This window comes from Phyllostomus hastatus, unplaced genomic scaffold (assembly GCF_019186645.2).
Source record: "Phyllostomus hastatus isolate PE091 unplaced genomic scaffold, TTU_PhHast_1.1 phas_scaffold_182, whole genome shotgun sequence".
Taxonomy (NCBI): Eukaryota; Metazoa; Chordata; class Mammalia; order Chiroptera; family Phyllostomidae; genus Phyllostomus; species Phyllostomus hastatus.
In genome coordinates this window covers 10,310,506-10,381,676 of record NW_025334013.1, presented here as the reverse complement: position 1 = coordinate 10,381,676, position 71,171 = coordinate 10,310,506, and positions in this window count along the sequence as shown.

Here is a 71,171-nt window from a genome sequence, read left to right as displayed (position 1 = left end):
CACCTGGCCCCACTCCCCTCCCTAGCTTCCTGTGTCACCTCTCTTCTGCCCACACCCACGTGCCCCGTGGAGAGGGTGCCCCTGCAAAGGGGCAGCTGGTGAATCAGGGGAGGTTTCCCTGGAACTGAAGGATATTTGGGGGCACAAAGGGAGAGCCCCTCAACCCCCTGAGTTGCCCATCCCTGAAAAGGGACTCTGGGGGACCATGGGAAATAACACAAGAGTTGTTAAAGCTTCGTATGATTCCAGGGGAAGGAGCCCAGGCACTGGGTATATGACAGACCCAAGAGGCACAGGTACAAGGGCTCCGAACCCTAATGGTCTCTAAATAAATGGTCCTAATGGGTCGTCTCCTCCTCCACCGAGGACCTTAAGACTATGTGTGTGCATTGGTCTGCTCCTCCGCATGATTCCTTGAAGCTTCCCTGCAAATAAAGCACAACCAGCCAATCCACACCCCAGCTCACTGAGCTCTCTTGACTCTATGCCTCCGTATGTGCTGTTCCCTCTGCCTGAAACACCCTTCCCCCTCTACCCTCCCCATCCTCCTCACTCCCACCTGCCTTACCCTAAGTACCCAATGCACACCCTTGAAGCTGGTCAGCTCCTCCTCATGCCCTAAGTCTCACCTTTAGCGGTCACTAGTTCAGGAAGTCTGTATCAGATGCCTTCCTGTGCTTGCCCAGGGAAGAAGAGGATGGTGGTGAGATGTGCAAAGCATGGTGGGAGGGAGGGAGGGAAGGTAGAAAGGACCCAGAAGTCTGAATCTAGAGCAGGCTCAGAATCAGCCATCAGAACAGAGTGAGGTATCATTGGAATGTTTGAATGGCCAGAAAAAAATGCTCAACTTTTCCAGAACAATAAATACCTTTCTTAACTAAGGCTGCCTTCGATGGACTCTCAGCAAAGGTGCTCGTGCTGGACTTTGCTTTAAGACATGTTAGATCACCGAGACCTTCTGGCACCTTCCTTTAAAGGAAGGAGCAGCACATGGTGGGGGGATGGCATTGGGTTTAGGGGAGCAGAGGGCTGGAGTCTTCAGTACCTATGGGCCAGCCCTCAGGGAGAGAGGCTCAGAGGTGCATGGGTATAAGCTGAAGGACTCACACTCCCCTTTAGTCCCATGGCACCGTCTCCTCTGGCAGGACCAGCTCCCCGTCTCAGGGGGGCTGCAGAGCACCCTGGGTACCCAGGAACCAGCCATCTTCCTGGCTGCTGCCTCCGCGTCCAACACTTCCTTTTCCAGACAATGAAACCCCGGCCCCTTGCAGCTGCCCCCTTCACAGTGGCGCAGGGACAGGAGCCCCTCCCTGAGAGCCTCTCCTCGCGGCTGGCTGTTCGATAAGCCCCATATTTCACACCCCGAGTGGCTGCATTTCAGTGGTGGGTGAAGTGGTTTTATTTTTATCGCTCACGCAGGCATATAAATATGCACGAGGAGCTCGGAAGCACTTTAGGGTCTCTCTGGAAGGCAAGGCTCAGTGTGAGTGTGAGGCAGCGTGGCAATTAGTTCAACCAGGGCACCGCTCCGTGGGGTCTGAGGGGCCACCCGCAGCGCCGGGTCCCTTCTCCTTGGAACGGTGTCTGCCCCCAGAGGCTCCTGAGAACAGGGGGTGCCTCGGCGAACTTTCTAGAACTAAATTAGAAAAAGAGAGAGAGAGAGATCTGCGTTTCTACCTTAACTCTGCCACTTAACCTGCTGTGTGACGTTGGAGAAGATCCTTTCCTTCTCTGGGTCTCAGCACCCACAGCTGTAAAATGGGGCCCACCACGCCTCCCCTGTCAGCCTCCTGGGTTTTTGTAAAGAACAAATATGACGATGCAGCATTGGAAACGGGCTCTGAGGACTGTACGGCACGACTGTAAGAGGCTCATCGTCATTCCTCCCCAGCCGCGCATTCATTGGGAGCAGGTTGGCGAACTGCAGACCGCGCCGGGTAATCCCGGCGATGGATGCCGGAGATGTTCCCGCGTCTTTGCCCGCCGTAGCGGGGGGAGGGGGGGCGCGGGGCAGGGAGAGGGCGCTGATTACCCTCCTGCTACAGAGCTGGGTGCTTTACATACATTATCGCATTTGAACTTGACAGCAGTGCTTCGGGGAGGTGTGACACCTGTTCATTGATGAGGAAGCTGAAGTTCAGCAAGGTGAAGGACCGCGGGAGTGGTGGAGGCCAGCTCGAACGCGGGCCGGCGCTCACCTCTCCTCCGGGGGCGGCAGGGAACTAAAGGCTCCAGTTGACTGCCCGCCACCGCGGGCCAGCCGAGCACTCGGGACAGATGTGTCGTCCTGTGGTGTGGCCCTCAAAGCAGCCCCGCGGCCATGGTCACGCTGGCTGCAGAGTGAGCACATGGTCCTAAAGGAACCTCGTGAAGCCGTCGCCACCTCTGAAACCCAGGTCTGGCTTTTATCGCTCACGGGCTGCAGCGGAGAGAGGGGGGTTTTCATCTGCCAGGTCCCACCGGCAGACAGAGATGAACCGAAGGCTTTGGTGGGTATGTGCTCGGGTAGAAAGTGGTTTGCCGAGCAATTACAGCCCTCTGACGGCCAAGGTCGGGGGGTCAAAGGATGCTGAGCTCTGCCTGGCCTCTCATCTCTCGAGCTCACATCCCAGCACGTGATGATGAGGAAGGGAAACCAGTCTCTTCCTTCCCAGGGGCTCAGTCATCCCTCGGGTTGAGGGTCCAGGGGCTCGGGGTCCTGCGGCCCCCCCTTTCCCCAAAGGGCTCTCTCGGCCCTGGGGCCCTGTGCAGGGGGCTCAGCAGCTAATGAAGAAATGCTCCCAACCTTTAACTGTATCTTGAAGGTCCAGTAGAGGTACAACCCATGAGGGCAAGGCCCACGTTTAAGGGCCCAAAGACCAGGCTGCAGTGGACAAAGGAGTTCCCCACGGCCACGCATCAGTGTGCCAGAGGGTGAACCTCCAGCACAGCAGGGAAGGCTGGTGGCTGGTGGATCAAACACCCGTTCTCTCCAGTTCGACTTTTCTCTCTTTATTTCCTTTCTGACTTAGTTCTGTCCTCACGAAACCTGGAAGTACCAGTCTCAGCTGCGTGAAGGAGTGCCAGCAAGAAAGGAGTTCTGTCCACGCTCAGCTGGTCTAGAGAGAGCCAAAGCCAAGGCCAGCGGACTCCCAGGAGGAGGCAGGGCTCGGAGGCCAAGGTCAGACCCCGCACGGCGCTCCTGCCTGCTCAGGCATTGTTCCGCAGGAAGTCCTTGCTCTCTTCCCCCCACCACAACCTCTCTCTCTCTCTCTCTCTCTCTCTCTCTCTCTCTCTCTCTCTGATTTAACCATGGTCAAGTCCTCCGGACATAAAACGTACCATCTTAACCATGTTTAAGTGGATCAAGTACATTCACATCTTTGGTAACGGAGCTCTGGGCCGTTTGTGTCTCGCAGAGCTGAAACTCCATGCCTACCCAACACCCACTCATGCTCCCTCCCCGCGGCCCGTGGTGGCCACCGTCCACTTTCTGTCTCCACGAATCCACCGCTCCACATGCCACGTGTCGGTAGAATCACACGCATGTGTCCACTGGTGACCACCTGTTGCACTTACATAGTGTCCTCATAGTTCGTCCATTTTGGGGATGTGTGTCACAATTTTCCTTCTTCCTTAGGCTGAATAAAATTTCGTTCTGTGGATAGGCCACATTATGATTACTACTTTTGTACCCATACACTCTCCAGTGGGCACTGGGGGTGCTTCTACCTTTGGGCTACTGTGAATGGTGCTGCTATGGACATTGGTGTACACGTATCTCCACAAGACTCTACTTCCCATTTTTTGGATATTTACCTGGAAAAGGGATTGCTGGATCACATGGACGCTCCTCTCTAAGGAAGGAGGATCTGTGGGGCGGGGGGGCATCTGCCAGGCACCTGGGAGACCTCTGAAGGTGGCGAGCCTGGTCAGAGAGGCTGGGGTGCACACAGGCGAGCAGGAGGCAGGGGACCCCTGACTCCCTCGCTGGCTGCAGCAGGGCGTGGTGGATTTCACGGTTCTCTGCCTGCCAGGGCCCTGGGCCTCCTGGGCCCCCAGGTAGGTGCAGAGTGGAGTGTGGAGGAACAATGCCCAGAAAATTTGCAGCTACAGCTAAAGGGACCCAGGTGCCCATGGCAACCGCTAACAGCTGCTAAAAGGCTGGGGACTTCAACGGGCTGACTGGTATGTACACACCAGTGGCGGGCAGGCGTCTGTTGGCCAAGTGAACGACGGCAGTCCCAAAGTTCTAGAAAGCACGTTCCGCAGGGCGACACGATGCGGCTTTCTTGTTCACAAGAAGGAAGCCCCATGAATGAATGAATGAATGAACAGGCATAACATTGTATCGAGTTGCTATTTTCTGTAAAGGAAGAATACCCAGAGAAGAAGAAAGGTCAAGGACATTTAATGAACTCTCTGTGGACCCTGCTTTGTGCAAAGCAAGTGCCCTGGCAGGCAGGGGAGGAAATGGAGATGGCGTGGGCCTGTCCAGAGGCGGCTCGTAGACCAGGGGGAGCGGAGGAGGCCAAGTCCAGCACCGAGTGTCCTGCGGAGAATTAAGATTTCAGAACGAGGAGGAAGCACTGGAAAGGGCCTCCTGCATCCACTCTACAACTACCTTGGGACAGGAGCTTTCTTAGCCCATACGCCAGGAAGCTGTCACAGGTGGGCACTGGTAACCAGGTTCTTGGTGATCGGGACCAAGAATTGAACTGAACACCCAGAGTTTACAGCAGAGAACATGGGAGCAGGCCAACCTCAAGCAGAGACTGATCTCAGGGGCTGGAGGGACTCTATTCTTATGGGGCGGATCCTCCCTGGCTAGCTTTGGCGGCTTTTACTGCGCATGTGCAAGTAGTTGTATTACTTTAAAGCTACTGTGCATGTGGTCTCCCATGATCTTCCCTGACTGGCCACCGGAGAAGGGGTTGCACAATGTTACCGAATGGACCCCGCCCCCCGTCTCCTCGGGTCCCCCTATCCTAGGTTTGCCTTGCCCATCGTCTGGGAATTACAGCTCTCCATGTCAGAGACTGTGAAAAGGAAAGGAATTATTTATTCAAGTTATACAGACTTAAGAGTAATGACGTAATGTCTTCATTAAAATCCCAAAGTCCCTTAAAACACCCACAGACACACACAGTCCTTTCTTCCTCCTGTTTGCCCAGTCCAGGGTACCGTATCTCAGGAAAAGAAACAGAAGTCCGTGGCTCAGGTAGCCCCCGGTTCTTCCCAGTAACCCGTGCTCGGCTGGCAGGCCTCCCTCGGTTCCCCGCACCATCAGCTGTGTCACCGGGATCTCCAGTTCTTACTCCAAAACCACATGGCACCTCCTCATGGCCCACCAGCAAGAATCCTTTCACCCCTTTCCTTCCTGTAGCGTCTCTCCTGCATGCTTCCGAACTGCTAAGAGAGAGCTCTGCATCACTGCTACATCTTGCTTTCCAGCTTTCTAAGCTGCGTGCATGGCAAAGGGAGACCCAAAGCCATGTGGTTCTTCCTCTGCCAAAGCTGTGTAGTTCTTCCCATCATGGCTGCCGTGCCTGGGTTTAAATCCCAGTGCCAATCTTCCTCTGCAGCCCCATTTCTGACTCCTCCCACAACTGGCTACACTTACCAGCATTCCCGTATATTTCCAGGTTTACTGGGTTGCCATAGTAAGTCCAGGCAGGTGTGGCCTGTGGTGTGGAGCCAATCATCTCCAAGCTCACACGCAAGTGCTGTAACCAGGGGGAGTTACTTCCCAGTTACATCCTGGGTGGAAGTCACTCCCTTACCCTGGCTCAAGGCATGGCCACAGCTATTTAACATATCCATGAAACCAGTTAAAGGTTGTAGATATGTTAAATGACCATGCCAGAGGTTGGCTGCAAAGCTGTTGCTATGCAAAACAACTCTCAATGGCCCTGCTCCATTTGTCCCTTCCCCCAGTTCAGACTTGTGGGGGTGAGGACACCCCATATTTTTAATGTTTCCTGGACACCCTGAGTTCTGCACCCCATTACAAATCCTTCTTTGGGGGCCTCCCTGGCTGCACCCTCTTACACAGCCACTCTGAGAGCTGGGACTGTTCTCATCAAGTTCACACACAAGGGGTGACTTGCCCAAGGTCACAGGCAAATGGCAGAACAGGGGAATGAATCCAGGGTTGACTCCAAATCCCAAGTTCTTCCCACTTTGCCAACAGCGGCGACCAGGGGTGACTCCCTGGGGGACGGAGGGACGTGACCTAAGCCAAGACAAGTACGCACATCTGCTTCCAGAGAAGAAAAAGGCTTTCTAGGTGGAAGGGAAAATACCAGCCTACGCGCAGGGGTAGAGAAGGTCAGGGGATGTTCAGGAAAACAGAGCAGGGAGTACATGGAGGGGGTGTTAGGAAATGATTGGGGGGCCCAGCTCCGAACCTGAGCCCATTGGCCTTGACCCTGTCTGGGCAGTTGGGGCTACTGAGGGGGCAGTGACAGGCTCAGGGCTCTGCTTTACCTCCCTTCACCGGCAGCGTGGACTGGAGAAGGTGAGCCTGCAGGCAGAAAGGGTGGCTGGGACAGCTGCTGCCACCCTGCAGAAAGGGGGTTTATCCGTCCCATTGCAGGCCCGCACCTGGGGATAAAGCTGTGAACAGTCGCCCGATTGCCTGGCACTCAGAGCCCTGACTGTCGTGGGCAAAACAGACAGTAAACAAGGAAATAACTCAACCACACTGACTGCCAGTGGTGATCCGTACCAAGAGGTAAATGAGATGAGGTGAGCAGTGCTAATGCAAGTGTAGTGCAATCAGGGAAGGCTTCCCTGAAGAGGTGGCGATTATGCAGAAGATGCAGGCTCTACAGAGAGCAGAGAAATGCCTGGAAGGAAAAGTGCTTAGAGTGTTCTAGGACCTGGCAGACAGAGCCTGGGGCGAGTTTTAGGAAATGAGCGCCCAGAAGCCGCAGGGGGCAGGGGTGGGACTTCACTCCAGAGTGACCGGGGTGGGGGAGGGGGAAGGCTCTGAGCAGGAGCAGGAGACCATCTGATCTAGGCTAGGGGAAGACCTCTGGGCTGCAGTGTAAGAAATGGAAAGGAGGGGGCCCGGTGGAAGAATGACACCAGGCAGGAGGCTGGGGTGGGGGCGGAAAAAGAGACAAAAGTGGCCCTGCGGCTGGCTGGGCTGGAGGCCACAGAAGTGGCCAGGAAGGGACCCGCTGAGGCTCACGGGCTCTGATGCCCATGGGGCGGAGCCGAGAGAGAGAGGCATAGTTGGGAGAAACTCTCTGTTTCAAAGGCAGGTGACAGCCAGGATAAAGCACTGACCCTGCCAGCAAATCCAATTTTCACACATCTCCTTCTGGGTGAAATCTGCCTTCCGCCTGAGTGGGAGGTCAGAGCAGACTCGGCAGTGCAGCCAGAGGCTGCCGTGGGCGGGAGAGGCTCTCTGGGGGCTGGTTTTCCGGGCTCTGGGCTGCAAAACCTTGTCTGGGTGCTCAGAGGAAGAGGAAGGGAGAGGAGGCCCCTTTTTAATCTCCCCCTGCCCTGAAGGGGGCTGGTCTGATACAGCAGATGAGTGTCACGCAGGCATTTTTTTAGGTGCTGGTGATGCAGTCGTCAAGGAAAGGACAAAGTGCCCCCTCTCCCCACCTGTCCCCACAGGCTGCCCCCAGGCTGTGTGTGGGAGGCCATCTCTGGCCTGGGCCCTAGAGGTGGCCTCCACCTCCTGGGGTTCCCCCCTGTATGACCTCAACTTGACTCAACTGGACCTAGTGACTGACTTCTAGTGAACAGAATGGGCTGATGGGACGTTGCTTCTGAGAGGAGGTTACAAAGGACTGGGACTCGGGTGGTGCCAGCATTCTCTCTGGCGCCTCCCCTGCTTGCTTACCTGGAACCCACACCCGTGTCTCAGAGGGGGCCTTGTGGCGAGGACCTCAGGGAGAGAGCCACGGCAGATGACAGCTCGTGAGGGGCTGGGGTCTCAGTCCAGCAGCCCATGAGGGATGACGCCTTCCGGCGATGGTGGGAGTGAGCTTGGGAGAGGTCCCAGGCCACCCTCCCCGCCGACTTTGACATGCCCGTGGCCTTGCAGCCTGGGAGACACCCTGCACCAAAGGACCCGGCTAAGCCACACCTCGATTCCTGAGCTCCCAAATATTTTGATAAATGTTCTTATGCTACTAAGTTTGAGGGGTATTATTTATGCAGCAATTGATGACTAACGCATTAGTGAACATTTATTAGACACTTAATGTGGGCTTTACCGGCAGACATATTATGAGGTAGGTGCCACAAAATGGTGTATTGTCCCCATTTTAGAGATATGGAAACTGAGGCTCGGAGAGGCTAAGTAACACCCAAGGCCACAGAACTGGGAAGTGGCAGAGAAAGGATTCTTTAAAATACAGTTTATTACTTTTAGAGAGGGGGGAAGGGAGGGAGAAAGATAAGGAGAGAAATATTGATGCACGAGAGAGAAACATGGATCGATTGCTTCTCATGCACACTCCCAACTGGGGACCGAACCCCCAATCCAGGCATGTGCCCTCACTGGGAATTGAACCAGAGACCTCCCACTCTGCCGCACCAGCCAGGGCGGCAGAGAAAGGATTTAAACAGACCCCGTTGGCTGCAGAGTCTGTGCTATTGAAAGCCACACTGACAAGGGAGGCACAGCCTCCTCCCCAGAGAGCGCCTCCTCTGGGGACAGAAGCACACGCTCCACGCGGAGGGCGCTGCCATGGAGTCGGGAGTGTGGCTCTTTGACCTTGCTTCGCGCCCAGCTTCCAGTCCGCCAACACCTCCGCCCACCCGTCCTCCAGCCTGCAGGACCTTCCAGAGCCGCCTTAGCTCACCCCGTCTCTGGCAGGGCTTCCTAATCTCTTGTTGTTTCCTCCTTGAAACCGGATCTCTTTGCATTGTTTCCTTGATTTAGCCTCCAGTTATGCATGGGACCCAATTCTGGATCCGGCAACCCCCCGCATGACCTGGGCACCCACCATGTGCTGGGCCCTGTTGAATCCTTAAACAACCCATTTACATACAGGTGGAGAAGCTCAGGCCCAGAGACGTAACTGCCACCTCCCACGACCGGTTGTCCAGACCTGTCTGACCCGCTGGGCTGTGCCGCCTTCCTGGTCCTGGGATTTAACGTCGTCCTAGGTGTCTTAGCCCCTAAGCTACAGGCCTCTTCCCATCGCTGAGACCAGTGTGGGACCACATGATCGGTGTGCCCCCCAGAGTGTGCTACGCCTGGGGGATGCACGGGGGTCTGTTGGATCCCCCCACTAGGGCATTAGCTCCTTAAGCACAGCCTAAGGTGCCAGCATCCAGCGAGCCCCTGATACACCTTTGCTGAATAAAAGAGGAAACTGGCTTACAATCTAGGCAGAGGGTATTTTCCCCTGTCTGCTCAGTGCACCTCTCCCTTTGGAGAAATTAACCGTTGTGTAATATGTCATTCTATGGAACTGCCGCATCCACCCCACCTCCCATTCTCCCAGGGGCAGGCAGGGGACCCAGCTCCCTCCTTCGACTGTGGACGCCGAGCAGAAGAGCAAAGAGCCTGCACAAGGCAAACGCTACAGCAGCAGCGGCCCTGCCTCTGCTCTGGCTTCCTGGTGCCCCCGCCGGGCCTGGTCTCCCAGCCCGGCCTCAACAATCTTCCCTGCTCACAGCCCACAGCGCCTCTGCCACCCTGGCCCCCGGGAGCTGCCCAGCTGGCCTCTGCCTCTCTCCCCAGATTGCCGGATCCACAAGCCCGAGGCTCTCACGGCCTGCACAGGGTCAGGGTGGGGCTCCTGTAGGCACTGGGCTCAGGGACCGTGTCTGTGCTCCAGCCTGTCCCCCAGGAGCCAGTGCAGGGGAAGGAGGGCCACAGCCCAACGCTGCCCCCACCTCCTGTCCAGTCCCCCCGGAAATCTCAACTTCCTCCCTTTCTCTCGTATCTTCCCTGACCTTTGGTCCCCCCAGAGAAGGCTGTGTACTAATTAGCTAAGAAATAACATGGCAGCACTATGATTCCTCATTAGCTCGGGAGAGAGTCCCAGCTACATGACTGATAAGCATCTACAAGAAAATTAACTCCAGTGCAAGGACTCCCTAATCAAGATTAACGAGGGGGAAGGGAGGGAGAAACGTGGGGCCCAGGGCCATCCACAGGTCTCCAGGGGTCCACCTCGCCCCATGGGGGTGCTGAGGAATGAGAGGGGGGAGATAAAAGGCCGCAGGGCTGGTCTCAGAGTCCAAGGCTCTGTTCTGTCTCCTTAGGCAAAACGGTGCATTACGCGGATCAGGATACACGGCCTACTGGGTGCCAAGAGGAGGGACACTGAAATGAGCAAGTCAACATCCTTGCCCTGGTGGGGCTCGCAATGTCATTAAGCGGATAATTACAGTGCAGGATGATAAGAGGGCCCATGCAGGCAATAGCCAGCATGTACTGAGCACTTGCTATGTGCTTGGCGTCATCTTAAGTGCCTAACATGTGCTAATGTCTTTACTCCTTACCACAGAGCTGTTCTTGGCCCCAATTTACAGATGAGGACACTGAGGCATGGGCGAGCTAAGCAGATTGGCCAAGACCACAGAGTTCACGGAACGGAGCGAGAACTCGAACCCCGACGGAACAACTCCGTAGCCCGTGCTGTTTGGCACCCTCCTGCAGAGTGTCCACAGGCACACTCGGGGGTGGGCGGGCTGGGTGGGGTGGGTGGGGGTCTGGGTGTGATGAGAACTCACGCGGTGGCCCCGACGACAGGCAGGGTTTCTGCGACAGGTCAGCCTCTGAGCTGGGTCTTGGCAGGTGAACAGAATCTCGCCCAGTGGAGATTTTACTCATTGATTTAGTGACTTATTCATTTATTCATCCCACAAATAAGCACCAGGCCCCTCGGGAGCACTGCAAACAGTGGCGAATAAAAACTGACAGGGAGCGCCTTGGAGACGGGGAGGCCGGCACCGGACAAACAGCCACAGGACCGATTAGTCTACGCCGGGGATGAGACTGGGGCCGCCGTCCTGAGCTTCTGACAGTGAGGGCCTCCCTCAGGCTGGGCCCCTCCCCAAATGCCTCCCCCTAGTCCCAGCCCTGGCCTACCCTTGCCCCCACCCTTGCAGGCTGTAGAGAGCTGAAGCTCTCGTTGCAAAACCAAACCGTGCGGCTGGACTTGACCGTCGCTAAACATTTGCGTTTGTCCAGTAGCTCTCAGGCACTTCTGCTGCATCAGGCTTCCCGCGCTCCGAGTCCCCAGCTGCTTCGTGTACTTGGCCGAGGCGAGACCCCTGAAACTCGCACCGTTTGTTCCTTCCACGTCCCACAAACCGTTTAACTTACCCTTAACTCCGTACAACAAGAAAGTGACATTCCCGTGGCGTAGGGACGATTCTCCATTAACCTCCTCGAAGAGGCTTTGGCTTTTTGGTTTTTTCTCTTCCTCAAGGAGCTAATAGCCACCGAGCTGGAGAGAACCGATTAAGTGCTGCGCTTCGCTCCAGCGGTCACACGCCAGCCCCCAGCGCTCCTCACCCGTGGGGCTGCAGGACGGGGCCCACGGGACTCACGGAGCAGGAGGAAGACTCTCATCTAATGTGCCTCCGACGCCGCCTGTTGTCCCAGGTTCTCGGCGCTACTAGGAGGCGGCTCCCTAGGGTGATTGGCTGAAGCACCTGCCATTCACGGTAATAGGGCTCCATCTCATTGTCCACTTCCCTTCTCATCATTGTCCCAGAGCAGCTACCCCTCTGGGGTTCGCTTGACCGACCTGCTCCTGTTCTTCCAAGTCATCGCTCCTCACGTCTCCATCCTTTTCTCACGAGGCATCTTCCAAAAGTCCAAGAGGGAGAACCGTGGCCTCGGGAGACCCAGGGATGCCGAGGGAACGGTGCGGAGGGAGGTACGGCAGGCTGGTTCTAAAACACTCCCCGATGGTCCCTGTGCCCTGCCTGCACACCCTCAAGAGGACTCCTGCCCCTGAATATGAGCTGGACTCCGTGAGTCACTTCTCATCAGCAGGATCCGCAAAAGTGATAGGAGGATGCCCCTTCTGAGGTCAGGTCCCCCAAGGCTGTGACCTCTGTCTTGGGGGCACTCTGTCTGGTCCCTCCTGTGCTAGCTCTGATGAAGCTGGCTGCCGCGCTGTGAGCTGCCCAGATGAAGAGGTGCATGTGGTGAGGATCTGAAGGTGGCCCCTCCACAACAGCTCATGAGAAACTCAGCCCACAATCCGAGGAGGAACTGAATCCTACCAAGGATCACCAGCATGGGCTTAGACACAGGTCTGTCCCCAGCTGAGCCTTGAGATGACATGGCAGCCTCCGCGGACACCCTGAGCCAGAAGACCCAGCTCAGCGCCCCTGGATTCCAGACCCACAGACACTGGGCGCTGTTTTAGCCTCTAAGCGTGGGGCTAATTTTAGATAGCAGCTGAGAACTAATGCAGGAAATGGACAGGAAAAGGAGCAATACAGGTAAGAGAAGATATTTCACAGGAGCACAGCCTTTAAAGAACCTTAGCCGGGCATCATGCAAGCGAGCGCCTTTCCAGGCAAGATAAGTCTCCAACACAGCTGGGGGCTGCGCTGGGTCTGAACAGCTAGACGGGACTTGGCTCCCCTCTCTCTCCATCCAGAGCTCTTTCGGCGGGCGTGTGAATGCTTGCAGGCTGCCATTCTATTTCTTTGAGATTTTAAATATGGATTTAGAAAATGCAGCCCTGGCTGGCGTAGCTCAGTGGATTGAGCGCGGGCTGCGAACCAAAGTGTCCCAGGTTCGATTCCCAGTCAGGGTACATTCCTGGGTTGCAGGCCATGACCCCCAGCAACCGCACATTGATGTTTCTCTCTCTCTCTCTCTCTTTCTCCCTCCCTTCCCTCTCTAAAAATAAATAAATAAAAGCTTAAAAAAAAAGAAAAGAAAACGCTCACACCTCTCACTGTGGGTGTGTTTAACGTGTTTATATACGTCTGTATTAGTGCCTGTATGGTGTTGGACAGCCCCGGGGTGCAGGCCAGATGTGGTAGATTGAAGGTTTTTTCCGACCACAGGGGTTTTCAAAGGATGGTTTGTAGCTCTCTGGGGGACCCTGGGGGCCGCTTGATGGGCCATGAACAAATTCGTAATGTGGGCCTTTTCTTCCATTCTTCCAGGCAAGTGGCTCAGGCTTTCGTGAACTTTTGTTTTGACATCAGACTGAGACTTGTTTATTACTAACCTACGCGGTGAGCTGTTAACAATGACCGTCAACCCGGAGCTGAGATGTCTTTCTTTTAAGAGGTCGGGCTGCCTCTCGCACTTGACAGCATCGCACGGCTCCTACTGGGCACGTGCTCACGCAGAGCGTGTCCTTTCCCTTAGTTGTGGGGGGCGGGGAGGGTACCCTATTATTTATCAGCGAATCAGCAGGCTGGTCTGCAGTTAGCTGTGGTTTTCAATTGCTTCTCTCCTTGCTCGGTAATTAGCAATGCCTTCCAGTTTAACTTCACCGTTTATCAATTTAGTTTGTGGGGGTGGTTTGGTTTAATTTTACAGTGTTCCGTTCGCCCTACTGGATTTTTAAATGTGCACGTGTTACAGTTAGAAATAAATCATCCATGCGTCCCTGGCCAAAGCAAATGTGTACAAGTGCTTCGATGGTGATGCTTGGATGTTAGCGCCAACTTCGTTTTTTCAGCTGCAGAGTGCGCACCCACAGGAGCCCTTTATCCCAGTGAACTAATCTATGTACAAGAGTCTGGGAACAGCTGTTGCAGCCTAGCCATCCAGCTTGGGTTCTCTCCTGGGCCTCCAGATGTGGTCCAGATGTGTCCCATCCACGCAGAGACCCAGCAGGATGCGAGCGCTGCCCATCCCTCTAAATTCACCTCCCACCTATCCCCCGAACCCCCTTATTATGGGCTGAATTGTGTCCCCACCAAGTGTACATGTTGAAACCCTAAACCCCAGTGCCTCAGAATATGATCGTATCTGGAATAGGGTCTTTAAAAGAGGCAATAAAGTTAACATGAGATTCTGAGGGCGGGCTCTAATCCAATGGGGCCGGTGCCCTTACAGGCAGAGGAGACGGGGACACGGGCACACACAAAGGGGAGACGGTATGAAGACACAGGGAGAAAAAGGCCATCCACATGCCAAGGAAAGAGGTCTCAGAAGACGCCGGCTCTGCCGACATCCTGATCTCAGACTTCCAACCTACAAAATTACGAGAACAATTTCATTCAAGCCACTCAATCCTTGGTACTCTGTCGTGGCAGCCCGAGCAAACCAGCACAGCCCTGTCTGTGGCTCCTGCACCCAGGAGGCTGCCCAGCAGCAGGGGAGCGTAGTAGGACCACACTCCAGCAGAGTGATTCAGGGGGATGGGCTTGGCAGCCAAGGTCCTGTGGTTGGAATCCCAGCTCTGCCACTTACTACCTTATTCAAGGCACCTGACCTGGGGTAAATTATTTAGTCTCTCCATGCCTCTGTTTCCCATCTGTGAAACGAGGGCAATAATAATGTTTGCCTCTAGGGCTGTTGTATGGGTTAAATGAACAAGTAGTGTGCAGTATTAGATCTATGATTCATTCAACAAATGTCCATTGAACACCTCCGATTGCTAGGCATTGTGATACGTGCTGGAGTATCATTATGGTGAACAACGCAGATGGTAGACCATGCTTTTCATCTGTGCTCTTTCCTCCCCTCTACAAGGAACACCTTACCTACCTTTCTCCACCATCGCTCTCTCTGACTTTTAATCCACTGAGGCTGTCTCCGGTTTTCTCCTCCGGGCTGGCCCCTCCTCTGGCTCCCGTAGGGCTCCATATCGACCTTTGACTTAGCCTTACCACCCTGAACTGCCAAAAATGTATCCCCTGCTGGCCCATGGCAAGGACCCTGCATACTCATCCCGGGGTCCCCAGCTCTGGCCTAGTGCTGGGGGGTGTGGCGGGAGTTCACGCCATCGTTCTTACCCTTGCCCGGAAGAACCGCGTCCACCCCTGCCGGCTCTCACAGCTCATCCTGGCCTGCTCCGTCCATCTGTCCCCATGGTCACTGTTCAAAGTCTCTGCTAAGCGCCCCCTGGGGACACGGCTACATCGTGCAGCCTAAGCTGCGCGGCCGTAGTTCTCAGTTTGATCCGATCCGAGTCACTGGGGCAGACGCGGACCTCCCCAGGCTGCTTTTCTCTGAGCCTGAGAGTCGGGGAAGAGCAGAGGTGCTTCGGACAGGACGGAGTGGGATTCCAGAAGCCCTCCCGACCTCCCTACCAGGTGGTCAGCCAGCCTCTGCCCGCTGACGGCCCACCGCTCCTGCCCCAGACAGACCATCCCGTTGTTGACGGCTGCCATGTCCATCCCTGGCTCCTGGCCCTGTTCTCCAGAGACGCGATGAGGAGTTCTGGGGGGCAGTGTGTGGGGGGAGGGGCCTAGTTCGAAGGGAATTCTCTGTGACACATCAGTGACTGTCACTTCATGTCTGGGCTGTACCAGGCATGGCGGACCTTTGCCGTATCTGTGCAGCGAGTCTTATTATCCCCATTTTACAGATGGGAAAATTCAGCCCCCCCCCCCCCCCGCCAAATCATACCACTGATATGTGATAGGAAAGGGGTTAGAACCCTGTCTGGCTGATTCCCAAGTGTGGGCTCTGGGCGGGTTCCCCATGTCGTCCCTCTACCTCCAGACTCGAACGGAGGAGGTCGTTGACTCTACCTGTGGCTGGTGGACAGAGGGCTGCCTACCCCTCAGTTCATGAGTTGACAGCGGGTCTTATAGGGGCTTATTCACCTTATGGCACCTCTAGGAGGGGCCTTCCTTCAACTGACCTCAAACACCCAGGACACGGCCCTCTCCTCACCCGACCCCTGAACCCCCAAAGTCCCCTGGGCTGTCCGCTGAGCTTAGAGGGCCACAGCCAGCATTCCTGGCAGGATCTACGGGCACAGACCCTGAGGTCCCTCCCTCTGGGGCCCGCTGAGATGGGGCCATCATCACCATTGTCCATCCTCCCATGCCACATGGGGAGACGTTCCAGAACCTCTGGGAAAAGTGGTGCCATGGCAAGTGGTGGTCTAAGGACACTTGGAGGTCACAGGACTGGTGCAAGGCTGGAGAAAAGTGGCCGGGAGAGGTGTGTGCGGGAGGGTGGGGGAGGGGCTGCAAGGAAGGGTGTGGTGCTTCCCAGGCCCCCGGGACTCGGAGAGGACAGAGGCGTGTGTGACTGGGAGGCGGGGCTCCGGTGCAAACTCACAGCGCTTCACCGTGTGCGGGATCGCGGACAGGCCACTCCATCCCCCTGAGAGTCCGCTTCCCGTCTGTACAAGGAGGATCATACTGCCTACCTTCCAGGGTCCATGTGTAAACTAAATAATGTTTATGCAAACCTTTGCAGCCCACACCTAGCCTGGACTCCATGCCCAATCAAGCAGTCATAGTCTCCGTAGCGGTGGTAATGGGCATCCGGGGGCCTTCTCTCCTCGTTGTAACCGAGAGACCGTCCTGACCCAAATCACTTCCTGCATCAGCTCCACAAACAGCCCCAACGGCCTCTCGCTGTCCCTTTAATGTCCAAGACCCAAGTGCAGCCCAGCGGGCAGGAGCCTCTGACCTTTCCGAGGGCCGGAGGGTGCCCGGCCAGCTCTGCACAGGGCCCAGGATGGCGGCCAGCTTGCCGGAGGCCGGGGGGGAGGAGTCAGGGGACCTGGGGCCTTTGTGGAGCCTGGAGGCCCAGCGGCAGGCCGGCTGCAGCTATTAAACTGTCAATGGTTCCCCATCCGCCTCGGCCTCCCCCCAGGCCCCGGGGAAGGCAGGGGATTCACCGTTGTTTTGTCTTTCCTGGGTCTATCGACGTCTCCTTTATAGGGAGCCGGTTCGATGCCGGCTCCAGAGAGCCGTGCGCGGCAGAGAGGCCGGAATTCAACCGGCTGCACGGAGGGACCCCCACAGACCCTCAATTTCCAGAGGTTTACAGATCAGAAGGCAAAGAGAAAAGGCATCGTCTGTTCTTTTGCAAACGTCGATGGTTTTATTCATCCTCCTCCCCCGCCCCTCCTCCTGCTCTCCTCCTCGTCTTTATTCCCTCAGCTGCGCTCGGAGACCACAGAGAGCCCCTCTCATCTCTTCCGCACAGAGGCCTGGGGACCAGAGGCTGCCGGCGTCTCGGCGTCTCGGGGCGGGGACTTTGTAAGGAAGATTCTGGCCCCTTGTTCTCCGGCTCCGCCAACAAAGCAGGAAGAGGGGAGTGGCCTGTGCCCAGAAGGTGTGTGTGTGTGGTCACGCTGTGGGTGGTGTGCCCATGTGCATGTCCCCTGGAGGCAGCTATCCTGGGTGGGACACTGGCTCTGCAATGTCAGTTGGGGACACACGGCACTGCCTCCCAGGTCTCCCTTGTGCGAGAGAGGCCTCCGATCCCTCCCTCCCTCCCTGGGTTCACGTGACGGCCAGGTACCACAGTGGGTATAAGTCACTGGAGCTCACTGTCATGGTCACCCTTGCGCCATGCGCACACCTTTGCCCCTCTTCCTGGTCTCCCTTCCTTTCCATTCTGCATCCTCAGCACCTCGAGTCTTCTCCCCCGTCTGCTCTGGGAAGGGACGGGCAGTATTCCCAGCGAGGCCGAGGTTCCGGGCTCGTGGGCCAGACTCCCGCCCCTTGTTGCAAGGCGCTCACCCAGCTACTCTCCTGCCCTGTGCGTTGCTGTTCCCGGACTCCTGACGAAGTCGCTGGGCAACACCTGTCAGCCTTCTCACCCCCAGGCCTCTGTGCGGAACGGATGAAAGAAGCTCTTTGCACAGTCCTGGTGAACGGGAAGAAAGAGGAGGAGGAAGGCGGAAGGGAGACGGGGGGAGGACTAGACAGTCATGGGCGCCCCCCACCCCCGTCCCTGGACGGGGCTGTGGAGAGGCTGAGTGAGCTGGCACGGGGGCTGAGAACGGGGCCTGCCACAGCGCGGGCTCTCCTCGGGTGTTTGCCGCCGCTTTTATCTCATCGGGGTGTGTGTGTCAGACTAAAGAAAAATCCGCAAATAGACCCTCGGGCGTGGGAGAGGCCCTTCTGCGAGGGGCGGGGGGGCGGGGAGAGAGAGAGAGAGAGAGAGAGAGAGGGAGAGAGAGGTGGGACTGCGGTCACCCGCCCCTGATCCCCTCAGGGTGCTTCCCAAGTGGCCCGCGCACCCCTCCCCCTCCTCCTGCCCCCTCTCAGAGTTACTGAGGTACTTGCTAACCACAGGCTTTTGTTCCCGAACCCCGCTGGCCAGCAGACTTCAGGAGCCGGTGGCCTCCCCTCTCCTTTCTGACTCTGGCGCCTGCTCCACTCACCACCTCCTACCGTGCACACTCAGAGGAGAAGGGGCTCTGGGACCCCTCCCCAGTCCCACTGCTCTGCAGAGCGCCTCGGTCTGTGGGAGACATTCTTTGAACGTGCCCCCCGTGCCATGGATTGAAAACTCCATGCGTGTGCACATATGCACGCTTTTCTTAACACATGTGCATGTGTTTGTACAACTCATGTGACCGGGTCCGTGTGTGCCCTTTTCGGGTTCACCTATCTGCACGTGTGTGAGGTATGTACGTGTGTGAGAACATGCATGTACTTGAGTGCATACTCACGTGTACACAGGCCTCACCTGACCATGTGGGAAAGGCTGCACACGTGCTGGGCTCACGTTTTGGGGGAGAGCCCACGTGCAGGGGTGGCTGATCCCACCTGTGCCGCGCACGGTGTGTGAGCGTGCCCGCACCTACTCCTGCTTCGCCGACACACAAGTAGCTAGGCAGCCCCCTCGTTACCGTGTAGTCTTATTAAACACGTGGCATGCTAATAGCACCGACAAAGTCGGCGATGAAAAGCTCTTTATTAAATGTAATAAGAAATGGCCCTCTTGTTCCCCAACTTCTGAGCCGTGCGCGGCCCCGCGGGCGGGCCGGTTATTAAAGTGGGATCAAGCGTCTTTAACGCGCCGGCTGTGGCGGCTGTTCGCCGGATCCGCCTCATTACCAGCCAGCTGCGCCCCGCTGCCTTGGTCTCCCCAGCCTGACCCTGACACGGGGACAGGGGAACAGGAGGCAGCCGATGAAAGACGTGCCTCGGCCTGACCTCGGAGGACTATTTGCTGGGTGGTGACAGTCTCCAGTTCCTGCAGGTCCCCTGGACCTCGGAGTCACGGATGAGGCGGGGGCAGGCTGCCATCCCAGCAGCTGTGCCTGCACCCCGAACGGCGGCCCCTTTGAGGGCATCTCCTACTTCCTCTGTGGGTCTGAAGCAACTGCACCCTTTATTTCCCTCACTGCCTTCTGGGCCCAGGAGCGGGGAGCCCCCGTGGCAATGCTGAGCCGAGAGAGCGAGGCCAAGGGCCGGAGCTCCACGTCAGCGCTTCTTAAATCCTCCGGGATCTTATTACAGTGTAGACGCTGACCCAGGAGTAAGCTGGGGTAGGCTGGATTCTGCATTTCTGACGAGGTCCCAGGGGATACTGATGCTGCTGGCCCAGAAGCAGGGGCCTATGCCTCTCGGGAAAGGACGAGAGAACGTCCCTGGACGACCAAAGCTTTGGGCTCCCCAAAGGCGTGATCCTCAGACTGGGAGGTCCCCAAGGCCAAGAGCTGTGTCTGTTGTGCCCCTTGATTCTTCATGGTGCCCAGGCCAAGGCTCTGCCCACAGGGCTGCCTGAACTTTGAGAAGAGGGAAGCCACGCTAGCAGTTACTGAGCACCTCCTGTGTGCCAGGCGCTTCCATGTGATCGTCACAAGGACAGCTGGCAAAGCAACTACTGCCCCCATTCCAGGGATGAAGAAACGGAGGCTGAAAGAGCCCAACCGCTTCACCAAGGACACCCGGCTACCTTCACCAAGGACACCCGGCTACCGTGTGTCAGACCCCGCCTTTGCCGCCAGATCTGTCAATCTCCCCAATCCCGCTTTTCCCAGCGAGCAGAGCACAGAGCTCCAAACAGCGTCCTCTCCGCCGAGTCTCCTCCAGCAACCGCCTCCCGGGGTCCGGAAGTCACTGGTGCGGGCAGCGGCAGTGCTGCCGCTTCCCATCTCCAGCCATCCCCTCCCCCGTGGGACCCCAAGGCTTTCCCCAGTGTGAGTGGCAACTACGAACATGTCTCTCCGTCTCTCCGAGACACCCGGGGCGTGCAACATGGAAGCTTTGTTTGCAGACAGATTTCAGAGCCTGAGATGCCCGTGGAGTTCCCTGTTGGAAGATCAGCCAGGCAGCTGGAGCCCAAGGAGGAGCCCTTCCCAGCATCCTCCTTGCCCCAGGTGCCAGTGGAACGAAGAGGACACGGACAGTAGTGATCGTAGTAGCAGCAGCAGCAGCACAGCTAAGACTTGTGGAGGGCTCACGCAGTAGTGCCAGTCACTTCGCATGCATTATCCCTCTTCTCACAGTGACTCTAACGTAGAACCACTTTATTCCCCCCTGTGGATGACAGACCGGAGGATCAGAGAGTTCAGGGAATTTGCTCGAGGACCCACAGCTGATGTGTCCCTGAGCTGGGCTTTGAAGCCAGTCAGTCCGGCTTCAGGGCCCCCATATGGCCCATCGCCATAGAAATAACCAAAGCTAAACGTGGTTCATGGAAAATCCCTGCCTGTGTGGGGAACCACAGGACCCCACAACGATGGGGTAGCAAGGGGGCGCACACACCGGTGCCACCTTCTCGTTTTGCAGCTGGGTAGACTGAGAGCAGGGGAAGGGGCCCTTGACCGAGGAAGCTAAGGACAGTGCCAGGACTCACACCCCGGTCCCCTCTCATCCAGCCTGACGGCAACCTTGGGAAAGGAGGTCTGCATGGGACCCTCTTGGGGTGCGGCAACCCCGAAGAAGGCCGCTCTCTTCGCCTGGAAAAGCCGGACAACAGTCCGTGTTTGGTGCAGAGCCGAGTACCTCAGCATTCAGTGACCACAAGTCAGCCTTTTATGGGAGCTCAAAATGTTTCTCCACTGTCCTGGCTTCGGGTGGCACCCCAGGCCAGCTCCAGGCCCAGGCCCCTGACCTCCGTAAGGAGCTCCTCCAAGGTGGCCGATCTGCGGCCGAAGCGGGAGAGGCCAGCTTTTAAAAGGAGAGCGGGGAGCCCTCCCAGGCAGTCCTACAATGTCCTCCGGTGCACCCTTCAGAACAGGCGCCCGCCAGCCCTCCCGTCCATCAGCGTGGCGACAGTGCAAACTGACGCTGCTTCTTTGGAGAGCGATTTGGCGATAATATCAGATTTTGAAATGCACAAGCCCTTTAATGAGTCAGTTTCATAGCTAGGGATTTACCCCATAGGCTCATTCTTGTAGTCAAAATACACAGCACACACACACACACACAGAGAGAGAGAGAGAGACAGAGACAGAGACAGAGACAGAGAGAGAGAGAGAAAGAGAGAGAGAGAATTTGCATGGCATTATTTATAACAGCAAAAAAAAAAGGGGGGGGGGGAAGTAACCAGAATGGCCACCAAAGGTGAGCTGATGGGTGACGTCTGGTTCATTCGTACAAGCAAATGCCTCCTGGTTCAAAGCGGCAAAGGGACCGAGGGCACAGCTCTGGGACCCGCTTCTCTGGGCTCCAATTCCTGCTCTATCACTTCCCAGCCAGGGGAAGCCGGGCAAGTAACTTAACCTCTTTGGGCCCATTTCTTTCCGTGTGAAATGGGAGTGATAATTGGACTTGCTTCAGAAGGTTTGCAGAGATGAAATGAGCTACCACACGATAATCGCCCGGAATAATACCTGACCTAGAATTAGGGCTCTGAACACGGGCACTCGTGCTGGGATCGCGCGGCTGCTGAAACGTGCCACGGACCCGGATGCGCCGATGGAGAGAGATCTCCGAGGGGCGTTATTAAGTGAAAACCGCAAGGCCCAAGATGGCATGAAAGAGATCCTTTTAGTGTAAATTTTTAAAAGTATATATAAATTATGCGTCTCTGTAATGTTTTAGTATTCTAACCATTTGTGCATATGACTTTTTAAAATCTTCACCCGAGGATATCTTCAGAGCTTTTAGAGAGAGGGGAAGGGAGGAAGGGAGCAGCCTTGATGTGAGGGAGAAACATCCAACGGCTGCCTCTCGCAGGCGCCCCGGCAGGAGATCAAACCGCAACTCTTGGTGCACGGGCGGCATTCCAACCCACTGAGCTGCCTGGCCCGGGCTGTGCACGTTATTGTAAAAGCAAATGTTTAAAAATGGTATCCAGGCTATGAGAATGAAGGGTGTTTTTGTTTTCCTTCTTATATTTTAGTATATTAAAATGTGTAGAGTGTGCATTGTTTTTATCTTTCATTGTAGTAAAAAACAGATAACATGAGATTTACCGTCTTAACCATTTCTAAGCACACAGGTCAGTAGAGTTAAGTATGTTCGCACCGTTGCACGACTGATCTCCAGAATAGTTTCATCTTGCAACATGGAAGCTCTGTCCCCATGAGACAAGATCTCCCCGTTCCCCCTCCCCCAGCCCCTGGCAGCCACCAGTCTACTTTCTGTCCCCCCGAATCTGACTGTTCTAAGTGCATCGTAGAAGTGGAATCACAGGATATCCATCTTTTGGTAACTGGCTTATTTCGCTTCGCCTGTCCTCACATTTCATCCACATGGCAGCATCTACCAGAACTTCCTTCCTTTTCAAGGCCAAATAATATTCCCTGGCATAGTTCTACCACATTTCTTTATCCATTTATGTTTTGATGGGCTTGCTTTCACTTTTTGCCTATGGTGAATAATACACTATGAACACGGGTATGCAAATACTTCCTGGAGCTCTCTCGACTCTTTTGGATACATACGCGGGAATAGGATTGCCAGGTCATTTGAAGTACATGCTTTTCCAAAGGCCTGCTTTATCATTTGTCCCTGGGCGGGAGTGGCCATTGGTGCCATCCCTGGAGAGGGCAATGCTTTTTCCTGGGGTCCTCTCGGAGCAGACAGACCTACCACATTCCCTGAGAGAGGAAGAGTTGTCCAAAAATAAATAAATCAAACACTCAGGGACATTTGAGAGACAGTTCTCTCTGGCTTTGAAATGTGCTTAAGGGCTAACACTGAGCTGGAAGTTTTTCTAATGTTTGGGGCACCAGGCATTTTGGCTGACTCAATGACAATGCCACAGTGAAGCTATGTGGGTGGCTTCAAGGCAACAGCAGCCTCCCCATCCCCACCTTGATGCTGGGGGTGGCCAGAAATTTCCGGACCAGCCTCAGGCAGGTGCAAAGATTCACCATGTGCAAAGTTGGCTTGTTCGCTACTTCTGTCTCTTTGAAAGAAGGAAAGGAATGAGGATGTTACATTAAGTGCTGAGTCCTCAAAAGCCTGCTGTTCCATTTTCTCCTGGATACTGAATAAGCACTGTCAAGAACCGCACCCCCACCCCCGCCCCCGGACACCAGCTGGGCACAGGTGGAGCCAAGAGAGGGCACAGTCAGGACAGAGACAGAGTTCGCCGGTCACCGTTCACTCTACCTGCAAGACAAGGGTTTATTGCCCAGTGCTGAGAGGTAAAAAGGCAGGGCACGAGACAAGAATTCATGAGAAGCCTTCACTGGGAAGCTTGGGAAGGAAGGTCTTTCCAGGGAGCGTTGAGAGCCTTGCTCCCTGGCAGGTGGGCGTCAGGTGCGGCGGAGGCAGGCAGCGCTGTGGTTTGGGGAGCGGTGCACTGACTCAGCCTCCACCTGCCACCCAGGCTACTCAGGGGCAGCCCTCCCCTCCTGCCGAGGGTTTTCCCCAGGGTGAGGGTCTCAGAGCTGCTCTTCGACCTCAGACAGCAGTTTGGGAATAAGGGAGGAGAGGCAGAGTACCCTTGCTGGGAGGCCTCAGCTGGTCCCTGGGTTTGGCAGAGTGGGTGGCGGAGGTCGGCTTCCTCCTGGTGGGCAGCTTCTCCCCGAGGCCCTGCACATTCCTTCCCTAGGACTTCCCTTACCTCTGCCTCGGCCAAGTCGGTTATCGGTCGATAAGAATATCAGTGTGGAGCTGGCCGGAGAGAGAAGGGGACAGCAGTGATGGGGCTGATGACCAGGGCTGGAGCAGCGTCTCCCTGCTGCTGGGTGCACAGCATCTGGACAGCAGGCTGGACCAGAGAGGACCGCATTGCACGCAGAGGGGGCTGCCACAGGAAACACACAGGCCGGGCTGGGGAGGGGCAGAGCCAGAAACCTGACCTGGGAGTCCAGCTCCTACCAGCTGGTGCATTTCGGTGGGGCTTGGAGGAGGAGGAGGAGGGAGTCCGGGAGAGAGATACGATGGGGATGGAGAGAGGGGACCACGCAGAAGGATCTGCACTGTGACAGCCTGGGGGTTGGGGGAGGAGAGGGAGAGAGACAGAGACAGAATCCTGAAGGGAGAGGGAGGGGGCCAGACAGACGGCCAGGCACAGCGTGAACGAGCACACCCGGAAAACTGAGACTTGGTCCTGAGGGTGGCAGGGAGCCACGGAAGGGTTTAAGCAGCAAAAGGCATGATCCCACAATTTTCTGTTTTTAAAAGACCTCCCCGGCCTCTGCGGCATGCCAAATGGATTAGGGACAGGGAGGAGGGCAAGCAGCGAGGCCGGGGAGGGCACAGGTGTGGTTGTCCTGGGCAGCAAGGAGGGTGACCCGCACTTGGCGGGTGGCCATGGAGACGGAGCACAGAGGATGGATTTAGTGTTGAGGAGCCAGAACTGACAGGGGTGGCGATGCACTGGGCACAAGGGGTGAGGGAGAGAGGTGTCCCGTCGAGGGTGAGAGTGAGCATCGGTTGGCACAGACTGTGTGCCAAGTGTTGTTCTAAGGCTCATACCTGTGCCACCTCACTGACTCCAAACCTCACCCCCAGGATGCAGGTGCATCGTTGCTGCATCCTACAGGCTAGGAAACTGAGGCTCAGAGAGGTTAAGTAACCCCTTAATGATCACACAGCAGAAGTGGTAGAACCAAGCTGCAAACTCAGGGGACTGAGCAACCCTTATCCCTTAGCCAGTGGTGTCTTCTTTTTCTGGCTTTTGGAGGGGCAGGAATGCCATTTACTGAGGCAGAAAACTCAAGAAGAAGGAGTAGACTTAGGGGCAAAGATGGGTTAGTTTTGAGGCAACTTGGGTAAGTCAAATGTTTAGCTATGGACAAACGGGTCTAAACCAGGCATCTGTCTGTGACTGATAAACCCAGGAAGGCATCATGGAGGAGGAGAAGGAGATATCAAAGTCCCTGTCCATGAAGTGTGACAAAGGAGGGTGTTACAGATAGAGATAGAGAACAGATAGAGAACAGATAGAGAACATTCCATTGAACAGCCTTCAGGGCAGAAATTCTTAAAGAAGGTTGCAAATTGAACCACCTGGGAGTGGAAGAAAGCTTTAAAAAAAATACAGCCCTGAGCTCTAAATCAGAGGGTGGGATGGAGCCCAGCCTTATGTACCCTTTAAAGTCCCCCTAGGTCCCCAAAGTCCCCCCCTGCCCCCGACAGGCTCTTGCAAAACCAACCTCTTACCTCACCTGGTCTACGTGGCCCTCTCCTGCTGGGGCTGCTTTATGGACATGGGACCTGATTCCATCCAGTGTCTAAAGGTCCTCCTGGACTCTGTCCCATAATGAGCCCCCAGACATGGGACCCAACTCCATCCAGTGTCTAAAGGTCCTCCTGGACTCTGTCCTATAATGTGTCCCCAGAGGCCTGGCCCCCAGTGAACACACCGCTCACCTCCCCCAGCGGAGGGGGAAGACTTGGGCACCAGGACCTGTAAAGTGTGTGGTGGGTCTCTGAAAGGAACCAAAGGCTTGATGGCACCACAGTGACACTCGTCTCCTGAAGGTGTCAGGCACTTGAAAAGCCAAGCAGCTCTCCCGGTCCCTGAAGGGAAATTTGTTCTGGAAGATTCTGAGCATGCAGAGTTCGTCAAGGGAGGGACAGGGCAGTGGCTTCGGAGCTTGAGTTCTGGGGTCAGATGGACCTGAGTTCGAATTCCAGCTCCGTCACCACTACTTGTGTGAACTCAGGAAAATTATGACTCGATTTCCCCATCTGCAAAATGGGTACAATAACATGACTTCATTAGCATAAGATGGCTGAATAGGTTCTATACATGAACTACTTAGCCTAGATGCCTGGTCCAGAGAAAGAGCTTAATAGGAATGCTAACAACAAGGATACTTTTTATCTATGGCATAGGAGATAAGGGCACACTTAGAATCTAGAACTGGAATGTGCTGGGTTTGAATCCTGACTATTCCTGTACTAGCCTGGGTTCTCAGAGAGCAAGCCTGAAGCCACAATCTGGTCCCTGCCTGACCTTGGGCGCAGTTCTGTGTTTTGAACACCCCAACTTGGTCCTGTCTCAGGGTCTTATCCCTTGCTCTTCCTTCTGCCTGGTATGCTGAGAGAGTTGGTCAGTGGCCATGTCGTGTGGGGCCCCGTAGGTCAGAGTGAGGAGTTTAGGGTTTCTTCTGGTTTCAGCAGGAAGCTGTATTAGTCAGCTATTACCACACGATGCTGCATAACAAACCACCCAGCACTTAAAGTGCCAGTCAGCGGTTCTCGTTCACATGTCTGTGGGTTGGCTGGAGTTAGCCTCATCCAGCCGGGGCTTGGCTGGGCTTGGCACCAACCATAGGTGGGGTCCAGGTTTGCTCCACAGGTACACATGCTCTTCCTGGGGCCAGTGGCCTGCTCCAGGCATGGTCTTCTGAGATGGTCGCAGAAGTGCAAGAATGTAAGCAGAAACAAGTGGCGTTTCTAAAGGTCTGGTCTTGGAACTGGCACTTCAACTTCTGTTCCACTGGCCAGAGCAAGTCTTAAGTAATCTGCAAGCGATCCTCAGCTGGGGGCAGTGTTGCCCCCAGAAGACACTTGGCAATATCTGGAGATATTTTTGCTCCTGACTAGGAGAGGCGCTACTGGAATCTAGTGGCTAGAGGCCAGCGATGCTGCCAAACATCCTACAGAACAGCCCCCACAGCAAAAAATCATCTGGTCCAATATGTCAACGAGAAACTCTGCCATAGAGAGAAATCCTGATATTTATGCATCGGAGTCATGTTTCTGGCTGCTGTGCTCAAAGTGATCTGTAAGGGGGTGGAGAAAGAGAGAAGCAAGTCATTATTTCCTCCTCCTCCCCCTCCCCTCTCCTCCTCTCCTCCTCCACTTCTTCCACCTTTCTCCTGATGAGATTATAATCACACCTCCTCTGCACTGGCTCCATTCCTACCTGCCACACGGGGGATGCCAGGTGAGAGACGACTTTGATCACTCCTCCGTGCAAACACAGATAAGAGCTAAGAGAACGAGGCAGCCTCTCCCCTTCCCCAGTTCCTATATTATGCCCTAGGTACAGACACTACTGACAAAAATTTCAAATATGTGGGGGTCTATCCCCAGTGCTGTTCTGAACGGGGTGGTGGGGGCGGGGAGGCATGAGCACTGATGGGGCATTTGAAGCAGAAAAACCCAGCTTGGTGGGTTGGAGACAAATCCTTAGGGAAGAGGCACATATGTGGTCCCAACGCCAAGTTCAGAGGGTCAGGGTCTTAACTGAGGAATGCAGTTGAGATCCACAGGTAAGGGAGGCTGGCTTGAAGCAGGAGCTGGTCTGCAGCATGCGGGAGGGGGCAGGGGTAATTACTATGGGCGGGTTCTGGGTGCAGCTATAGACAGAGTGGCCCCAACAATGCAGATGCCCTACCCCAGACCATGAATGGCCATCTCTGGGAGTGAGTCCCTGAAGTCTGTTTTTTGGGCGCTTTCCCCAGATGATGCTACCATGGCTAATTCAGGCGCTAGCATTTGGGAACCAATAAGGGAAACTGGACTCCCCCAGGCTGGTGACACTTCTCCTTCTCTTCCTCGGGATCACTCCCTGAGCTCGTCCCAGTGCCCATCCCACATGCCTTCCTCCACTGTCATCCACCACCTTCCCCTCCCCCAACAGTCCTTCCTGGGACAGGCAAGGAGCCTTGGGAGAGCTGGCAGCTCCGCTGAAGGAAAAGGAAGCTGCTGCCCACGGCTTCCACCAGCCTGAATCATTCTGCAGAGAATGGCTCATCTGTCTGATTGTGGTGTGGGAACCCCTCCCTCATTCTGCAATCAGGCCCATGCATCTGTCCAAAGAGAACACGATTTGTTAGAAAACAAACTCCTTATTCTACCAGTCCCTCAGTCTTTCTCCCTGGGTAGCAAGGGCTCATGGACACCATGATAGGTTGCCCTTGACTCTCAGGTCTAGGACAGATCTTAATCCTAGCCAGGGGGTTTGGAGGGAGCTCAGGGCGAGTGTCAGATGTTTCTGCATCAAAGAAAGTTTGCTTGGACCTTTAACCATGGAAGGAGCCTCCTGCCATGGCCCTATAATTCAGTGGTTGTCCAGTGCTCCACACTGACAATTGGTTCTGCCAAGTTCTCACTCTTACTGGCCAACCCAGCACTGGAGTTCCTCCCAAACTGCTCTCGCCATCCCTTCCTTCTCCAAGCTTCCAAATAGCAGTCCTGACTGGTTTGGAGGTGTTTACTGACAGATCAGTCCTGTGAATTAGCCCTGCTGCATGGTTCAGATGGTCCACATGTCAGCTGCAAGCTTGGGACCACCAAGGATTAGGCTGCCCCCTGTGTGGACATCCAAAATCTGTGTGGTGCTCCTACTTTCCACCTGGCCTGCTCCGGGAACGCCAAGTGGGCAGAAGCAGAGTCTTCTCTAGCCAGGTCCCACCTTCCAAGGACACCAGCAGTGACTGCCTACACCAGCCAGGGGAAGCTGGAACGCATCTCAGAGGCTGGCACCGGCAGCACCGCCATGGTCTTCACAGGCACGTTGGGTCTCCTGTTGCTCCTGTAACAAATCACCGCAAAGTCGGTGGCTTCAAATGGTGCGAATTTATGCTCTTATGCTTCTGGAGACCAGAAGTTTGAAATGAGTCCTGGAGGAGTAAAACCAACGTGGAGGCAGGGCTGGTTTCTTCTGGAGGCTCCCTGGGAGGATCTATCTTTTTCACCCTGTTGAGCTTCTAGAGGCCACGGGTGTTCCTTGGGTCATCGCTCCTCCCTCCATCTTCAACCCCTGCAGAGCGGAGTAGCATCTTCTCCCTCAGCTTCCCACCGCTGCCATCGTTACGTGGTCCTCTTCCCACTCTCACTACCCTGCCTTCCTCTTATAGGGACCTTGTGATGGCATCACCACCCCCCACCATCCAGGATAATCTCCACATCTCAAGATTCTCGACTTAATCATGTTTACAGAGTTCCCTTTGCCATGTAAGGAACAATCACAGGTTCTGAGACATATCAGGACAGCGACGTCCTTGGTACCCACAGCAGGTACCACCTGCTCAGCACTGACCCCTGCGGCCCCTGTGCTGAGCACTGCCACACATTAACTCACTGCGCTGCCTCAACAGGCCTGGGAGGCAGGGGATCGGGTTCCCCCACTTCCCACGGGAGGAAGCAGGGGCTCTAAGAGGTCCGGTAATGAATCCAAGGCAGGGGTGAAGCTGGGATTCGAACCCATCTCTCTGTGATAACAAAACCGTGCTCCGAAATGATATAATCCTGCCGCTCCATCTGTTCCTCTGCCCTCAGAGCTGTAGACTTTCTGATGGTGACATTTCAAGTCCTCTGTTCACCTACTCCTCTACCGCCCTTCTAGCCTCGCAGGGAATGGAGCCAACCTCCCACCCACACCGAGCAAAGAGGTCACCCAAAAAGGCCCCGTAGGCTTCTCATCCAAGTCTTGCTCTCTGCAAGGGGCCCCCCCTGGGCGGCTAAGTCGCGCCTCTGCTCCGCGGCCAGCCTCCTCTCTCACTTGGGGAAGAAACAGACCATCTGCTCTCTCCCGAAGTTCCTTCAAGGAGAAGGAGGAGGAGGAACTGTCAGGAGAGGTGAGACCAGGGCCCCTTGCAGACAGTATGGAGATGCCAACTTCACTGGGTTTGTCTTATCTCTGGGACTGCGGTCACCTCGCTCTCCCCTGCAGCACGGGCTGGAGAGCTATTTCTGTCCTCTGGATCAGATACGGGACCATGATTTATTGATTGTAATAAACATTGCTTAACGCGCACTTTAGCCACACGGCTCACTCACCGTTTCAATAAATCCCAACCCCAGGGCTGGGAGAGCCCTTCGTAACCAGAGTTCCAGGTGAGAAGGGAGCCAGGATGCGGGACAGGTGGGGCTACTGGGGTGAGTGGGCGTGTCCATTGCAGGCAGAGAGTTAAGGGTTCCTGCCCCCAACTCGCACGCCCTTATTGCCCCATCAGTGATTCCTGGAGAGGGGCTGCTGTGGGCGGAGGCTGCTGGAGCCCGCCGCAGGCCCCACTGCTGTGCTCAGCCCTCTCTGGCATCTCCTGGCATTTTTTAAGGGAAACCACAGTCTTTGTCTTGTTTCCTTTCCTGCTCGGGGGTAACGCAGCTGCCTGTGAGCTGAAGCATGAGCTCCTTTTCGCACCAAAGGATTTCCAAGTAGGTCAGACAGCCTTCTACCAGTAGCAGGTTTTCAGGGGTGCCATCTGGGGGAAACTGGAGGTGTCTCCCTGCCAGGAGGGGTTTTCCTTTGTGCAAATGACAGAGTAGGGAGCAGGACATATAACTGCAAGGGCAAGGTACCTTTTCACATGCTCAGCTCTCGGCCTGATGTGTTACACATAGTAGGTGCTCACTAAATAATGGTGATGATCATCTAGCCATGGTGCTGGTGATGGCAGTCAAGGTCATGGAGGGAGTGGTGAGGAGGTTGAATGGAGATCCCTGAGAGCTGGCACTGGTTTTGTTACCTGCTGTAATCCCAGTGGCCATGCGAGCAGCTGGCACCTACTAAGGGCTCCATAAACATTTGCTGAATGAATGAATGAATGAATGAATGAGGTAGATGGTGGGGTGATAATGGCAGGCATGGTGTGAGTGGTGTAGAAGAGGCATCTATGAAAATGAGGTAACAAGGTTAGGGATGGAAATAACAGTGACTGTGGATGATGGTGTGGTGTTGGTAGCAGGAATGGTGAGTTGGCTTATTCAGGTTGCAAAGGATGTAGCATCCTTGTTGTTCTTCAGGGGATGGGAATCCACCCCAGCTACTGCTGGACCAGGCCTCATGGAGAATGGGGGCTTTGTTCAGAGTTGATGCCTGGCACACCGCTCTTGATCCCTGCTCTTGGCTTTCATCATCTCCTGGCTTCATTTCTTAGCCTACTACCCACATTTGTGGCCATGTAGGCTCCCCTCTATTCCCCGAACTTCTCTCTCTCTCTCTCTCTCTCTCTCTCTCACATGCACACACATTGCGGGAGTCCGGGGCACTCAGAGCTCGATGGTTCAAGGAGGATTTGTGCTCTTCAATTAGTCACCACCTCCGTGTTTGGCCTGGAGTCTGACAGATCTAGTTCAAATCCTGATGTCAGACCAGTCACTTACCCTTCTCCATTCTGTTTCTGCATCTGTGAAATGGGCATGAGGAAAAGGAAGGCTGTGAAGGTCAACGAGGTCATTCAGTGGCATGCTGGGCGCAGTGCCTAATACAGAGGACTTGCTCAGTACGAGTCCATTAGTATCCCCAGGATAGGGTAGGGCCCCACCCCAGGCTACCTCACAGGTGCCCCATCAGCTTATGAGTGGCCTTTGTTCAGGCCTTTATCCCAGATGCAGTCAACCATAACCACATATGGGACCACGTGTTGCCAAGCACAGTGTCCCACATAAATGAAACCACCTGAGTCAGGTGCAGGACAGGCAGCCCACGCGCAGCTGGCATCTGTGTGAGGGAGGAGCCTGATCCTGGGGGACAGGCTAGATGCAAGTGTGGGGACCCAGGGAAGACAGAAGGAGAAGCTACAGCTTTCAGGTCTCATGCTGGATTGAAAGTGAGATAATAATAATATGTGATGCCTCACTCTGCGCCAGGCATCCATCCTAAGTATTTTATGTGTAGAAACTGAGTTTTCATATTAATCATTAATGCAGAGAAGTTGGTGGTATTATTATTATTATTATTATTATTATTATTATTATTCCTATATGCAAATGAGAAGACTGAGGCTTGAAGAAGTGGGTGAGGACTCTCAGGAGGACAAAGGTGTGAGGTGGGAAAGGGACTTTTGCCCGAGGATCTCAGGAGCTCCTTCGGGCCCAGCTACCTGCCCTCTGTTTCCAAGCAGAGGCCAGGATGGGGGACAGAGAACTCCAGGGATTCCAGACCCTCCCACCTCTTCTTGCCTCAGAAATTCTATGCTGCAAAATGTGGAAACGGATCCACTTTTCAGGGTCAAGATGATATGGGACCATGCCTGTAAACACCTGGCCTGCTCAGTGAGAGACCCCCTTCTGCCCTGCTGAAGGTATGGTGGCGGTCATCCTGCCGTACCTCTCAGAGGACAGATGGGAGAACCATGAATCAGAGAGGGGAAGGATTTCCCTGAGGCCACGGAGCAAGTTACCCTGGTCCAGATCTTCTGACCCTGCCCCTACTCAACTATGCCACTCCATTCAATTCAACAAGCTTTGATTTCTCCCCTGCCATGTCCAGAACTGTCTTGGTCATTTTGAAGGAGATAAAAGGAAGTGTGGCTCCTTTTATGTTGCTGCTCTTGACTTTTGAAGCTGGACATGCACAAAGATGCTAGGACACAGCATCGGGCAGCCCGCACACAAGTCTGAGGTTGAGCGGGCCTGACTGTGCCAATGGTCAGTAAGTCAAGACAGAGGGGAGGGGTCTTGCAAACATGGAAGGATCCTGGAGAGGTCCTCAGCTGGACTCTATGGTGGCTGCAGATGTCCTGGTTGCATCCCATCATGACCTAGGAAGGAGGACAAGAAAGGAGAGACATAAGGCACTGAGCAGGTGTCACCCCGAGGCCCGAGGCCTCAGAGGAAGTCTCAAAGGAAGCAGGATTCAGGAAGCAGCAGAACTGACCCAAGAAGCTGCTTGGGATGTGAAGGATAAATAGAATTGGATAGAACAGGAATCCCAGGCGGCAGAAACAGCCAGCACAGAATCAGAGGCAGGAATAAGCAAAGCGCTGGTGAGAGACAGTGAGAGCGCCAAGCAAGAGAAAACGTGCGGGGGTGAAGGGCTTGGCGCTGTCCGTGGTGCTGAAAACAGTAGCGAACAGGGACACGGCCCCTGCCCACAGTGTTGGTCTTCTAGACGGGGTAGGGCAGCCTCTGTGAAGAAAGACCATACACAGATCGCTGAGTAATAGGCTCTCCGTGAAGATGGTGGGAAGGGCTATGGAACAGGCTGGCACCAGGCCAGAAGGAGACGGGGCATCTCAGTCAGTAACCTCGTGCCTCCAGGGAGCAGGTGCTGTGATTATTACCTCTGCTCTACAGATAAGGAAACTGAGGCCCAGAAAGTTTAAAGAATTAATTTCTTATAGCCTCTTAAAGAAGGATCCAAAGGCAGATGGAGGGGGGCAGAGCCCAGGTTCTTACCACCCACCACCCCATCTGGTCTTAAGTTGGGTTTTCCCAGAATGAGATCCTGAGACAAAAAATGCGAGTATATAGAGGTTATTTTGAAGGGGCCCTGGACACACATGGAGGAGCATAAGGGAGAGAGATGGGGAGGGGGGAGAGAAGGAAGCCAACAATCAGAGTTATGGAGCCGGTTTCTGCTGTGGGCCACTGGACCCTCCCTGCACTGGGGCACAGCGAGCGAGTGTTAGAGCACACCCCAGTTACTCTGACCGGTGGGTGGGGGAGTGGGGGTATTTATGCATCACCTCCAGCCTGCCCTTCTGGCAGGCGAGTGGGCTCTGGCACCTGGAGGAAGCCCTCCCCTATGCTGACCAGTGGAAGCTGTAGGGTGGGCTTGCACAGGAATGCTGAGCACCAAGGAGAGATTGAAAGGGCACCAGCAGCATTGGCCATCCCCAATTTCCAGGCACAGTAACAGAAGACTTTCTGGAAGAAGGGTGATCATCAAGGGCCACCTAGTTGACAATCTCAAGTGCCAAGCCAGAGAACTTTAACTTTATCTTGTATACCCCTTGGAGCCACATGGAGGGATGGAAGGGAGAAAGAGGAGATTGAAGGGAACCACCCACAAATAAGCACCTGCTAAAAACAAAGAGCTTTCAATGCATTACATCAGTTAAAGTTTGAAACAGCTCTGTGAGAAAAGGACCTATTTGCAGCTGAAGAAACTGAGGTTCAGCTCTGGATTTTTGCCCCCAAGTTGCACAGCACCCCATTGTAGAGCCTGGAGTTGAACCATGGCCCTGCTGAGTTTCTCCACTTTCTGCTACATCAAGCTGGGAGGTAAGGAAACTGAGTCCTGGGGAGGCCTAGGAACAGAGCCAGCATCTTGCTGACTTAGCACCCACATTCCTTTCACAGTATGAATGTCAGCTACCTAAATAGCTTCAGTTATTTGGCTAAATGAATCCTCGGAGGAACTGCATAAATATAACCTGGAAGGTACACACATATACACAGAGATGGATATATATTTAACACATCTAAGGGGTTCATTGCTGCATGCTGATAAACAGCCTGATGACAGCAAAGGAAAGATATAAATACAAAAAATATATAACCTGGGGCTGTGTGAAGGGTGCCAACTGCATGGCAGCACATGAGGGCTCCTCCAGGTTGGGCTACAAGGGGTCACTGAAAGATTTCAGGGGCCCAGGCAGGAGAGAAAAGGCCAAGCTGCCTCAGGCATGTGTCTGCATGGTCAGACTCCTCCCTGTTCTGAACTGGTGAGCCTGGCCCCCACCCTTCCCTTCGCTGTGTGACTTTGGGAAAGTCACCTCTTAGAGCCTCATCTGTTCAATGAAAATACTGATACCATGTGACCTCGCTTATCATTGGGATCTGATGAACAAAATAAACAAATGAGAAACACAGAACCAGAGACATGGAAACATGGAACAGACTGACAGCTGTAGGAGGGCAGGAGGGAGGGGGATGGTGGAAGGAAGGGAAGGGCAGAGTCAAGGAATACGTACCAATGACTTGCAGACACGGCCAACGGAGAGGGGACTGACTGGCTGTGGGCGAGAGGGGTGGGCTGGGTGGAGGGGTGCAAAAGGGGAAAAACTGGGACAACTGTAAGAGAATAAACAATAAAAAAGAAAGAAAGAAAACAGTGATACATTTGTAAAGATGAAATGAAACAGCACACATAAAGCACCCAGCATTTGCAGAATAAACAAATGGAGTCTATGAGTAAATGTCGAAGACGTGGCCGTGATCAGGGTTGCTAGGAGGTTGGATTATTGTGATGAGGCCCAAGGGCGTAGGACTGCTTCCCACCCATCTTTTTACTTCTTCCACCAAGAATGAAAGGGACTAAGGATGTGGTCCCGGAGGAAAAGGACCCTCCCCGCCCCCCAAAGGAACTCATAGAAACTACAGCTATTGACTGTGATCTGTTAGTCCTGGACCAAGTAACTTAAATACATTGTCTTGTGTAATTTTTACAATGACGTGAGGAGTTCATTATATTCACTCCCATTTTCAGGATGAGCTATTCCAAGGTGATCGCCGAGAGGACATGTGACTTGTCCAAGGTCATACAGCTAGAGTCATGGGTCGGATTGTATCTCTCAAGAATTCACGTACTGAGGTCTAACCTCCAGTATGTATCTCAGAATGTGACCTGATTTGGAAATAGGGTGTCATTAATTGAGATGCGGCCTCGCTGAAGTAGAATGCACCCCTAAACTGTTATAACCAGTGTCCCAATCAAAAGGGGAAATTTGGACACAGATTGGAGTGAGACTTCTAGAGCCAAGGCCTGACAAAGATTCCAGACAACCACCCACGGCCGGTTGGGGCGAGGCCTGGAACGGGTTCTTCCACAGTGTCTCACGGGGGACCAGCGCCTTAGTCTTGGACTCGACTCCGAACTGTGAGACAATGAGTGACTGCTGTTGCAGCCCCCCAGTTTGTGGTACTGGTGAGGGCAGCCCTGGCAAACTAGCACAGCAGAGATTTGAACCCAGATCCCTCTGAATCCAGAGCCTGTCACTTCTCCAGGCATGAGAGACCCCTTTCACAAGACCCAGCCTGCCCGGCTAAGGGGCTCTAGAGAGGATTTGCTGAGCAAATGCTCAGAGGGGGCAGGGCAGAGGAAGAAGTGAGGCTGATGCAGGGAAGAGCTCTCCAAATACCAGTCCTGGCCCAACCGGCTTCCCAACGAGGGAGCAAAGCTGATCTGGGCAGGCTCCAGCAGGAAGGGGCCCAGGAGGGCAGAGCCTCTGCTGGCAGGGGCGTGGGTGGGCCGTACTGGATGAGAAAAGCCCATAATGCCCACTGAGTCCTCAACCCCTTAAAATCCCCCGGTGGCTGTGGGTCAGCTGCAAGAGGAGGAGCTGGGCTCGGCTGGAAGCAGGCATGGAGAGGGACAGGGCTGGGTGAACGGAACCAGAAACTGGGCTGCCTGAGTTGCCATGGCAACTGTGATCTTCCAGAGGAGGCTGAGGTCTGAAGGGATTTGGTGAGGACAAGGGTGCCTGTGTGGGAGGCTGGGAAGGGGAGGCCAGCGTCTCCTGAGAGTAGGGTACACGCCAGACATCGTGCCAGACACTCGTCTTAACGTCTCCTGTTTAAAACCCCGCAACAGCCCTTTGAATGGATATCTTTATCTCTGCCTTGCAGATGAGGAAACTGAGACCAAGAGAGCTTTGAGTCAGGTCCCACAGTCGGGAGGGAAAGAACCAGGATTGGAACCTGCCTTCTCCGTCCCCAGAGTCCCTGCTTTTTGGGGGGCTGCTCCACCAGACTGCCTCCCAGACTCAGGGGGGTTTACTTTGGGGACCAAGGAAGGGACGCTGGAGCTTGCAGCCTGGCTTCTGGGTGACAGGGACCCAGGGGTCAGCCAGCCCTTTCCTCCTGCTGGAGTAAACCCAAAGGGTTACTTCATGGTAAAACTTGCTAGGCTCCCACGGCTGCTGGCTGGCGCCTTGGACTGCCTCCATCAGCCAAATTAGTCAGACGGATGAGGATAAAAATGTGGTCTAAACAAAGCGCTCTGCCTATCCCACAGGCCTGGGCCACGCCGTGCGTGCCAGGATAACCCGTGGTGACTGGGGAGCAGGGACGGCTGGAGTCCGGCCCATCCTGGCTGACTTGGCTTTCTGCCGAAGGCCGTGACCAAAGACAGCAAGGGAGGGGGCCGGAGGGTGGGACCCAGCTCTGGTTCTGGAGCCAGTTCTCACTGTACACGGTAGGTCCTGCCTGGTGGATGAAGAAAGGGAAGCACGGCCAACCTGGCCCGCGCTGCAGGGGCCACAGCCCCGTCGTACGATGAGGGGAAGCATGAATTCCACCAGCCCCTTCTCTCTCTGGTGTTCTGTCTACAGCAGCCATTGGCAGCTGAAACAGACAGCCAGCCTTAAACTTATGCGCGTGCCTTCCAGAAGCTGAACAAGGATCTATGGAGAGAAGTCAACAGAATTGTCAATTCGGTCTCAGGAATAGGCTTGCTCTTCAGGCAGTGAGTTCCTTGTCTTCGGAGGCATTTAAAGTGAGGCTGAAAGAGATGCATTCTACTAGCCATGGCCGGCTCTGTGCCCAACCAGTAGGACGCCTTACCATTCTCTGATGATGGATTTCTTCTCAAATAGGATCAGATCCGGAGCCAGAGGCAGGGAGAAGTCCACAGAGGAATCGAGGCCTCACAGTGCTCACTCACAGCCTCCGCCCTTCCCCCCGTGTGCCTCCTATGCCCAGCCAGAGGGGAGGGAGTGGCCTGCAGCTCCCCCCGCCCCCGAGCAGCCCCTGGTGACAGCATGTTGACCTGCAGTTGTAGCCTCTGTGAAGGCAGACACCCTGGACCTGCTCACGGTGCCTGTTTGGAGCCGATGAAGACCTTCCCCCACACGTCTTGTGTTATAAAAACAATCCAATCATGAACACACCAGTTGCTTTTGTTTTCACAGCACTTCTGTTCACACCACACGAAGACCACACACGCCGGACTGATCTGGGGCTCCTGAGTGGTCCTGGAAGAGGATGAGAGGAACTCGACATCCCGCAGAGACAAGCACCTGGGTGCCCACGATGCTCTGGCAGCAGCGGCGAGTGTCCAGAGAGGGGAGAGGTCCTGGGGGAGTTCACAGGAGCCCGGCATGGTCCAAGCCACCCAGGGGACATACATCCTGGGGAAGCTGGCTCCAGGATGGAGTCTTGACTGATGTACACCAGGGGCACGGAGACATGGATGATGACAAAACAGAAAAGTCCGACCAGCTGTTTCTCAGAGCCTTCCTTCCACACCTCGAACGTGATGATTTCCATGCTCCCTGAGGCCCCTCCCCTCTGTTCCCTGGCCAAGGGGCCCCTCCCTCCTCCTGTGCACCCATTCCCATATGCTCCCGTGTTTGCTGTGCTGCAAGTGAATGAACGCTCGCCAATACTCTTCTCCTCTGTAAGACCACAAGCCCCTTGAGGGCAGACGCTCTGAGCTCTTTCCTGATGGTGCGGCCAGCCCAGCCCCAGCATGCCTAACTACTCAGTGGATGCGTGGAGCAGTGGTTACGAGGGGGTCCTGGGATGCAGGTGAGAAGGCAGACTTGGGAGCTGACGCCAGAAGCCCACCTCTGCCCCTCGCTGGCTCTCTCCTCTTAGACGAGTCATGAAGGCCACAAGCCACACTCTTCTCACCTGGAAAATGGGATAAGTGGCACTCCATAGGGTTTGCAGTATTGATTGAGTGCTTTTTGGAAAGACTGCACACGTGTGATTTCTTTGTTCCTCGTGACAAGCTAAAGGCGGATGTTAGCATTACCCCCAGTTCATGGGAGAAGTGGTGAGTGTCAGGCACCGGGCCAAGGTCACGGGCTGGAGTGGGAGGGCTCAGGTTCAGTTCAGGCGCTAAGCCGTCTGGCCCCGGCAGCTAGTGGGATGGCAGGACACCACACCCTGGCATCGACCCCAGGGGGCCTGGTCTTAGTCCTCCTTCCTCGTCGTCTTTGCCTTCCTCTTCGACATCCCTAGAGTCTCATCCTCCTCATTCCATTTTTTTACACATACTTGAGCACTTGATCATTAGAAACTCACTATTGCAACCCTTCCCAGCACTGCTGGAGCTGCACCACGCATAAGGACCACTCATCAGTAGCGATCCATTTAAAAAGAATTATTATGACCTTGGACAAGCACCTCATCCTGTAAATTATGAGACGGGGACCCCCAAGGCAGGTAGCCGGCTCCTTCTTTTTTTTATAACTACTCCTAGCGTGTTTGAACATGTGTGAAGTGTTTTCAGCTCCATTATCTAATCTAGCCTCACATTAACTTCATGATTAGCGTTATTATCCTCCTGTGCAGGAGAGAATTAAATGACTTTCCCAAGGTCATATAGCTAATTAGCGCAGGCTCAGGATTTGAACTCCAGTTCCCACGGCCAGAGTGGATGCGTACGCCGCCACACGACGCTGGCTCCCAGAGGGCCCGACTTGCTTTCAAGGAGTCTAGCACGGGCTATTGAATTTTATATTAATAATTGCTCTTTCATAAGCAGCAAAACTCCTTCCTAATAGTTGCCTTGAGTCTGAAGCTCAAGTGTCTAACTTCTTAACATTTTAATAAGCCCGAAGATGAACGGGAGGGGTTTCTGGGCCAGTCTCCTGCCTCCATGTAGTTAGCTAACAAAATGAACAGCACAGGGAGGATCCTTATTATTATTATTATTAGCATCATTATCATTAATAAAGATGACTTCTAAGCTGATGGGGAAGACAATAACGTCCATTCCTTTCATGTATGGCTCAATTATCACGGGGTCCAAGCATCTAGTACAGTGCATGGCACATAATGCCAGTACATTGAATGAATGAATGAGTGAATGAATGAATGACAGCATGACTTATGGTCCCCATGGGGAAGCCTAGGAAAAGACACCAGGAGACAGATCATTCAGGGCACTCTCAGAGCCTCCTCTCCACTTCCATAGGTCTCGAGGGGCATGTCCCTTAGAGACCCCTGACCTCTCTGTCCCCCTGGGGGGAGTTCCGTCTGCTCTCTGACCTACACTTTTCTCACCTGTAAATGGGTTCATAATGAGCACCTACCCCATCCAGTTATCATGACAATATTTACTGAGCACTTTCCATAAATATCGTCCACATGCGTGACCTCCTTATTCCTGGACAAAATGGAATCGCCAGGATGCCTGTGCCTTGTTTATCTCACCGGGGCAGCCACCCAAATTCAGGGTCCCTCAGTGGGGGCCCCGCTGCCAGCTGGCTTGGAGGCAGAAACACCACTTCCAGGTCCAAATGCTTTCGTCGCCGGAGAGCGGAACAAATCCCACAGAGGCATTGATTGAAACCATTACGGATTCGCAGGGACGACATGCAGGCTGGGGACGGGAGCCGGCCGCCGCTGTCTATTCCCATAAGGTAACAATAACGCGTGCCTTCGCTTTATGAAGTAGAATTTGTTACGGCCGATGAGCCGTAAAAATTGCTGGGTGGGGGAAAAAAAAGAAAGGAAAAAAAACTATAAATAAATTTGTAATTTTAACAGGGATTACCGTGTAATTGAGAAGGGAGGGTAGCTAACGGCAGAAGGAAAGGCCAGCTCAGCCCCAGAGGTGTCGGCTGCAAGGCGAAGCTAAGAGGCTGAGGCAGAACCCTTCCTGGGAGGCCCTGGGGGCGGGCGGGGAGTCGACAGGCAGGCAGGGCCCCGAAAGCAGACCAAGGAGGAGGGGGAGAGAACTCACTCAGTGACTGTTTACTGAGTGCCTATGACAAGCACTTGGCAGGAGAGAGGAGTCACGATGGGAAGCGCCCCACTGACCACCCAAGGGGCTGTGACGGATGTTAAACAAGAGAACGACGACGTGACCAGCTTGCAACTTGAGGATGTCACTCTGGCTGTAACATGCAAAGTGCATTGGGAAGGGCATGTGTGAGATGGGGGACGTTCAACACCACGGCCGTGGCTCAGGTCAGAGCAAGTGGCGGCCTGCACTAACACAGACTAAGAGGAGACAGAAGGGAGATTGTGCAGAGGTACGAAGAAGTCGGGGATAGAGGGGCTGGCAATGCGCGGGTGTGATCGAGTAGAAAGAGTCAAGTACAATGGCCAAGGGTTTTAGCAACCCGCAGGGGTGACAGTGCCCTTACCAAGCTGGGGGGTGTTGAGCTCCACCTCGGCCAGATTCCAATGGAGAGGACTACGGATGATGTCCCAGTGCAGGTGCTTGGTGGACGGCTAGCTGGGAGAGTGACCAGAGCTGGGGTAGAGACGTAAAGCTGCCAGCAGGAAGGTGATCAGGGAAGCGGGGGCGGGAGAGGAAGTGAGAACACAAGAGTGGAAAAAGGAAGAGGAGAGGAGGTTCAAGACCAAAGTCAGGGCCAGGGGCGGGGGGGTTCTGACGCTCGAGGAGGCGGCAGAAGGAAAGGGCTAGTGGGGGAGATTGAGGAGCAGGGCCGGAGAGATAAAGAGGGGGTGGGGCCAATAGAACTGAGGCTTTCCCTGGCTTGGCCCCCTCACGACCGGAGGTGGGTCTCTGCCGGACACCCATATAGCTAGGGGGCTATTCTTCTTGATCAGAAAGATCATCAGCATCTTTCTAAACTGACCCCCAAACTTTAGTGACCTGGGGTCTTCGGAGGTTTGAATTAAAAGGCTTTTCCACTTAGTGACGCAAGACTTTGCATGGACAGGATGACATTGTCAAGTCTCAATGTTCTCTTCTGTAAAATGGGAGAATAAAGCATCACCCTTTAAGACAGCTGGAGGGACTACATGAGATGGGCTAAGGGAACTTGCCTGGGGCTTGTAGATACTCAAAAAAGTTCAGTTTGGTTTCATCCAACTCACTGATCTCCCTGGCCCAGGACAACGTGATCTTAAAAGCAGTCCAAAGATAAATCACCTTTAAAATGGGCTGCGTTGGAGGGAGTGGGGAACAGAAACAGTGGGTTGCTGGGACATGGCACTGAGCAGTCCAGGGGGGCTCCCTGGAAGAGGCGAGTTTCTAGTAGTTTCCAGGGATGATGGGGAGTAGCCGAAAGGGATGAGAGGAGGTGAACGTTCCAAGGTGAGCCCGAGGTCTCTAGGAGGCAGACAGGTGAGCCATGCTCTGCCTGGTTCAAGGGCACGCCCAGGGGGCCCTGAGCTGACCGTGGATAGCCCCTGCCACCCAAGATCTTACGTCCATCGGGAGTGAGACAGAGAATACTTGCCTCCAGGTAACTGCAGTAGGAAGGCTGCATTTTTTATTTGCTGTTTACACTTTGGACTTACAGAATGTTATTTGTTTCCCCACTCCAAAAACCCAGGGTGCCTATAAACAGGCATCCCAATACACGAAGATAAAATGGAAATCCCAAGCTCCTAAGCTTCAGAATCCAAACAAAGAAAAGGGGGGAGGGCAGGGACTGCGCGGAGGTGGACTTCAGCGAAATCTAGACCATGCCAGCCTGCTCTCCGGCCGTGATCAATACGTTCCCCAAAGTGCCTTTTAAATTACTGTCTGAGGCAATGCGCCATATTTATGTATTTACATACTTAGAGGTGACACAAGGGAGAAATGCAATTTCTATTATGAAATCATAATGTACATTTATCTTCAGGAATAACACATTGAAATGTTGGAGTGAGAAAAGTTGAAACGCAATCTGTCTATAAATAAAGACTGCAGACATCCTGACATTTTACGATGTGGGAGGGGATTTCAGCGAGAACTTCTTTGGACGCATCACCCAAGGGATCGTGTTCAAACTCTGACTCCCCGGAAGACGGCGTTTGGAAGTCCAGAGAAGTCTCCTTGCTGGCGTGCAAAGCCCGGGAAGTAGACTTTGCTTCTCTGTTGGAGATGAGGATGGGTTTGCACTGGGGCCACATGGTACACGCTGATTCACGATAAACTCAGTTTTTCCCCTGTCAGGGGTGTCTGGGGAGGATACTCAAAATAAGGAGTACATAGATTCCCGGGGGTTGTGGTACAGGCGTTCTGCCTCCTGACAAGTGGCATGAAAATCCGGGCACATTCAGAGGAAAGCTTGGGTATCTCACGTCCTGTTGGCTCCACGGCTTCTGGAAGGCAGCCTGGAGCCGTGGCTGCCCAGTCCGGAGGTCGCTGTGATTTTGACTTTGCAGACTCGTGATAAGGCGGCACCGTCCACAAGGACAATGGGCACACGTAAACGCCGAGAAGAGGTATGCTGGTCGGGGGAGGACTGGGGACGTGGGAGGGTTCCGCCATCCTTGTTCCTGATGCTGAATACGACGGGACAGGAATGCTGCTCACGCCGCTTTTTTCCTGCCACTCCTTGTCCTTTATTCATTCATCTGCTGATTGCTCGTTCGCTCTGAGACCGTGTCGGAGCCCCTTCCAAGTTCTGGGGACACGGGATGAATATGACACCCTCCCTGCCCTCGGGGACCTCGCAGTTTCCAGACAGACATGTCATTGGCAATTACCAGGAAGAGAGAGATGTCAGAGGTGCTGTGGGGCCTGCATGGGGAACCAGACAAGGCTTCCCGAAGAACCATCTGGAAGGATGAGTCGAAAAAGGCCAGGTGGGAAGAGAGAGGCGATTCCAGGCAGAGGCAATGGCAGGTTAGAAGGTCCCTAAATGCAAACGTGCTAAATGTAAGGAATTCCCAGGCCTGGAGAAATGAGCCAACATTTACTCTGCGTCGGGGCTGAGCTGGGGGTTGTGCCAGCCTCTTCGCCAATGAACTGACTACACATGCACGTGCTCGCAAACATCCCTATGCATCACGCAGGCTGCGCTCTACCACTTACACAGCATCAGGACTCAAACCCAGGTCTGTCCAAACTCTGCTCTCATAATGACCTCCATCTGAGTGTGCCCAGGCCGGTGCCAAGCTTGAAAGCAGAGATGAAGATGAGCGGAATGTGGGCCCGTCCCCCTGTCCTGGGGGGAGGACGGATGAGGATGAGCTGGGCAGGTGCACAGTGACAAGATGGGTTCTTATAGCCTTCACTTCCTGGAGATGGGGTGGCAGGTTTGGGCAGGGTGGGGGAGAGAGGAGCTCCCGTTCCCCAAGGAGATGGACTCTTCCTTAGGGCTGTGGGCTGGGATCGCAATGAGCTTCCGATGAGGCTAGGACAGGTCCTAACACAGAAACTGCATTCCAGCAGGACCACCAGAGGGTCCAGGGAGAGGCCAGCGGGGTGTTGTCCTACATGGAGAAAGACAGAATTGACTGTGACAGCCGGGAGGACAACAGCTTCCCAAACCTGAAGGGACAGAGCAAAGGAGATTGTCAGCACCGTGGAAAGATGGAGAAGCTGGAACCTGGCAGACAAAAGCCCAAAGGAAGAGGCTAAGAGGGAAGGAGAGTGGGTCAGGGAAGAGATAAGGCTGGGAACGAAAAGGCTGGGGAAGCAAAGAAAGGAGGTGAGTTCTCAGGGTTTGGAGACTCGGAGCTGAGCAGAGCTTTGTCTGGGGGTGGGGCAGGCCCTGGAGAGAGGGTTAAGGCAGTGCATCTGTCCCCACCCCCAAAAGTCATCCTGGCCCCTGGCCTGGGAGCCTTACTTCACAGGGATTCTAAGTGCCCCACCCTGGTTCCCACGGCTCCCCTCCGCAGAGCCCTGAGCGTGCACCGGACCCTTCCGCTTGGACCTCTCTTATCTCGCTTCTCCCTTAGCCGGGATAAGCACGGTCATCCTCAACGAGCATCTTGCCAATGAGACTCGAGGATGTGCAGACACTCACCTAGGACCCCACAGCTGCATCTACCTCCCGAGCCTGGACATTCCTTCTTGGTGCAGGGGGCGGGGGCACTCCGGCCCCCACCTCTGCTGGGCACTTGGGCTCCCAAGAGCAGCAGTGCAGGGTCCTGGAGAGGACACTGAGTTCTGGCCGGGAGTTCCTACTTCCCTGGACTCCACTTTCTGCATCTGTGCAATGGGATCCTAGCCCTGGAAGCCTTGAGACAGTCGGCAGCTCTTGGGAGGGGGGAGAGTGAAGGTATCCAATGCTGTCTTCATTCATCATCATCATCATCATCATCATCATCAACACCGCCATTCTTCGACTTCCCAATATTCTATGAACTATCAGTCCACACGGCTCCCTGACCTTGGGGCCTTGGGGTGGGGCCTGCTGGGGCTGGAGGCTCCTGCTTCCCCCCACCAGTCACAGATGCTTAGCCTCCTGTTCTGTATTTCCTAGAGGCCATTCCTGTTTTTACTGCACAGGGTTTTGTTTTTTTTCATTTTCTCTCTCTTTCTCCTTCCATCTCTCTCTCTCTCTCTCTCCCTCTCCTTTTATCGGGATTACTTTACGATCAGAGATTCCGGTTCTCAGCCAGGCCTGGTGTTGAGGAGGGCCTTCAGGAAGGTTTACGAGGCTGCGGCGCAGGCCCCTCCTTCTGGCTCCTGCCAGCCCAGAGCCGTGCGAGGTGGGGCAGGCGGAGCGGGAGCAGCTGTCTGTTTGCAGGTCTCTCCTCCCTCCTCCTTGGGTGCTGGGCTGTTCCGGGGCAGGGATCCCTGACGACTTGTCTGGGAAGGGGAGACCGAGAAAGATGTGGGTCCCCGACTCACACGAAATCTCATGCATGTCCTCCCTCCCTCTGGGCCTCAGTTTCTTCATCTGTAAAGTGGGTACATGTGGCGTGCCTGTCTCGAAGGCGGTTATGGGGAGGCACGCTCAGCACGGGATCTGGCGGGCAGAACGGGGAGTAGGCCTGAGCCCCTCCGCTCTCATCCTGTCCCTGGGAGAAACGAGCAGGCAGCTAGCCTCCCTCTGCTCTTCTAACTGCCTGTAATTCTGTGCCAATAACAACGTTTTCTGAATATTCACTGGAAGTCAGACACTATGCTAAGCCCTGCACATGCCCCTTACAATAACCTCATGAGGGGAAGACTAGCATCACCCCCAACTACAGATGAGAAAACTGAGGCTCAGAGAAGTTCTGGGACTTACCCCAGGTCACCCTGCCAGGAAGAGGAGAGGCAGGGATTGGCACCGGGGAAGTTTGGCTCCAGAAACACATCCTGAGATTTGAACCCTGTCTAGGAATGGTGACAGGAGACAGGCAAAAGCGTCAGGATGCCCAGTCTGAAGAGGGGAGCGTCATCCCAGTGTGCAGCAGGGAGCTCCTAGTCCCCAGGACACTCAGTACCCGCCCCCAACCCCAGGCACTGGTTGTCAACCTTCTGGACACTTGGATCCGAGGTTGGACCTCTGCTTGAAAGAGGGCGTCCTGAGCCCAGCCATGGTGGTCATTTGTCCCGTTGTAACCAAAGACAATGCACCAGCAATGGGATTGTGCCAAGGCAGAGGAAGGACTTTCAAATAAACCGAACAGCAGGAGAAACATAAAACAAAGAAGCTTTGAAATGTCCTCCTCTGGGAATTCTCTAAGGGAAGGACCGTTTTCCAAGGGGCCCGTGTGGAGGCAGGGGGCCTGGAGAGATGCCCTCGCAGCCTTTTCCGCGTGGGCAGAGAACAGAATCCCCCGCCGCTAAACAACGGCCAGACCGTGGGGCCCCGGCCTCCGGGGCCTCCTCTTCCCTGCCCACGCACGGCCCCTCGCCCCGTCCTAGTCTCCTGAGCAGCTGATCGCTCACGCTCTTGTCTGTCAGCAGGACAGCTCCGGGAGCGGATGCAGCAATGCGGCTTGTGTATCCTGCTAAGAGATATTTAATAAATATGCAAATCGCTGCCTCTACCTCCTCAGGCAGGTAAGGATCGGGGAGAGGCTGGAGCTCAACATTAAATCTGCGCAGCGTGGAACGCGCAACACCAAGGCGGGGGCTGGAGCTGGACTTCCTGGGAAGACTTCCATCTGGCACCTCAGAGCCGCATTTCTGAAGCTGGAAGAGAGCGGGGGAGGCAGCGGACAAAGGAGTGGGATCTGGAGAAAAGGACCACAAAGGGCTATTGTACTTGGGGAGGCTGAGCGCGATGCTGGCAGACGGGAAGACAGTTTATTCAGCCACGCAAACATTCCCCTACCCGCCACCCGTCCTCCCCTACCATGTGGGTCCAGTCATTCCTACCCCTCCGTAGCTACTGACCTCACCCTCGGAAGTATTATCCACCCGTCCAAACTCACACCCAACCATCCATTCACACTTTCACTGACCTGCTCGCTTTCCCACATCCACCCAGCCAGCCACCAGTGTCCTATCCATCTGTCTGTCCATCTATTATTTCCTCCTTGAACCCACCCTCCATCCATCCACTCGCTTAACTGTTACACCACCATCCAACCACGTGTCTATCACACATCCATCTACCTTCCTCCCTTTCCATCAGTCACCCAGCCAGAGAGCCAGCCAGCCATTCATCCACTTACTCACCCATCTATCCATCCATCTGTCCATCTTTCCATCCATCCATTCAACCATCCACCCATCCTTCCTTCTATCCATCCATTCATCCATTCATCCACCTACCCGTCCCTCCTCCCATCACTCCCTCCCTCCATCCCTCCCTCCATCTATCCATCCATCCATCCATCCCTCTGTCCATGTTCTATTTCCTATATGGAAAACACTACTTCAGGCACTGAGAAAACAGGAAAAAAATGGACAAGTTCCTTTCCATTGTGGATTCTTTAACATATTCATGGAGATCGTGTGTGCAAGATGGAATGTGACTGGGGCACACAATGCCTCCTGATAGGTATGGCTTCGGGGAAAATCAAGAAACTCTTCCTGGAAGAGGAAACATTCTACTGGAATGATGCATATTGGTGGCCCTCCTGTACCCAGTCCAAAGTTAGCTCAGTTTACAGTACACCCTTTTCCTGAGTATTGGGGACAGAGATGAGCAGCCATAATCTCTGCCCCTAAGACATTCCAGGCCTAGTAGGGGAGAGAGAGATAGAAAAAATAAAATGACATGCAAAAAGAGAACCAAAAAAAGAAAGGAAATCAGTTCCATGCAGTAGCAGAGGGCCGCAAGGTGCCCCGGGGAGGGGTGTGGGGTGAGCAGGGCAGTTTCCGGGGCAGCCTTGACCCGTGTGGAACACACACACCTCACCTGCCTTTCAGGTCACGGCTTACAGGTGTCTGTCCAGACCTGGCTGAGTCTCGCACGGGTAAGAGCCGCTAAAGTGTACGGGAGAGGCTGCCTGCCCCTCTGAAGCACTGCCTGAGACGCCCTGGCTTTGTTCATTACCTTTGCGAGTCGGTGATAAGGAGGCTTGGAAAGAAGACTGGATTGAGGGCCTGGCAGACTTTCGTTTCAGTCCAAGCTTCGCGCTTTCCTAAGGGCGGGACCTGGGAGCCTCTGCTCCCTCCTCTTCAAAAGGAGGGCAGTGGTGCCTCCTGTGAGAGTGGGCGGCTGTGTGATGAAGGGTCCTGTGTGGGGAAAGCCCTTAGGGACACTGTCTGGCACATGCCGAGCAGAGCTGGTGGGCGTCTGGGCTCTGGGGGGGCAGAGGCTGAGTCTGTTGCTCCGCCTGCCTCCACTGGGACATCGGGTCCTGCCAATGGGGCCTCAGGAGCCCTACTCATTCACTGCTTGATTCATTAATTCGTATGCCCAATGCCAAGTAGAATATTCCCTTCCCAACCCCTCTTCAAGTGCATGAGGCACTGACATTTTCTACAAGTACCCTCCCTCTCTAAAGCACTCCCCCCTCCCCCGCTCCTCCTTTGGAAGCTGGAATGGAATTATTCGTTGTTTTGCCATCGCCTGCTGTAGACTGTGTCTCCCAGGGAACCATGGGTAATCTCAGATGCAAATATCCTATGCAAATCTAGCTGCCTGTTAAAATTAGGAGGAAGCCCAAGGCAGAAGCAGATTCAGGGCTGTAACTGGAATCTCCACAGAGCCTTGATTTACACGTGCCAGTGACACTAGCAGCTTGCAAGACGGAGCTCCCAGCCAAGCCTGGACCCGAGGTTCTCTTTCTCCGTGCATGCCCGCGTGCCTTGGGAAAGCCAGTGTGGGCCACTTAGCCTCAAGATCTGGAGCAGTTCTTCAGACTTTTGTTCCCAGCCCAGGGTGATTATGTCCCCCTGGGGACATCTGGCGAGGTCTGGAAGCATTTTGGCTGTCATAACTCAGCGAGTCCTATTGGCAGCTGGCGGGAAGGTGCTGGAAGCTGCTAAAGCTCCTGTGACGTACAGAACGGTCCCCACAGCAAAATGTCAGTAGTGCCGAGGCTGGGGGATCTCGTCCAGATCTCTCCTGAGCCCACGGGAGTGACGGGCTGAAGGAGGGGCTGGGAGAAGACGGATTAGTTAGTCGAGTGTTCCCTTTACCGTGAAAGAAGAGTCGGTCAAGTTCACCACGCCCCTCGGCTCACCGCCTGTTTTTGCAGCGCGTCTGACGTGACCTCAGCATTGCTCCGCTTTCTTCCGTTTTCTCCTTTATTCCCCCAATTCCGATCCCCTGCCCCCCCACCTGCCTTCCCACCACCCTCCTCTAACACTGCTGATGTATGCTCTGAGATATGGAGGCTTCCTGTAAAATATATGGTGTTGTTTATCACACAAATGTGTTTTCATTTACATAAATTGTATTGGGCTATAGATCTCATTCTGTTGCTTAATTTTTTTTTCATTTAATGCTGTGTTTTTAAGATCTACCTGCGTTGCTGTGTGTAAATCTTATTCCATGCCTCTGGCCGAAGCCACAGAAGTTTCTAGAGAGATAACTGCTCTCTTAATAGTGGGCACCCAGGTTGCTTCCCGGTACCTGTGGGAGGGGTTCCCCGGTCTCTCGCAGGAGTGGGATGGTGAGGTCATAGGTGTGCGGTACTTCGTTTCCCTCAAACTGCCAGGTATCTTCCAGAATGTGGAGCTCCCACAGGGTGGTCAGCACAGCACCAGACAATGGTCTAACGTTGTCCAATCTGATCGGTACGAAGTGGCAGGACAGTGTTGTTTGAGTTTGGGGAAAGAACGTGGAATTTTAAAAAGAAAGAATAGGAAGTCACCTTAGCAGTGAGCTGGTCCTGGGACCTATTTTTCACCTGTGTGCACCTGAGGCAGGGGTTGAAGTGGAAGGGAGATGGGGTCAGAGGTGTCAGGGTCAGCCCAAGACCTGAGAAAGAATGGGGGGGCGGGGCCAAGCCTGGAGACCACCCCAGAGGCGGCAGCAGTGGGACCAGGGAGGCAGAGCAGGCATCTCTCACTCCACAGAAGTTTGGGAACTGAGACTTCTCCCGGGTCAGTGGTTTTCATGTTTATGAGGGTCCTCCTCCCCCCACTTCACCGGGGACTTCCTAGGGGTATGGACCGGAACTTCCTCCTTCAGCCTGGAGCTCCCTGCAGGCAGAGTATTTCGGCCCGCCTGGGCTTGCGGACTGCCGGACCTCTTCCTCTGTGCCAACAGGGCACCATGGCCCCGGTGCTGTAGCTGAGTGTCTGCACTTGGGGTGAGGTCCCCATCCAAGCAATGTGATAGGGAGGGGGGGATGGAGGCCAACTCCCACACCCCTTCCTCCGCCACTTGCACTCATGTGCATGCGTTGCACAAGTGAACACAGAACCTCAACAGCTCCCTGTCTTTATTTTTTCCCGGGTGCAAAGATGCCCTCGGAGGCCTTGGGGGACACGGATCACCCTTGCCCCTCCCTGTTTTGAGAGGGAACCTTCAATGATCCAGCCTCTGAGAGACCAAGTCCCCTTTCAAAGCCTCCATGGGGGCAGCCTCCCTCTGGGACTCATGCACACCCCTCCCCACCACCTCTGCTCCCGGGGACCAGCCCCCCCTCAGAGCCTGCGCCCCCTGCTCTGCCCCTGGAGGGGGTTCTCCAGGAGAAGCGCCGCCTGCCCAGCTCCAGTCTGCACTCCATCTGCATACTTATCAATCCGGGGCCTGAGTTCATTAGACATCAAAGACTGTATAAAATGTGTTTAGTTATTGTGTGTTTCTTTTTAATATCAGAGAGAGGGCCAGAGCCACAGAGAGAAATAAAGAGAAAAAATACTCAGGAAAAAGGTTGCAGCTGAGAGGGGGAGGGGAAGGGGAGCTTGCAGCTGAGAGCGGCTTCGGGCCAGGTTCGCAGCAAACCTGGGTGCACAGGGAAGGCCAGGGTGGGGGGGCGCTGGGGCCCCTCTCTGGCCCTGGGACGAAAGGGAGAGGGAAGGATGGGCGGTTCAAGCCTGTGGGCGCAGAGCTGAAATCCACCCCCATCCCCTCTCCAGGCCCAGCAGTGAAGGTCGCCATCCGGGAAGCAAACAGCCCAGCCTGGTGCCGGGCAGCGCTGGGGACTCCAGTGTCTCAGCTTGGACATCCTCCTCTGTGAAGGGAGGTGGCCGTGGTCCCCACCTCAGGGTTGTTTGGGATGACTGCTGGTTATTTCTGGAGAATGGAGGCCAGGCTTGGGCTTCTTGGCCTCCCCATGATTCTCCAGGGCAGAGGTGGACAGCCCGGGCAGAGGTGACCGGCCCCGAGATGTCCCCGGGGTGGGTGGCAGGTGTGGGGACTCAGAGGCAGGGGCTGGTGTCTGCATCGGCTGAGCCTCCTACTCAGCACTGCGTCAATTCAATGCTGTCTGACCAGAGTGGGCCTAGGAGGGGCTGCCTAGACGTCCAACCGCAGGCTGTGCGTAGCGAAAGGGTACCTCACGGCAGACTCTGCCTGGGGTCGCATCCCACATACCATCTCAGTGTGTCTCCACCCCGTGAGAAGTAGGGTGTGGCTCCCATTTTTCCGGATGGCACGATGCTCAGGGGGCTGTCCCCAGGATGCAGGGGAGCTCCAGCCATCCCTGCCGCTCCGCCTTTCCTGCAGGTCCCTCTTCTCTCTGCCTTCCCCACGTCCTGCCCCTCCTTCGAGGGCTTCTCAGCCTGTGTTGTCTGAAGCCCCAGAGGCAGCCTGGGGTGTGCAGAGAGGCAGTGAAGAGAGGGAAGTGCGCCCCAAACAGCACGCCGTCCCTGCACCAGGGCGATGCCCGCCAACACGCGGTGAGTTACGGCCACTGGCCCACTGCAGAGCCTTTATCTCTGATCGGGTACTTTATGAGCTCCTCCGTGGCTAGGGAAAAGGTAATTGCATTTTTAGTGCCCCGAAAAGGTAAAGGAGAAGGTTTGCTTGGGTTTCCGTCTATGTAGGTGTGCGGTTTGATTCTGAGCGGAACACCACTATCTACATTAAACAGTGGGGGCTCCACAGCTGGCGGAGATGTGACTTTATCTGGGGAGGTGGCTGATGTGACATGCCAGCCAACACCGAGGCCAGGCTACTCGCCCCTGCCACCAGCTGCCTGTGGGTGTTTCGGGGATCGGGGCCCCGACTGCACCGGGCAGATGTCACGCACCCTCTCCAAACGGGGCCGGGGCTGGGGTGGGGAGGGCTTCTGCGTCAGATGCCAGGTTAAAGGCTTTTTACCTTAGCCTGTGGGTGATGAAACACCCTTGAAGGCCTTTGAGCACTTTTTAAAATAAAGTGGAATTTAGAAACTTACTGTCTAGAATAGCCAGGTGAAGTTGTCAGATTTAGCAAATAAAAATACAGAATGAGCAATTTGGGGGCATACATATGTCTTGTGTAATATTTGATCACGCACTACTTGGGATGTTCTTATACTATACAATTATTGTTCTTTTAAAGGTAAAATCCCAATTTAACTGGGATTCTTTAGCAGGCAACCCTCACTGGCCTCCCTTAAATTCTCCGAAAGCCTGTGAATCACGAGACAGGCTCAAGGAGGTTAGGTGACCTGCTCAAGGTCAAACAGCCTAGAACGGAAAGGCCTGTGTCTGGAGCAAACACCCGGGGACAGGCCGGTGCATCGGGGGAGTCGGACTCCCACGGTCATTGTCCTTCTGCCACGTGACGGGGTCCCAGGCCGCCGTCTCTCTTTCTCCCGAAGTCCCCCTTTGGACAACCCCACCCCACGGCTCATCCAGGTAAGGTCTGAATGTTTTAAAAGTGTCCGGTCTCTCTCCGGAAGATGCTGGCTGCCACCGCCCGTCCTGCGGAACTGTAGCTTTGTGGGCTCGAGTGGGCGCCGGGGGCAGGACTGGGATGCACGCCTCCAAGCAGAGACTGGATCTGCAATGCGCAATAGGGCGCTTCTGGGACCCAGAGCAAGAAGAATAAATCCAGGGGGTGGATCTTCCAGGCGAGGGCTGCCAGCCTCCCCGTTCTTGGGAGAGACAGAGAGGATGATCCATTTGGAGAGCAGAGAGGAGGACCTCCCTGAACAGCCAATTAAACCACTTTTAATGGTTCTGAGGAATAGATGTTCCAGGTCCAAACCAATCTCAAGACTTAGTGAAGCAGAGATAACTGGGGTTTGGGCTGTGCGAGATAAACTAGCAAAACTGAAATGCAGCCAATCCTGTTTTACATTAAAGCCAGTGAAATCGACAGGAATCCGGGCCCTTCTCTCATTGCTGTTTGATGGGTGGTTACTCACAAGGAAACGCTCCGACATCCGGGAGACAGCCTGGCACGGGGAAGAGACTAAGTGAAGGAAGGAGGGAAACACGCGAGCGAGCGAATGCCTTGCCCTGAGGCTCCGATCATTACTTTCAGAAGGGCAGAGCTGATTAGGGGATCCAATAAGGAAAGTGAACATGCGGGATGAAGGAGGAAAATGTGAACTGTGCACGGATCTGCTCGCTGGTTTGTCAAATGCAATATCAAGCAATTAATGCCATGAATGCTTATTTAACTTGCATAAACTAGGGTTATGCTACAAGGCAAGGTTTTTCATATCAGACCCTCGATGTGCTACTATCCATTCTATGGGCTGGTTGTCCTTGAGGCAGACACCTGCCTGCCCCAAATCCAAACATTTCTGACCCAGGGATGGGTTATAGGCACAGAAAGGTGTCCCCCTGGCTCTAGAAACAGCCCAGGGCAGGACCTATCTGTGGGTGGAGCCACTTCCTTTAAGAGGAGCTTCTGATCAAGGAGGTACATCTGCAAAGGGCTTCCTATCCCTGCCCGCACCTTCTTCCTTCTTCCATCGCTCTAACCTTTCTGAGCATCTACCTTCCCATCTGCAAAATGGGTACACAAATGGTAACCACATTCTACAGCTCACGGAAGAGTGAGATCAGGTGAGGCATGGAAAACAATGCTTCCCGTCTTAGCTGTACCTTAGCCACCCGGAAAACTTAAAAATGCCAGTGTCCAGGTTGCACTCTAAATCAATTAAAACAGGATACCTGGGGCACGGGACTCCATGTTGGTGCCTTTTCAGCTCTGGAAGTAGTTCTGTAGGCAGCCGAGGTTGCACACCAACAATGTACCGTTCTCAGCAGAGTGTCTGGTACCTAGGAAGGACCCAATAAATGTGGGCTGTCGTTATCATTCATCACCTATTTATTGAACCCCCTACTATGCACCAGGCCCTGTGCTAGGTCCTGGGTCTGGGAGATTGAGTGGGAAAATAGGTAGACATGGGCCCCGCCTTCCTGGAATTTATGGCCCTAGCCTAAAATGTTTTTTATGGCCAGCTCTGCTGTGTACCCCACAATGCTCCTCTTCCCTCCCCAAAGTCACATTGGGTCATAGTCCATGAGGACAACTCAACGCTTCCAAAGTGACATGTCTCCTCCCAGAGCTGGCACCCCAGCAGCTCCTGGAGGGCCTGAGAACTGTATTAAGTTTTGGAAAGACTGCTGTTAATTCCCAGACCCAATGGCCACCTTGGTTGTGAATGAGAGCGGCCACATCTCAGAAGGTCCTGGCATGGCAGACACTGGCCAATGAGTGGCTGTGGAAAAGATGGGCAATTTGAGGCTATGTCAGTCTTCTTAGCCTGAGCTAAGCATCATCTAGAACCAGTGATGGTTTGAGGTGGAGAGGTGGGGCTTTGGACCTGGGTTCCAGCAGGTAAATTACCTGATACTGATGAGCTCTGTGTTTTTAACATAAGGGCGGTCATATCTACAGCTCTAAGTGATTATGAAGATTAAATGACGCGTGAGGACAGGAGCACAGCGCTTGGCATAGAAATAGGGCTCCATGAACACCCCATCCTGTCAGCCGGGTGCCCACCCCCTTTCCCCACTGCCCATGTGAGCCTGTGCTACAATTTGGAATCACCTGGTGTGGCTGGTTTGATGCCCAGGGAGATGCTAATTGGAGGTGCCTTTGATGTGTTCATTAGGAAGGGTCCAGCAGGGCCTCTCCTTGGCAGAGTTGGTAGTCGCTGGCTTGAGCAACTGTCAGGTTTCCAACAGGACCCGGCTGCCTCCCTCGGGACTCTCCCTGCTTCAGAGTCACCAGGAATTCACACTGAACACACCCACGCTGGGCTGTGTGCATGGGGGTCCGTGCCCCCACTTGGGAGCGGTCCGGTGTGTTCTTTAGGGGCACAGGCTCTGGAGCCCGACAGACCTTGGTTTTACCAATGCCAGCTGGGAAGCCTTGCGCCACTCCTTACACATCTCTGGTCTTCCCTTTCCACATCCTCCAGGTGTTCCAGACTCCCTGGAGAGTTTTCCAAGTTAGGCTACTCCCCAGCCACAGGGACCTTCTTTCTTTCCTTCTGATGTGTCCAGCCACGTCCCGCCTCAGGGCCTTTGCACATGCTGTTCCCTCTGCCTAGAACTCCCTTTCCTGAGCAACTTTCCATAGTTCAGATTTTAGCTTTAAGGTCCCTTCTGCAGATAGGCATTCCCTGGCCACCTGGCTGATTCAGTGTCCCTCTGCCCCATCATCGTGTTCATTGTCTCCCCACCCCTTATTGTTACAGAATAGACCGGGGGTGGGGCGGGGCGTGAATGATACACTATTACCGAATGGACCCACCCTTGTGCTCTGGGGCCCGCCTGCCCTCTGTACTAGGTTCGCCTTGCCTGCCACCAGGGAAAGATGTCTCTCAATGCCAGAGACTGGTGAAAAAGAAAGGGATTATTTATTTAAAAAGTTATACAGACTTAGAGTAATGACTTAATGTCTTCATTAAAAATACTAAAGTCCTTTAGAATACCCATAGACACACACATTCCTTTCTTCTCCCTCTGCCCAGTCTGGGGTACCTCATCTCAGGAAAAGAAGTAGAAGTCCGTGGTTCAGGCAGCCCCTCGGTTCCAGCACCATCAGCTGTGTTGCCACCATGATCTCCAGTTAATCTAAAACTATGTGGCACCTTCTTATGGCCCACTAGCAAGAATCTTTTCACCTCTTTCTTCCAGGCAAAGTCTCTCCTGCTTCCTAAGCCACGTGGCGAAAGGGAGCACCCTAAAGCTACACAGTCCCAACTTTCACCAAAGCCATGTGGTCCCAAAAAGCCCCCAAATGGCTGCTGCACCTCGGTTTAAATCCCAGCACCAGTCTTCCTCTGCAGCCCCATTTCTGACTCCTCCCACAACTGGCTACACTTGCCAGCATTCCCGTATGTTTCCAGGTTTACTGGACTGCCATAGTAAGTCCAGGCAGGTGTGGCCCCATAGTTTGAAGCCGATCATCTCCAAGCTCTCACGCAGGAGCTGTAACCAGGGAGAGTTGCTTCCCAGTTACATCCAGGGTGGAAGTCACTCCCATTCCCCTGGCTCAAAGCATGGCCACAGCTATTTAACATATTTATGAAACCAGTTGAAGATTATAGACATGTTAAATGACCATCCTAGAGGTTATCTGAAAAATTGTTGCTATGCAAAACAAGTGTCAATGGCCCTGCTCCATGCGTCCCATCCCCCAGCTCAGACTCGAGGGGGTGAGGACATCATATATATATATTTCCTAATATTTCCTGGATACCCTGAGTTCTGGACCCCATTACAAATCCCCATTTGGGCCCCCCCCGTGGCTGCACCCTGTTACATTATGGCAACCTGAACTGGCTTTGTTCATTAGTCTTTGTTGTTAGCTTATTGCCCATGTCTCTGTGGAGGTTCCTTGAAGGCAGAAACTTGGTTTGAGTTCATCATTGTACCCCACAGTACCTGTCACATAATAGGCGCTCTGGGAAGTACAGAAGTAAATACTTCTCAAAATAATAAATGAGTGAATGACGATGATGGCAATAATAATAATAATAATATTTATTGAGCTCTTAGAGGCTGCCAGACACTGTGCCAGGCACTTCACATGCATCCCCTTACTCTCCCCTCACCATCACCCTGCTTTACTGAGGAGGAGACAGGGACACAGGAAGGTCTAGCAGCAGGGATACACAGCCAGTGCCCCGAGGTGGTGTCAGGGTTTAAACTTAAGCTGTTCAGCTCCAGAGCTAGCACGGTTAGATGAGTGAATGAATGAGTTTGCAATAAATTTCTTAGCACAACAGCCAACACACAGCAAGCGCTCCATACACAGTAGTGATGATTAGTATTTCAAGATTGCACCCTCTCCTCCTACACGCAAAATTAGTTTGCATGTCCCGGAGGGCACAGCGCTCCACCACGCCCTTCCACCCCCATCATTCTGTCTACGGTGTCCGTGTTTCCACTATGAAACTACAAAATACACATGTATATTCAAAGATACGGTTCTACATTTTAAGCAGCTGGAACACTAAATATTTAAAGGAGCCCTGTGAATTATTGACTCACCTCTGCAGTGGGTTCTTCTCTGAGCTGCCTCCCCAGTCTCACAACTGTCCTCCAGCTCCAGCTCTCTCCTCCTGTGCCCAGCATCCAACTCCAGGTCCCAGCACCTGCTAGACCTTTGAAACAGGCCATCTGAACAAGGGGCAGGAATCCACCCACTAGACTGTGTGCGGCCAGGGCTCTTGCCCACCCAGAACCACAAGGTCAGGTTTTTATCTGGTTAATGTGTCTCTCAGGGGCTAAGGTGCATGCTCTGGCTAAATGTTTGCTAGTTTCAATGATTGCAGCCCCCGTAACATTCAAGAATCATCCACTGTCTGCAAAGTCATCGTCACCATCACCAGAAATTGCCATTTACTGCAAATTCTCTGTTCTCTGTGTACATGAATTAGTAATCACAGATCTTCCATTTGCTTGGCAGCTCAACGCCACGTAAGTTACTTACCCTCTCCCGGTCTCATTGTCTCGTTTGCGGAATGCTGTCACCCCTTCATAAGACCGCTGTAGAGGATTACATGAGTGGTCGCCCTTTTGAAAACTACAGCCCTGACCTCTGATCTTCCTCACCCTGCCCGCCTATTTTCCCCATGGCACTCATGGCTTTCTAACAAACTATAAACTCTACTTATTTGTGATATATACAATATATATAATTTATAGTCTGTCTTTCCCTGCTGCAATATAAGCTCCACAAGGCTAGAGCTCTCCCTCTTTTATTCGTAGATTTCAAGTACCTAGAACAGGGCCTGGCCCACAGTGAATACTCATTAGGGAAAGAAGGAAGGAAGGAAGGAAGGAAGGAAGGAAGGAAGGAAGGAAGGAAGGAAGGAAGGAAGGAAGGAAGGAAGGCCCGAACAGTGCACTGACCACTAAACACCTATTAGCTGGCACGACTATCATCTTATCCAAGGCCCTCCCCCCAACCAGGCCTATAGGCAGGTGCTGTCATTAACTCACTTTGCAGAGGAAGAAATTGAGGCCCAGAGAGAGACTCAGACGTCCCCGTCTTCAAAGAGTTTATGGCCAAGGGCGTACAGGACAGGACTCTGCTCTTTCTTGGAGAGACCCCCCGAGGGGGAGGACAGCTGTGGGAACCTGCCCTCCTGAGTGCCCCCTGTTGCCAGACCCGCCATGGGGGTGTATTTCAGCCCCAGCCAGCTCAGCCAGCCTGGTGCAAGCATTCTCCACTTTACAGATGGACCCGCTGAGGCTCAGAGGCTTCTCAGTGACTCCTGCAGAAATTTAGTCCGAACCCCTTCACCCCCCGGCTTTGCATTCTTAGGCCTCCCCCGCCCCCCGCCGCCCTTACTCACTTCATTTCACACCCCTTCACGCCCACCACACCACTCACGCTCTAAGCTCCAATTCCACGGATGCTCACAGTTCTATCCCCAGAGCCTGCTACAGTGTCCGGCGCATAGTAGGCACTTTCTAAAGCATGGGTACACAAATGGGATCACGTCCCAGGGTTACCAGCTTGTGACCCGGTGCTGGAATTCGGACCTCGGTTGATGGGAAGCAAACACCTCTGAGCTTTCAGAGAGGCCTTCGTACAGAAGACAGGCCTTGGCGAGTGCATACAACATTGCCAGGCTGAGCTCACAAGGAACAGCACTGCACTGCGGCGAGTGGGGTGAACAGAATAAGCAGAGGCTAGGAGGTAGGAAAAGGCAGGACTGGAGTGAGGAATGGGAGTAGCCCCGTGTGACTGGATGTGGGGGCTTTCTGCAGACACATGCTGTGGACTTACTCATTTGGGGGGTGGGGTCGTAATGGAGAAGGCTTTGAAAGCCAGGTAAGGAAATGGGGGGCCGTTGCTGAGGTTCCATCAAGGCTGTGCTCCAGAGGTGCCGCGCTGGCCGGAGGAGGGTGGGGATGAGCACACGGCTGCGTAATCTTGTGCTCTCCGGCCTGGTGAGCCGACCCGGGGCAGCAGCTGCAAGAAGCATGAGGAGGGGCCCAGATGCAAGGGGAAGCAGAGGCTGGGTTTGGTCGCTGACTGCCGGTTGGGGGCGAGGGAGAGAGAGAGAGAGAGAGACATCCACGCCACCTTCTGGAGCCACGGTCAGGGTTGCAGACGTGACGATCATCTCAGAAATCGCAGAGGTCACCTCCAGCCCAGCCTCACCACTGGAGGCTGCCAGGTGATGATTTATTACAAATAAAAAAGGGAGGAGGGAGACGCCAGCCCTGCAGACCCCCGACACGGGAAAGAATCCCAAATAAATGGGCCCTTTGATCATTGGACTGATTTCCGCAAAGGCTTGTTAGCTCCCAGAAGATCAAATGGGGAAGATAATGAGCAATTTTCAGGTAGTAGGTCCAGCATACGAGGTGACAGCCCAATTTAGTCAGATTCTTAATCAAGTCGGAATCCCTGACTTGACGCTATTTGCGGAGTCTATTACTCCATTATGTTGAGTGCTTTGCTGTCTACAGGCCCCAGATTTCCAGTCGTTAGGGGTATTTATCTCCATGCAATTTAATTAAAGTCTAGTGTTTAATGACACAATGCATGCTAATTATTTCTTGTCGGTTGTTGAGGGTGGGTTTTTGCCCCCTCCCCCTTTTTGCGACAACACAAAAACTGTCACTTTGCAAAGGGGACGGTGGGAGATGGGGACTGGGCTGGGCTGATGCACCCCGTGACAGATCGGATGAGGAGGCTTCCGAAGAAAGCAGGGAGATGGCTTTTCCCCGTGTTCCTTGACGCTGGGCTCTGTGTCCCTGCCATCGGCCATGCGCCCTCTCTCGGCAGCCCTACTGCGTGGCAGCCCTTCAGCGCAGGGTCAAGTGCCCAGGGGACGCTTACAACGTGTTGGCCTGCATCGCTGTCACTATTTTTGTCCTGCAGCGCGTGGGCATCATCTGGCCTGGCACACAGAGGAGGAGGGGCCCCGCCCGTGGGCAGCGGCTCACAGATACAATCCTAGCTCTATCGCTGGACTCCTCGGTGGTTTTATTTTAAGTCCTTGTCAATGTAGGACACGTCCTGAGGGGAAATCCCAGGCTGCAGAGCAGTTTATCCCCCGCCCTGGAGCACCAAGCCAGGGAAGGAGGACCTGTCTTCTAGGAGGGGGTCCTCAGGAGTGTCCGAGGGGTGGAGAAGCCCAGGCTGTCCGGTGGCCTGCCGTGTCAGCCCTGCCCCCACGGGAGGGTCATTTGCCCCCTCTGGTCCTCGGGTTCCTCATCTGAACATCGGGGCCCATGGAACCCAGGGACAATTAGAGGGGGTCAAACATGAAAGCCCACCTTGTCTGGCAGGTGGCCTGGCCCAAGAAGCAGCAAGTTGGATCGTGATTATTGTCTCTGCTCACACAAGTATATGATTAAGGGCAGAGCCCAAGGGCTTGGGGCAGTCATGGTCTGGGGGCTAAGGGGGCTATTTAGGGTGAGAGGAAAAGCTACCATGGGGGGAAGAAGCACCCCCACCAGTGTCTGGGGTGATGGGGCCAGATCCGCCCTACACAGATGATAACTAGTGAACCAGCAGTGCATGAACCAGGGGGTGTATGCTCACCCCTGGGCCCCTGGGTGAGCAGAGCTCAGACCCTAGAGAAGAAACAGAGGCACCTCCGAGGAGGATGGCCTAGAGCGAGGCCCACCCAAGGGTGGGTGGGCTATGGAACAGTGGCCCCCGCTGCTGAGAGTGGGGCTCAGCCCCGGCCACCACCAGGCAGATGGAATGGGAGGGTCCCCTGAGCGGCCCAGGGGCAGGATACAGCTTTCAGGAGCTGGGCAGGCAGAGGCAGGCCTGGGGAGGTGCTGAGTCTGCTGGGAGCCCAGGGCTGCCGGGACGGGCCGGGTGAGCGGTGTGGAACAGAGGTCAGGAGCATGGGCTTTGGAGTCGAGAGGAGCTGAACCCCTGGTTCTCCCGTGTCCTGGAGCAGGGCACTCCACCAACCCAAAAGAAGTCCTATTTCCACACCTGTGACATAGAACAAGACCAGGACCTAACTTCATCGGGCTGAAGGGAGGATTACATGGAACAGATCACTCCCAATATATATGAGGCGCTTAACACACCTGTAGTTGTTTTTGCTGCTCTCTGGGCACTAAAGCCCCCCGCGTGGTGGCCCTGAGCGGGAACATAAAGGGACGCGTTCTGGTGGCCACCTGCAGGTTTGGAAATGCCATGGGGTCCCAGTCTTTATCTCCCTCAGTTTGCCTGCTGAGGCCAGCTGTCTTCCCACCACAAAGCAAGACCCATTCTGAGAGCCTGCCTTCCACTCCCGGTAAATGGCATGTGACACTGGGGAGGGCCTCGGGAGCCACCTTGCCTGCTGTCCCTTTGAGAAGAGACATCCCGAGAAAGTCTCTCTGCCGAGTGGTTTTGTCCTGTGGCCTGGGCACGGGGGCCCTGTCCTATCAGGAGGGACCGGGGTCGGTGACCAGCCTGTAACAGAAGCTGATGTCTTCTGCGGAGAGATGTGAGGGGCCCTGCCCCAGAAGGACGCTTCCTTCTGGCTGGTAGCCAACAGGATTGTTAGATTCTCTTTTGTGGGGGTCTAGATGCTGGAGGTGGGGAGCCCGGAGAAGGTGGGTCATCCGAGACATTTGGGGGGCAATTTCCAAGCATTGGTATCTGTTTTTCGTGAGCTCAGCAAATTCCAGAACCAGCAGGATGGCACGGCCACCCTAACTCACTGCCCTTTCATCCCCGCAGTAACCCCTGACCCCCCATCACCAAAGTCAATGTGGATGGGACTCATCCCCAGAGCCTTCGAAAGCCATGCATTACAGCCCCGGTAGAGTGTCAGGCACGGGGCCTGACACCAGCTCCTAACGTCCCAGGAGCCCTGTCTCCGTGCAGTGCCAAAAATAAAATAGTGCTAAAGTAAAGGCAGGTATGGGGCGATGAGGCGGAGGGCTGGGCCTCTCCCTGAGTGCTGAGAGGAGGGTTCATGGGAAGGTGACGTGGAACTGGGCCTGCGGAGGAAGAAGGGCATCATGGGAGAGGCACAGATGGGAGGGAGAGAGTGGTGGCTTCCAGCAACCCCGTGAAAGGCACGTGATGGATGAAGGTCTGGGCCCGGGGGGGGGGGGGGATGGCGGGCAGTGAAACCAGAGTGAGGAGAACATGTGTCAGAACCTCCTGACTGACAGGCGGGACTGCAGCCCCAGGCACAGACAGTTATATGATATGTGTCCCTTCCCCTGGGCTCAGACAAAGCCTACACACTGGAACCTTTATGCTAGAAACTTGGGCCTTGGGCCATTTCTAAAGGACACTGAGCCCTGGAGTGGCCACAGGTGAGTGTCTCCTGCGGACAACGTCTTCAGACAAATTCACCCTCCTCCCCTCCCTTAGCCTGGGGTCAACCACCACCGGGAAAGGAAAGTGCTGGAGACCAGCTCTCCAGGGGCCCCCCTTGAGGCGCCGGGAGCTCAGCTCCCCTTTCCTGCGGCAAAGGGCAGGCTTGGAAAACCACCAAGCCATGGCTGAAGCAAGCGAGGAAAACGGAGGGGCCTTTGGATGCAAGGGGCTCTGGGACTCGAAAGCAGCAGCTTGAAAGCTTTAATGGGAGTTTCTTCAAGGAAACAGATATCTCCACTGACACTTGCCAAGGCATTTTCTCCCGTAACAAGCTTCTTTATTCGCCCAAACAAAGGAGCCATCGCACACAGAGGAGTGAGGAGAGCTGTCAGATGCTGTTCTGGGGAGAAATGAAAGAGGCTTTTGCAGAAGCTAAAGCACATAAAAGCTGAAGGTCAAGACAGAGCCCCCCCGCCCTTCCGGCTGTTTTGCAGCATGTAGGACATTCAAGATGGCCACCGCACCCAAGGGGACCGTTCTGGGGCCACCAGGAGTGGAATTGGGCTGTGGCCCTGTGTGAGCCTCAGCAATTTACCTGGCCCTTCCCGTAGTCTCAGGGCAGCTCAGGGTTCTTCCTCTGACTCATCAAAGGAGAACGTTCCCCTCCTAACTGGAGGCTTCCCGGGGCGGGAAGGCAAAGAACAATGCTGGCACCCTTGAGACTCATCACGGGGTCGGCCAACCGTAAGGCCAGTCCTGAGAGAGCCGGGTGGTCTTCATTCTTCTCACTGTTCTGGACCACCCCAGATCTCCCTGTTTGCCCGGGGTCGTCCAGGGTAGCCATGCCTCTGACTCCGAGACGTGGTCACAAGGGGGACCACACTGTCACCACAACAATAAAGATGACAACCACGACCGCGTACAAACTCCACGCATCCCAGGTGTTATGGTCCCTCCCGGCAAACCCGGGCAAGACACTGAGGGGTTATTCTTCTCCCCCCCACCCCTCACAGATGAGGAACAGAGCTTGGAGTGATTAAATGACTCGCCCAAGGGGGCGCCACAGCTAAGAAGCTGAGCCAGGACCCCAACTCAGCTCCAACCTGTTTCAACTCTCTGATTACTTCCACTTCATCTCCGTGAACTTGGCGCAGTGTGGCTTTGTCGCTAGATGCTACTGACACCGGGGAGAAAGCCCAAGGGCAAGGCTGAGCCAGCTAGCAGGAGAGAGCTCATAAAAGGCCCCATGCTGGCCGCTTCTCTGCTTCTCTCAGTCTAGCTATGGGAGTGGCTGTGACCCTGTGTCCTCTAGAGCCACTTAATTTAAACATGTGTTTAAAAAGGTTGCTCCTACCACTTCCCCAAGCTGGTAATGAACTCGAGAATCAGCGAGGACTGAGTGTAAATTTTGGAGCCTCCTCTTACTAATGTTGTGATCTTGGGCAATTCCCTAACCTGTCTGAGCCCGATTCCCACTGCAAGATGTAGAGGATGATGGTGTCTACCACTGAGGGGCAGTGGGGAGGTTCCATCAGGCAGACAAGGGATGTGACGCTGTTAGCACAGTGGCTGGCGTATGATTTGGATCAATAAATGGTAGCCATTATTAATAGAATTATGGCAATGATGACAACGATAGTTGTCTTGGTTAGTTATTGCTCCATCCCAAACAACCACAAAACCTCAGTGGTATACGACAACAGCATTTAATTAGTTCATTAATTAACCATAGTTGGCTGGTGTGGGCTGGGCTCAGCTGGGGCTGCTCTGCCCCACGTGGCTCCCATCCTCTTCCCGGGCCCTCGGCAAAGGCGGAGGCACAGGAAAGAGCAGGAGCTGAACCGCGCAAGTGCATTTCAAGTCTCTGCTCGAGTCACGTCTGCTGGCCTCCCATTGGCCAAGGCACGGCACAGAGCTGAGCCCCAGCTCAAGAGGCGGAGAAGGCCACCAGGCCACCACAGGAGGGCATTGCCAAGACTCACACCCAAGAGTGCAGGTGTATACACCTACGACTGGCCAGGGAGTGAGGAGCAGACTGGTAACTCAACCTCCTGCAGTGAATGGAAGCAGCAGACGATCCACGAAGCTCCTGCTGGGCGCATGAATTAGGTCCCACCACTTTGGAAAGCAGCTTGTTGAAGAGAGCCCCATCCTGTGATTTGAGAGAAACTCTTAGACATACAGCGAAGATACATATACCAGAATATTTATAGCAGCGTTGGGTAACACAACCGAAACCTGGACACATTCCAGATATCCACCAATAGAATGGATAAGTAAATTGTAATGCAGCCACACGGTGGAATACTATACAGAAAGGAAAATAAATGAACTCTAGCTAGGGCAGTAACACAGATGAATCTTATAAACAAAAATGTGAATTTAAAGAAAGAAGGAACAAAAAATACTTTCATGGTTTTATTTACATGAAGTTCACAGGCGAAACTAAACTATGCTGTTCAGGGTAATAAGCCAGGATGATGGCTGCAGCTGGTGAGGGCCAAAGGTCATCAGGAGGGACACTCGGGGTCTTCGGGAGATGGCAGAGTCCCAGCTCCTGGCCTAGAAGGAGGACATGGGACCCACTTTAGGTTGTTTATTAAAAATAAGTGCATTTCTATTTCATGTGCTTATTTGGACACAATAATTCACAATAAAAATGTGTTTTCTTAAAGATGGCTAAAGAAGTAGGGGTGCTTAGTGTGGAAATATGGGGTGACCATGAAAGCTTTCTTACAACCATGAAGGACTGGGATGTGGATGGGGAAGTGTCCTCTTTCCACAGAGTCTCAAAGGAGGAAAAAATCGGGACCAGAGAGGAACAGGCTTTGGCTCAAGATAAGGAAGAATTTCCAATGACCAGAAATGTTCAAAGATGGATGCCCTTCGGTGGGGGGGCGGGGTTGGGGGAGATAAATTCCCTTTTATTTAGTGAAAGGACTCAAAGGGAACCTCGGCAAAGGTCTCAGAGGATGGGTCAGCGTGAGGAGGGCCTGGGCCAGGGAAGGTTGAGGTGAGCCACCTGACCTGAGAGTCTGCTGTGGTGGCATGGATGACTGAGGCTTTTGCAGTCTGCAAGACCTGAGGTTGACACCCAGGTGTACCACTAATTAGCTAAGTGACCTTGGGCAAGTTATTTGACCTCTCTGAGCTCCTGTTCTCCCTCAGCTGAAAATGAGGCTGCGTATCAATGATCTAGCACAGTGCCTGGCACTTAGTAAGACCTTGATATATGATGGGCATTATTATTGAAAAAAGTTTCTTCCAAATCTGAGGTTCTCTGATTTTCTGCATCCATAAATGGATGTTGTATTAGTTGGGTTTTTATCGCAATAAAGATATATAACAACACCACATTGCAGTGGCTTAAGAAAAAACACAAACATTTATTTTGTGCTCTTGGGTCTACGGGCCAGTTACCACTCAGCAGGGCTGGGCTCCGAGCTTCTCGCTCCATCTGCGGGTTGGGTTCAGGCCTGCTCCCTAGACCAGGCCTCCTGGGGCGTGCCCTGGCCCTGAAGGGGGGCAGAGAGTTTGCAAATGACACTCAGAAACACACAATACCTGTTAAAGCCACAGCTCAGAATTGCCTCTCCATTGCTCCCTCCCGCATGCCATTGGCCCAAGCAAGTCACGTGTCTACGCCCCAAGTCAATGCCGCAGGGGTGTCCCCAGGGCCACTTGACTGTAAAGTCACATGGAAAGGAGAAGGTGGGTCAGTGAAGAATTAGGAACCATCATCCTATCCATGGCGTCCATGCGTGTGGAATATTAAAAGTGACTCTGCTCAATATGAAAAAAGTACATTTTAAAAAATCTTTCTCAAGAACCATGAAGCTATAAAATATAAGGTTCAAAAAACCTCAGCCTAATAGAGAACAGAGAAAAAGTAATTTTCCCATTTTATTGGCTTATATAATAAAATCATTACATAGCTGATTAGTTTAATGCTCCATGATATGTCATCGAGGAGGTAAATTAGGAGCTCTGGGGCTTTCTTTCTAATGCTGGTTCTCACCTGTTGGCCTGAGACCCACCTCTTCCTGGTTAAAAATTGGTTTTGCCTTATTTTTTTTTCATTCTCAGACTCCTTAGCAAATTGAGATCTCTGTATCAGGACCTGTGTTGCCTCTTTGTCAGAGGTGTTTAGAGAGGAGGTCACCAGAGTCTGGGCTTAAGTAGGGCGAGAAAGCAGGTGTAACCAAACAGAAGATGGTCCCGCTCTCCTTCAGAGAATTTTAACCAGCCCAGGCAGGTGCTGGCCCAGTGGGAATCACTTCCCACTGCCGGCATTTCCTCCACGCCAACGGCTCCCGCCCAGAGGATGGTGGTCGGATGTGTCACTCTGGCTCTTGTGTCCCACCTGTGAACCACTTTGAGATGTGCCTGGGAGCGCAGCAGATTGGCTGGGCTCGTCTCCTCCCCGGGGGCCAGGTCCCACGGTAACGAGGAAGCCAGGCCTGTAGGTGGAGCAGGGGGGAGAGGAGCGAGAGGCAGGCAGCCTTGCACAGGGCAAACAAAGGCCGCCCCAAATCAGGGATGAAGGAAGCGGGAGTAGAATTGATGGGGAGTGGATCCGTCAGTGCATCTTCCAACTTCCCGTGGGAGTCAGAGGTCACGTTGCAGCTCTGTGCTCATCTCCAATGCAGTGCTCCGGAAGGAAGACCCCAGGGATCCGCATACAGAGTTCGGACACCGCCTCCGACGCCTAACTACCCACCCCACCCCCCATACTGCACAACCTCAGGCAAGTTTCTGAAATGCTCTGTGCCTCAGTTTCCTCTGCAGAAAAATACCCATCCCACCTCTCTGGGTTGTAGTGAGGAAGTAAGTTTGCAGGTCTAGAGCCTTGGGGACGGTCCCTGGCACGGCCCCTGGCCTCCCCATCAGTGTGCTCCGGTATGATCGTTCCAGCTTAAGATACTCAAAAACACTCCGCTCCTCTTTAAAGCGTGATGTATGCTTCCGGGCGGTGAGGGCTATTAGGCTGACTACGCGAGTGTATAATATATGGGACGGGAAGCAGCGGAAGCACTCTCCCTGCCGAGACGCCGAGCGAGGTGGCGACTGGAAAGGATCCAGGAGTGAACTTGGGACATGATTCAAGGTCTGGAGCGCCACGCCTCCCGGCAAGCAAGGCGGAGAGTGCGTTAGTTACTAGAGCCGAGGTGCAGAGGCTGCGGAGGAGAATGCCCAGGCACCAGCTCCCCCAGTTCACGGAGAAACTGTGGGGGTGAGACTCCAGCTGAGCGTCCAGATGGATTAAAGGGGACGCAGGGAGCCGGTTTGCCCACCTGGCAGAGAAGGGCGTGCATCGTCACCTAAAGCCGCTAAGATTTAAACCCAGGTGTGAGATTTTATCTCCCAAACTTTACCTTAGCCCTTACGCCTCCTTAAATAAGACATGAAGGTAATATTCAGGTTCCCTGAGACCGCCTAGCTGGGTGAAATGCAGTGAGAAACTTCAGGAAGATTCCAGGAAAGTTCAAAACAACCCAGTTTGTCTTGCGTGACCTTGAACGCGTGCACCTCGGTTTCCCACCTCCTAATGAGGATGGAACGAAAGCGTGGCTCATAACCAGCGCTAGGGAACACCTGGATGGCCCGCCAGGCTCCGATTCCAAAGCCCCAGCGCTTAGACATCGATAATCTAAAAAGTAATTGAAAAAGCAAAATTCAATCACGAGATCGCCTTCGGTCTCCATGAGACTGGACAGCCCATCTGATTTTTATTTCCTGAACTGAACAGGGACTCGTCCTCCTGGATCGATATTCCAGCCAGCAGAACAAAGCAATGCGAGGACCAGACCGCCAGACGAGGCAAGGCTGAGAGCCATCTCCTCATCTCGAAGGCGTGGGGACAGTTTGCATCGGACCAGGGAAATTGTATTCCAGGGGTTGGGCTTCTGGGTGGCTGTACCGCTCTGCAGTCTTCGGCCGGGGCCCCAAAGCAGGGCCCCGTGTCCGTCTGGGTGGGCTGGGGGATGCTGCGGTGGCAGTGCCCCTCAACCTCGACGGCTTCCATCCACAGAGGTTGGATTCTTTCTCCTGCGGCCCGTCCATCACAGTGCGCAGAGGCTGTCTGCTGCCTCGTTTTCACCTCACGTCCATGTGCACTTCCACAGTCGCTGCAGCGGGGGGAAGGCCATTCTGCAGGACCTTCCCCAGGCCAGGAGGGGCCCCATCCCAGAGGGAACACACGTCCCCTCCCCTGAAAACTCAGTGGCCCCAGCAACCACGCGGGGGCCAGCAAAGGCAAGCCTGCAGCACCCGTAAGGTGAGAACAGACGTATATGATGAGCAGCGGCAGAGACCACCGCATCCCCTCCCGGGCCCCACACACCTCCTCCCCCCGCCCAGCTGCTTCGGTCTGTGCCAGGGCCCCATCCCCCTCCTCCGCACCTTGACCGACATGCTGGGGTGTGTGTGTGTTTATGAGAGAGAGAGAAGGAGAGAAAGCAATCCTCGGCTCTGCCCTCAAGAAACAAATGACTCCCTGACATCCACAGCCCATTACGGAGGTAATTCGGTCTCTGTAGTCTTTCTCATTACACACAAACCAATGTTATTATTATTGTTTATCATTTACATGACATGGCGAGTATGTGCTATTCTCCTTCCTGCTTAAGATCAGCCCTGCTTGGCTCCGGGTGCCACCACTCACTGCCTTTGTCCTCGGGGCCCCCTCCCTCCACCCTGAGCTCTCGGCCTGACCTCCACACCCACCTCTGCAGAGCAGCTCCCAGCCCAACCTCTCCTGCCTGTGCCCGGCAGGTTAGCAGCCAGACGGGAGACAGGGAAAGGCAGCCCCGTGTGAGCACCCGCTCTCTGAGCTGCATCAGGTTCTATGCCTGTGTGATTCTCCACACGCACGCGAAGCAGGTAAAGTGGAAATTTCCGTGCGCACGGTGCAGGCGAGGAAACTGAGGCCGGGGCTGGAAGGGGGTGGGGAACGGCTCGCACCACATCCTGCAGCACACGAACCACCCTTGGTGGAAGGGAAGGCGCGGGGACACAGTGACCCCTCTGCGGCATAACGGGTCATCGTCTAGGACCTTGGAGGGGAAGGGGCTTGGAGAGAGAGCCCTGGGTTTGGGGACTGATGCCGCCCGTCCCCACCCGTGTGAACCTGAGAAGTGCTTTGCCTTCCGCGTCTCTGTGTCGTGGGCTGGGAAATGGGGCCGCCACGCCCGCCCTGCCAGCGAGGACAGGTGGGATAGTAGAGCTCATTGAGATAATAGCACCAAGCAGCTTGGCCTTGAGTCCCTCCGAGGGAGCAGGTTGGGGCAGTGGCCCCTTTGAAACAGCAGTAGCCCAGCAAACGTCAGTGGGGTCAGGTGTCCCTACAAAGCCAGCAACTCAATGTGTGGAAGGTCCTGGGGCAAGGCAATCAATGACCTCATCAAGAGGCTGTCCCTGGGATTCCCAGAATGCCATCGTTGACAGCTTCACCTACTCATCCAACAAAGAGCAGTCGGATGCCCACTCCGTGGCGGGCTGCTCTAAGCACGGGGAGCCTGGAGTTGCCTTCCTGGAGCGTAGGAGCTGGCTAGGGGAGGGGCACAGTAAGAAGACACGACGATGTTGAATAGAGATGTAGGTTAGGAAGACCAACAGGTTGGTGTGGTGGAGCGCGGCTGCCCATTGTACTGACCTTTATTAACCTCGAGTTTGTTTCCCAGCATGCCGAGCAGCCCCGCGCTCCCCAGCCAGCCCACTGTGGCTGGTCGGCCGCTGCCAAGGTTTCTCCGGAAACTCACTTCCTCGGGAAAGACTCCCATGATCCCTCAGCTAGACAGCATCCCTCCCACCTTGAATTCTGCCCCTCCCTTGGGACTGGCCTTCTGGAGTTTGGAGCTGCCTTTTACAAATCCTCGTAGCAGCCCTGACGAGCAGGCACCATCTCCACTCTCCAGACGAGGAAGCGGAGGCGCAGAGAGGCATCTGAGGGCAGCATCCGGCCTCAGACCCTCGTCTGTCTCCCTGCGAAGCCACTGTCCTCGCTACCATGCCACGTGTCTGTCCCACCTCTCTGGTTTGTGCTTCAGTGACTGGTGGTGCCTCCTGCCTCCCCCGTCCTTATTCGGGAAGATTTGGGGTGTGATTCCTCTGTGTGTCTACGAGCCTGTGGGCCCTGAGACAGGACAGGGTCTGTCTTACTCACCACTGCATCCCCCTCACTGAGAACAGCGCCTGGCATATAGTAGGAGCTCAATTGATATGAATGGTAAGTGAATGAATGAATGAATGAATGAATAAGAGTGAATGAACATGAAGGGGAGGGAGGGACTGAGGGAAGGAGAAGACCCCCTCCCCAAGGAGCCCAACAACACAGCAGCAGGGAACAACGCATCCTGCTTTTCCTTCAGTTCCTCCAGGGAGCCCATTCTTGGAGACACTCCAGAAGATGGCTCTGGCTTGGGTCTGTCCCTGCGGTCACCCTCTTCCCGTCTGCCTGGAGTCGGACTGCTCTCTCCCCAAGATCTGACCTGTCCCTGGCCATCAGTGAAGACAGTGTGGAGCTTATTAAAAGCCCAGAAATTCGGCTCTAATGAGGAGGTCGGCGGAAGGCAGCCGTGAGCTGGGAGGGAGCACCGGGCAGAGCGTCCCAGGAGACGTCCTCACCTACCTCCGGCACCGCCCACTTCGCCCTCGGCGCCACACGCTGATGCCCCAGAAGGGCTCTGT